This window comes from Schistocerca nitens, chromosome 5 (genome assembly GCF_023898315.1).
Source record: "Schistocerca nitens isolate TAMUIC-IGC-003100 chromosome 5, iqSchNite1.1, whole genome shotgun sequence".
Taxonomy (NCBI): domain Eukaryota; kingdom Metazoa; phylum Arthropoda; class Insecta; order Orthoptera; family Acrididae; genus Schistocerca; species Schistocerca nitens.
In genome coordinates, this window is record NC_064618.1 from 254,215,310 (window position 1) to 254,287,398 (window position 72,089).

General features: G+C 39.1%; 1 protein-coding gene across 1 annotated transcript; it reads left to right on the top strand.

Moving 5' to 3' along the window:
- Positions 1–1,163: 1,163 nt before the first annotated feature.
- On the top strand, positions 1,164–59,343 carry LOC126259287 (clavesin-1-like). Its single transcript, XM_049955936.1, has 7 exons — positions 1,164–1,238; positions 17,887–18,041; positions 18,807–18,966; positions 37,183–37,432; positions 46,866–46,976; positions 57,030–57,135; positions 59,143–59,343. Exons 2-7 carry the CDS (start codon positions 17,891–17,893, stop codon positions 59,283–59,285), a joined length of 921 nt encoding a protein of 306 aa, XP_049811893.1. The 5' UTR covers positions 1,164–1,238; positions 17,887–17,890; the 3' UTR covers positions 59,286–59,343.
- Positions 59,344–72,089: the final 12,746 nt, after the last annotated feature.

A 72,089-nucleotide genomic window follows, 5' to 3' on the forward strand; every position in this document is an offset into this window, starting at 1 on the left:
CGCTCACCTAGTGTGATTAAATGTGTTAATGTTCTTGATGAATCGCTAGTAAATAAAGTAAATTCACTAAGAAAAGATTTTGAAAGTAAATTCACGGCTCAGTCACGGATATCCTACGCCCTCCTGTGTTACCTCTCACGCGATAGTAGCGTGGTGCCGTTTCAAGCTGGACAACTCTCGTCCACACACCGCCTGTGTCTCAGTGAACGATCGTATAACGCTCAGGTACTCCCAAGGACAGGAGGATCCCCTGTCTATCCGCAACAGAACGCGTGTGCAACCAGCTCGGACGTCAATTCTGGCGTTATTCAGGATAGAAGCACCAGTCACAAGAGTCGTGTGCCAGTTTGCATCAGGAATGGATACAAACACTTTGTGACACCCTAACCCAACTAGTGGTGGTGGTGGTGGTTAGTGTTTAACGTCCCGTCGACAACGAGGTCATTAGAGACGGAGCGCAAGCTCGGGTTAGGGAAGGAATGGGAAGGAAATCGGCCGTGCCCTTTCAAAGGAACCATCCCGGCATTTGCCTGAAACGATTTAGGAAAATCACAGAAAACCTAAATCAGGATGGCCGGAGACGGGATTGAACCGTCGTCCTCCCGAATGCGTGTCCAGTGTGCTAACCACGGCGCCACCTCGCTCGGTGGTACCAACTAGTGCACGCATCCAAACCAGAGCCGGTGTAACGTCATACTGCCAACTTCACTGTAGATTTGACTCGGTATCGTAGTCACTAAAATAACAAATCACCTTAACCAGTACAGTATTGAAAAAACCATTGACTTATACGTAAAGATGTGCTATAAAACTGTAAGGCACTGAAAAATCAATTTCATGTGCCATTTAGTATCTTAAAAATCGAATGAGAAGTACACACGTTGAAGAAACGCACAGATCGGAAAGGCGCTTCTTTGGATTTTTTTTAAGGAACCAGAGGACCTCCACCGGATAACTAAACACACGAGTTCATAGAATTTTGCTTCACTTACATCATTTTTTACGTAAGAAAACCGGAAAACCCAATTGTTGCGAATTTGAGCCTGCCGTGAAGGCAAGCCACACTATAATGACCACGGCCGCCTATTGCGTCTTTAAAACCTGTGAAACCGGATCTGTTACTAACGGCTTCTGGCGTCTGCTAGAGTTCTAGTTTTTGCTAGGGCAGAGCCGGTAGTCTGTTCACGTAGTTTCTGCAGAGAAGAGGTGTGGGTTTGCTGCTGAATTCGCTTTGCGCGGTGAGTGAAACGCTTGAGCAGTATTTCGTCTTAACGCAGTGATAACAAACTCGTATAACTTGCAATTATGTTGTTTTTAGACTAAAAGCGACTTAATCGCACAGTTACAGTCAACTGATTACGATTCTACGCACAGTGCCGCAGTATTCAAAGTAGTCACTAAGTACATCGAATCCTCCAAGCGAGAGTGCTTCCTATGATGTCATAAGGATCACCTAAGTCCCTTTCAGTTACCTGCTGTTCAGTAGTGTAATAGTTATTTAACGGCAGAAATAAGTTGCAGTCCTAACAGGCACTCCCGTTGCTCATGTCATACTGTTAGAGGATGTGGTGTCACCGCCAGACACCACACTTGCTAGGTGGTAACTTAAATCGGCCGCGGTCCTGTAGTACATGTCGGACCCGCGTGTCGCCACTGTGTAATCGCAATCCTAGCGCCACCACATGGCAGGTCACGAGACACGGACTAGACCTCGCCCCAGTTGTACGGACGACATAGCTTGCGACTAGACCTACCAAGTCTTCCTCTCATTTGCCGAGAGACAGATAGAATAGCCTTCAGCTTAGTCCATAGCTACTACCTAGCAAGGCGCCATTTGTATCAGTGCTTATAGCGTACTAATATTCAAGAGAGATGTATTCCAACAAGAGAATAAAAGTTAAGTAACATCTACGTACTTTTCTTCTTATTCATTGATAAGTCTCATGTTCCAGAACTTCAAGCCCGTCTGCGTTAGTTTAGCGTGCACCTTGCTACCTCATTGTGTCTATGCTGTAGGAAATAGACACAACAGAGGAAGTATTTGTAAAAAATGTTGGGACATGTAACGGCCTCAAATCTGAAATAAACAAACTTGACGTTGGTTACAACTTCTAAAATTACTGCCTGTTGATGTTACAACCCGTGTACGTCAACCACGAAAGCTGTGTATCGTCCTGACACTTCTTGTATAAATCCCTCTACGCATTCAAACATTGATCGACGAACTTCTTGCATCGATGTCGTGTGCCTAGGGCCTCCCGTCGGGTAGACCGTTCGCCGGGAGCAAGTCTTTCGATTTGACGCCACTTCGTCGACTTTCGCGTCGATGGGGATGAGATTATGATGATTGCGACAACACATCACCCAGTACCTGAGCAGAGAAAATCTCCGACCCAGCCGGGAATCGAACCCGGACCCTTAGGACTGACATTCTGTCGCTCTGACCACTAAGATACCGGGGGTGGACCTTGAATCGATAATCCAGCATTGTTTTATTTACCTTTTCTCTTCCTCCGCAGACAGTGTTAATGTCCATATCACTGCACTTTTTGTGCCAAAAGTAACAGCATTTTCTATAATTGTGGTTCGTTCCAAAACAAAAATCTCATTCAGGGTTTTTAATTACTGTAGTCTTTTATCCAATGTCATTTTTGGAGATTGTAGATATTGTAGGACTAAATTTACTTTTACCAGCATCAAGTGTCAAAAGTTGACGTAGATCAAGAAAGGTAAAATCACATATAGCTGCATGGAGTAAGCTTGCTGCAGATCTAGTATCAAAGATTGCCTGAGATGGATCCTACGTATCTTCCAAAGTGCCCACAATTGTTTCTGTTATGATTTCAACTGAATTAATGACCATTCCAGTGAGTATCAGATAGTCATTTCTGACTTTTCCCTCTTTGTTTTCTACAAGTAATACGCTTCGATACATAAGTAGAATATGTTTAAACTTCTCTGCACTTTCTAAGCAGGTGATGCTTGAGGCAACACATAAAATGCAGGAACTCCACAAAGATTTATGGAATATTTAGCACAGTGAATGAAAAGAGTTGTCATAATTTACTGAGCATACCCAACCCTTCCACAAAAATAAGATATAAAAAATTATATTAAAGAAATAATCAAACATTGAACTCTAGATCGTGAAAGCCGTTATCATACCTTTTAGTTCTCTCCTTAACATTATACTTTAGTTTAATATCACATTCTTTACAAAAATTGAATGTCCCCGTTAGTTATTACTATATTAAACTTATTTGGAAAAATAATTTAAATTTATTGTCAAACTCCATCGAAATTTTCTACCTGAAATCTAGTTTTTAAACGTTCACAAACCATAATGTAGTACCATTCATTTACTTTTAGCTCTCTAATCTTTTTAAACAAATTAGAATAGCTACAATTATTTAGATTTTTGAGTAGAGTATCCACTTATATTGAATTAAAATTTTAATAATGTATTAAATTTTTTAATCTTATAAATATACTAATGTATGGAATGAAATAAAGTTTGGCATTTTTTGTTGAAACAAATAATAAACCATTAGAGAGACAAGATGAACATAATATTTGCAACAAATATTTTAAACGATCTTTAAGTATAGTACATTTGAGAAGGCAAAACCATGATGTAAAAATAAGTGATGTAGAAAAATGGGATGAAATAGGAAACTCAGATTCTCTGTTTTTCATTACTGTAAAAATAATAGAAAATCATAATTTACCTATAAATAATTTACAAAAAATTACACAATTACATTTAAGCCTACTCATTAGTTTTAAAAGCTTTTCACACAATAACCAAAAAGTTAAGTCATCAGGGAATACAACAGGCAACTAATTAATTTATTCTGTTTGTATAAGTAATGCGTTATGAATTTTTTCTTTACATGAAAAGATAAAAATAAATTATGCAATTTTAATATACATAACGCACTTATCATAATTTTCTAGAACCACTCTTTTATGATACTCTAATGAAAATTCTTTCTTAGTCTGTTTGTTGACTAGAATTTTAGTATCAATATCTCTAGCGATTTAACTGTATTCTAGCTGTATCTTTTCCTTCACTTCACTCTTGCTTAACCTTATCATATATTCACCATTCAGCTATCGAATATTCTTATAGTTTAAAGTGAATCCCTTTGCTTTCATGCCTGTTTTTATATCATTTTTCTCACAATAATAACTTTACAGGCCAGTTGATGCCCAATCTGTAAACCAGTTATTTCCTAATTCATCAGTCCATTTGCCTAACATAAAACCTGTTTCCACAGTATTTTCACCATCATCAATATATAGGGTGTTACAAGAAGATACGACCAAACTTTCAGGAAACATTCCTCACACACAAAGAAAGAAAATATGTTATGTGGACATGTGTCCGGAAACGCTTACTTTCCATTTTAGAGCTCATTTTATTACTTCTCTTCAAATCACATTAATCACGGAATGGAAACACACAGCAACAGAATGTACCAGCGTGACTTCAAACACTTTGTCACAGGAAATGTTCAAAATGTCCTCCGTTAGCGAGGATACATGCATCCACCCTCCATCGCATGGAATGCTTGATGGGCTGATGCAGCCCTGGAGAATGGCGTGTTGTATCACAGCCGTCCACAATACGAGCACGAAGAGTCTCTACATTTGGTACCGGGGTTGCTTACACAATAGCTTTCAAATGCCCCCATAAATGAAAGTCAAGAGGGTTGAGGTCAGGACAGCGTGGAGGCCATGGAATTGGTCCGTCTCTACCAATCCATCGGTCACCGAATCTGTTGTTGAGAAGCGTACGAACAATTCGACTGAAATGTGCAGGAGCTCCATCGAGCATGAACCAGATGTTGTGTCGTACTTGTAAAGGCACATGTTCTATCATCACAGGTAGAGTATCCCGTATGAAATCATGATAACGTGCTCCATTGAGCGTAGGTGGAAGAACATGGGGCCCAATCAAGACATCACCAACAATGCCTACCCGAACGTTTACAGAAAATCTGTGTTGATGAGATGATTGCACAAGTGCATGCGGCTTCTCGTCAGCCCACACATGTTGATTGTGAAAATTTACAATTTCATCACCTTGGAATGAAGCCTCATCCGTAAAGAGAACATTTGCACTGAAATGAGGATTGACACATTGTTGGATGAACCATTCGCAGAAGTGTACCCTTGGAGGCCAATCAGCTGCTGACAGTGCCTGCACACGCTGTACGTGGTACGGAAACAACTGGTTCTCCCGTAGCACTCTCCATACAGTGACTTGGTCAACGTTACCTTGTACAGCAGCAACTTCTCTGACGCTGACATTAGGGTTATCGTCAACGCCACGAAGAATTGCCTCGTCCATTGCAGGTGTCCTCGTCGTTCTAGGTCTTCCACAGTTGCGAGTCATAGGCTGGAATGTTCCGTGCTCCCTAAGACGCCGATCAATTGCTTTGAGGTCTTCCCGTCGGGACACCTTCGTTCTGGAAATCTGTCTCGATACAAACGTACCGCACCACGACTATTGCTGCGTGCTAATCCATACATCAAATGAGCATCTGCCAACTCCGCATTTGTAAACATTGCACTGACTGCAAAAGCACGTTCGTGATGAACACTAACCTGTTGATGCGAGGTACTGATGTACTTGATGCTAGTACTGTAGAGCAATGACTCGCATGTGAACACAAGCACCGAAGTCAACATTACCTTCCTTCAATTGGGCCAAATGGCGAAACTAAAATGAGCTCTAACATAGAAATTAAGCGTTTCCGGACACTTGTCCACATAACGTCCTTTCTTTATTTGTGTGTGAGAAATGTTTCCTGAAAGTTTGGCTGTACCTTTTGTAACACCCTGTATACCACAGAATCGGTATCTAAATATATAATATATTCTCCTCGTTTATCTAACAAAACCTATAATTATAGCTGTATTATTTTCCTCACAATAACCCTTTAAATTGAACTTCTTCTGAACCATACTGTCATTAAGAAAATTTATATCTATATTGTCTGATTGATCATACAGTAGCATCTCATAACAACACTGTAAATTTGCTATATATTGTGTTCGACTCATATTTTGCCTTTGCCCAAATTTCTCCCATAATGAATTAGGACATATCTTAGGAACAGATCTGTGTCCTGGATTTTCCTTTATGGTTTTAGTATCTAAGTCAATATCTTATTTCTCTTTAACTGTTTTGGCATACTCTTCACCACTTTCAAAATTATATGGATGGTATTTTCAAAAAATCTTTCATATAATTTTTAAATGGCATATTGCTATTACTTTTAAAATCTCAAGCTTCATACACATTTAAAATTTCATAGCCTGTTTCTACAGCTTTCTTCACTTCATCAGTCGTCTGAGTATCAATAAAACTTGTTTCATCATCACTGTGATTGCATTTATCTATTTTTTCTTGAGTACATTTGACACAAAAAGGAAACAAAAGTTTCTCATTTTTATCTATTACAGTTTAAACTGCACAGGCAAAACTGGGTGATACTATACTTTATATTTTATTAAACCAAACCAATTTTGAGAACAGTATATTGGTCTATATATTTTTCTGTGATATTGTTGAAAATAAAATTGCACAGTAGAATAAAGACTACATATGTCAATATATTTTATGTTTGTGTTAACGCCATCAGCTTTAGCTCTTAACTTTATTGCATTTGTTTGACTACCATAAAAAGATCTCTCAGATTGAATGGGTCAACAATTTCAGGTAAATGTTTCAATTTCTTAAGCTTTCTACAATCTGCTGAGTAAAGCGAATTATATTCCTACATCTCTACTAAATTATTTCCTGCATTTCGTATTTCTGCGCTTCTTGTTAAGGACTTTTGGTAAAGATAATCCATTGTTTCTTTTTTTATTTTTAATTGTCTCACTTTTAAAACATTTTTCACAACCATGCCATTAAGAACCATGGTATTGATAGTATTAGTTTCTTTATCAAATTCATCTGCTTTACACCAGCTATTCTTACTTCACCCCCATTAAGAGTATGTCAGATATTATTATATTTTGAACTGTCTATCCAAGCTATGGACTCTTTAATCGAATTCTCTTTCTATCCTTCACCCAATAAAGCAATTTTCTTTTCAGGTAAATATTTAGATCTGTAAATAGCCATGCAAACCCCAGAAATGATTAAATTACAGAATGGGTCTATATTAGCTATTTCTAGAAATTGTTTTCTCAATTCTAAACAATCTCTTCTTCAAATATCTACATCAGACTTACAGTATTCAACAATTTCTTTATATTAACACACAATTTTCCTTAACTCTTGGGCTGTACCATTTGAGAAATGCTTCTCTATCATTTGGAGTGTTAACACAATAATATTGAGTATATGGAATGGGCCTACGTAATTTTCATTTTCTTGTGCACTGAACAAATGTGGGAAGTATACTTTCTTCATTTCTTTCAAATAAACGTTTTTGGAAAACTATTAACAGGGCCTTGTACAAAGTTATTGCTGCCCTATAATTTTTAGGCCTAACTATTTTATCTTCAATAACATTATTTTTGTTCCTGTGTAGATGATATATGGCATTATTGTATTACTGATGCAGCACTTCAAAATGAACTGGGAATCATAACCTTTAGCATAGTGAGCAATGAATGTATAATAACTGTTTTCTTTTCAGATATGAGCCACCTGCAGAATTATTTATTTGTCTTAAATTTATAAACAGTATCTCCATTGAAACTGTGAAAATTATGAGATCTGGAATATGTATACCAATTCCTTGTTGAGTTTCATAATCAAAACACATGCATCTTTCTGTATGGGTACAATACACTATCTTAGCAAATCCATCTTCACCGCATTTAAACTGTTTACCAAGAATTATTTTACAGCATATGAACAATTGCTATACATAAACATTTTTTGAATGCTCCATAAACATATCAACCGTCTTTATCACATTTTGGGCAACCTTGCACTATAAAATTATCACCAAATTTTCTTTCCCAAATAGCTTATTTTTGAAAATTGTACTGCATTAAACATGTATGATTTCCAATTTTCGCTGCTTATTTACTATTCCTGCGTATTTCAAAGCTGCATTTATGTTCTTTGGATCTAAAACAGTATTTAAACTTATAAGCTGTATTACAAGCTTTAGGTGATTTTTTAAGCATTCTTTGTTATAACACTATCTGTTTCACTTTTTTCAATGAACTCATGTTCTGAACCTTTGCACAATACAGATTTTTCTTTCTATTTTGCATTTGTGTGTACCTTCTACTAAAATGTAGACTTTCATGGCCGGAAATGTCATGTACATTACGATTATCCGGGCTGTTATGCCATGGTCGGTTGATGAATTTTGTCTCCATTCCCAACGTTTCGTCCCCGTCTGCCGGAGACATCTTCAAGGGGATCTGTAGCTCGATGGAAGGTCCAACACACTCGCTGGCTCGCTACTGACTGCCGCTAAATTCCGTGTCCGATCGCTCCCACGCCGCGGCGTGACGTCAATTGTTTTGAAAACGTCAGTGCAATTGGCCGCTGTCCGCTGCCATAGATCGCCGTTGCCATCACCCAGTAGTGGACAGGTGGTACACATCTTCTTTAACACCGGTATCCATATACCGTTTAATTTCACGCCCTCCTCCTTTCGATTGAAATTATTGGGGTGTTTAGCGATTTAGATTGCTTCCATGTAGAGCCTTGCGTAATATACGCTTGTGGCAGCTAGTACTTGCGTCTCCTCGAAAAGAATATGGTGGTTCCATGGCTGGAAAGCATGCTCTGCAACAGCTGATCGTCCCGTTTCTCCTCTTCTACAATTGCCCTTGTGCTCTTCCAAACGTTTTGAAACAGATCTTTTAGTGGTACCCACATATACATCTCCACAGCTTCATGGAATCCCATACGCTCCAGCTTTTTCGAATGGTTTGCAAGCGTCCTTGGCAGGCTTAAGGTATTCCTGTATCTTCCTGGTGGGCTTGTAAATTATGGTAATATTCCGATTCGTCGAGATCCTCCCTATTCTTTCCGTTACATTTTTAACAAACGGCAGGAAAACCTTAGATTTTGCAGTAGCCTGTACGTCACTATGATTTTTGTGTGGCTGTCTCAACGCACGTTTTATTTCGGCGGACGAATATCCGTTTTTCATTAGTGCATTGTGGAGGTGTTCGATCTCTGTGTCGAGCAACTCAGGTTCACAAATATTTCTAGCTCTGTACGCTAACGTCTTGATAACACCCCGCTTCTGTTGTGGGGGGTGGTTCGAATCCCGGTGCAAATAACGGTCCGTGTGCGTGGGATTGCGGTATACTCAGTATATTCAGTATACTGCTGTACCGATAGTCTCATCAGATGTTAATATATCTCTGATTTTATTGCACAAAGCTTGAAGAGATTCTCGAGTATTATTAGATGCTTTATATCCTGTGCAAATTGTATAAAAACATTTTTGGATTGCTGGTTGTTATATTCAGTTTATCTCCTTTCCTGAAATTAGTTCTCTTTTTAGCTATATCTACCATAGAACTGTGTGCTTTCGTTATATAGTCTGTTTTATTACCGACAGTACCGAGTGTGGAGATATTGAAATCATTAAAAACGATTTGATAGTCAACAGACCATGCTTTAAATTATTCATTAAATCTTCATCTTATATCTTTTATCTCAAATAAATGCTTTTTACATGGCTTAGTCTCTTTTCCTTGCTCAGACTGTTTGCTACTGAATGGATAGATTTGATCTAATCTAACTATTGTTTCTTGTCTCGGTGGTCAAGGTTTTTTAATAATATCATAAAATCTGTAAAAATAATTTATATTTTGTACTTATTTTGGTCTTGATCTAGTTTCTTGGAATAGTACTGGATGAAATTGGAACTCCTGTAGCATAATGGCATTAATGGCATGATTTCTTTAATTTAATGTACCTGCTAAGACCAAGTTTTATAACTCTGGCTTTGAGTTCTCTTGCTTCCAACTATTGAGTTCTTTTAGGACGAGGTAAATTATTTGAAACGATTAAATTAATTAAACCATGTTTTCTAAATCTGCCAAAAACTCGGATATTATTCCTTTTGCAATAATCACGAAGTTGAGTGACTGTAAACTCTCTCAAGGAGGCTTACATTTATTAAGGAGAGAAAACATTAGCTTTACAAAAATGTAGTGATTTCATTTTTAATTATTTTGATGTGTCTATTTGTCTGTAAATATTTCGTGAGAGCATTTTTAACTATTTCTTTTAAACATGTAGACATTATTTTCTTTTTTTTGCGTATGTTATAATTGACAAATCTTCCTACTTGAGAGTTTGTCCCTAGATGTATAACTGAAGTAAAAAAAACTATCCAATTCATTTTTTACAATAAGCTTCTCTTTGTTCTCTATTTAACTCCTGTTCATTGTAAAAACAAAGAAAATCTTTCATGCCCTTAAATTTTTCCGAAGTAATCTCATAATTAGATATAAACTGTTTAAAACGTTCTTTTTTATTATTACATGTATTTCTTCTAAGCATTTTATAATATTCTATACAAAAATGTGGATGTTTATCCTTTTTATGTTTATGTGCATGGACGTTATCACTTGACTTTTCCACTTCCCTTTTTTTATGCTTCTTCAAAACTCCCATTCACTGAGACAATTCTTCCATTAGACTAATTAAAATTATTCCTCAGTAAATGAATCCTATCACTTGTTGCTGTGGTATAGATATTTGTATACATAAAGTATCTACACTCTTCATTTTCTTCCTATCACTAGTACTATTACTCGCGTGTGAGTCCGCTGTACAATACACATTTCATGAAAAAGATATTGTAATCCATAATGACACACTCAAAAGGAAATTGTTAGAGTGGCAGCATTTGCGCTGAACCTCAACTGTTTGTACACTTCAGAAAAATATAATTTTATGAATTTCAGGTGGTAAATATCTACTGCATGAAAAATTTTGTCTTTTATAAAGTATGGAATTACAGGATCGATGATTGTGAACCCTGAAGAATTAACAGAGCGCTATAGAATTTAAACATATTTTATTTTATATAAATGGAGTTGATTCCATCGACATCAAATCCACCGACTGCTGTTGTTGAATTGTATATCATGAATATATCTCCATTTATTAACCACAATAACTATCAGCTAAATTTGTACTCATGGTTTACAGATATTTGGGTTCCTTTATCTGAAGAGAAAAATGTTTTAATTGCAAATGATATCTTAGCTTTTCTATATGGCTTTCCAGGTATTAATAACTTAATACCTGCATTTTTAAAAGGAATCACAGAGATCAAATATTTGACTGATGCAACATTAAGAAGAAATGAAGGCCATTATCTCGAATTTCTGAAACAAAATGATATTCCATATGCAGAGTGCTATAGAGTTGAAATTTATCAACTACATTTTATTTCTATATAAATGGAGACAATTCTATCAACATCAACTTCATCCATGTTGAACAGTTTTGAATTCATTCAAGAGAAGAAATATGTATTAAGTTTAGTAACAAGGTTCGAGGATATATTGTTTCCATGATTTAACAAAAAAGATATTTTGATTACAAATGATATTTTATGCTTTATTAAAGTTGGAGCCTCAGTGGCTGAAAAATTAACACAATATAAGAAGAATTTTATTGAATCTTTCTACAAATATAATTTAGATTATACTGAAATAAAACCCAATGATCTGTTAGCCTTAGAATATGAATATATCCAAAAGAAATAAAAAATATAACACCAAATAATTTAAATAAAAACATGGATTTTACTGTCGGTTAGAAACTTTAAAAATCGTGTAATAAGTTTGAGAACCAAAGTAGCTAACGCAATTTAAAGATTACTATATTGCTTTGGAAGTAATATTTCGTGATTATGCTGACTATGTGAAAGAATATAAAGCCATTCAGTCTCAGAAAATTATTGTACAACAGGTTAAAGAATTAAAAGAAAAGGAAATAGAATGTCTATATTTAAATGATATAATACGTGATGTGGCAGAAATGAAGAAAGAGCAAATTGTTTACATTGCCACAGCTAAGAAATATGCCAAGAAAAAGTATTTCAGAGTTGGTGGTGTATTATCTGAAAATCATCTTTCAAGAAGATTATACAGTTGTAATAGTGGAAGACCTAAAGATGATAAAATATGTTATGTCAGAAAATAGACATGTACAGATTACAAATTAGTAGAGAATATGCTTAACACCTGTTTTGCTATACACAGAGTAGACAACAGAAAAGAAATATACAATATGCATTTCTACAGTCTGTCTTATTTTGTTGATAAATAATCTGGCCAATCCAACGATATTGTTGATGAAATAAATGAGAAGATAAAAATGTTTATGAAGAAATTTAGCATGTGCCCACTATACAATCTTAATTTATTTCATATATTTTTATTATATATAAATGAAGTCAATTCCAGTGACATGTAATACTGTGATGAATATTTCTGAATTTATTGAGGAAAAGAATCAGTTAAACTGGGTTCTTGGTTTAAAGATATTTGGGTTCCACTGTTTAATACCTAATGATATTTTGTGCTTTATTCATTATGGAATTTCAGAGGTGTGTAACATTAACACTCAAATCTTTAAAAAATATTGAATGATTTTTAATTAGATATTTAGTAAAATATAACCTATAATTAAATAAAGAATCTTACTCAGACTGAATTAATGTCTGTTTTTTAAATATTCATAAACATTACAAATTTCGTGTCCTTTGAGATTGAACAAGTAATTCACACATTCATCAGTTAATTGATTTATGAGTGTAGAGGTCTCTTCATTCTGGTAACATACAGCTAGGAAAATTGAAAATGCAATTTTTTTCATTCTTAGGGTAGCCATTTATAAAGAAAATTTTTTATTAATGGAAATATCTTTTCCTGCTAACATGACAGATTTCTAGGTCTTAAAAATATAAAGAATTCAAGTGTAAGCATCAGAATTAATGTTGGTGAAGATGATTGTATTTCCTTAGAAAATTTATTAAATCAACTGAGTGTTATTCAGTAGTGTACCTTTAAATATGCAACCAAAATCATTGAATAATTATGTTATTTTTATTTACCATACTGTTATGCCAATTATCAGAATCTAGCCATTTGACATACACTTTACCTCCTTTAGTCTCAAACATTTTTCAAACAAGATATAAATCAGAATGTTTTGCTTTCTGTAGCTCTCGCTCATAAAAATTTCCTTTGATATATTTCAATTTATATGTGATTGTATTAGTTAGAATAAAAAATTCAATTTAAAAAGTTTCTGCTGACCAGTTAGCAGAAAATCCTTTTTCAAAATGTCCTTTTAATTTACTGACTCTAACTTTATCCCCTTTTCTAAATTCTAGCTTTTTCACTATTTTAACCGCATCTGGGAGTTGGGTCTTAAATTCTTTTCATTAACTTCTGTTGGTTTCATTTTTATAGTAGAATGTTTTGTGTTGTGGTAGTCATCAACTAATTTCGAGTCTATATAGACCTATTTTATTTCCTTCAAAGCTAAATTTCTTCCACATATTTTCTTTAATTGTTCTGTTAAATCTTTCAACAACAGATGCTTTATATTCTGTGAAAATTGAATAATGATTGTTATATTTCTTCGTCAGTTCTTGAAAACCTTGATTATAGAATTCTTTACCATTTCCTGTCTGTAAATTTTTTGGTTGTCTCAACTTGAATATTTATTTCAAAAGCATCAACAACATTATTAACTGTTTCATCTTTAACTGGGTTACCCCAAGCAAATTTAGAAAAGACATCAATAACAGTCAATAAAAATTTATATGCTCAATTTATTTTCAAAATTCCTTTCGATTTGCTGAAACCCATTTCGACTAGATTGGCTTGACATAGATCATCAATACTGAGAGAAATTACATGTATTCGTTTGAAATTTTTTTCTTGTTGGTTTATGTAATTCTTTAATGATTTCGTTATGAATATTAGGGAGTAGTGATTTACTATGCACTTAACCTACAAATTTTTTGACGAATTACTCTTTCTGTTTTTACATACTGTACAAAGACCTTCAATTCTTTGTCATCCATTTTTAGTTGTTAATCTGTGAGGATTACAGGTCTCAGTACATTTTTTTCGCGTCAAACGGTAGATGTGACTATGATTATTCATTTATATAGAATAAAAGTTAATAAGATTTAAAATATTTCACCAAATGTAATTAACTTTACATCAACAGGAACAGTTTGAACAGAATCTTTTAATCCTATGTTGAGAAAATTTGAATTGTTTACCATTATTGATTGATTACTACTGTTTACTTCGTATAGTTTATCGGCCACACTTACAGTGATGTGAAAATCATCACATATTAAATCTTACCAAAAACAATAATTCTTTTAAGCCAGAAAGTGTATTGAAAATTGTACTTTTTTGTTCTGCTCCAATCATAAATGTAAATTCAGTTATTTGTTTATCGTTTATGAGTACTTCTTACGATCTCCAAGAAATATATTGCTGCGGTCCTTAATACGCACAGTGATGCCCAGACAAATTAACACACTTCAGAGGTGATGAACAACTGACCCCCTCGTGAATGGCCTTACCACATTTGCCGCAAGTGGCTTCTCCCTTAAGACCGAGAATAGTGTATGTAAAGCGCTGGCATTTGAAAAAGCGCACTATTTTAGGGAAGAACGACTGCACGCTTGATCTGTTGAAAGACAGAGTAAATTTGTCTGATTTTCATCAGGTCGCCAACCATTTCATTGTATTTTGCACGACAACAATGCCTTCTAGGCCCACTCAGCTTTCAGTTCCTCCTTGGGAATCTGTAGATCTCTGAATGACACAACATTTTAGCTGTACTTCAAGCTATTGTGTAGCTCACTTTCGACTTTATTTCCCCTCATGCGTTTACCTTCATAGAGGTTCTTAGTTGTAGGGAACTAGAACTTTCTATGAAAAATCGCTTGATGGATTTCAAAGTGCCAGTGAGACCCTATAAGACGCTTTTGAATTTAGAAAGCGGAAACGTACTCAAAGTTGCCCTCTATCCCACTCTTTTTTTTTTCTTTTTGTAGCTGTTGAAGAACATTATGACCGACAGCACGCATTCCGTTGCTGTTATCATAAGAACTCTTGAAAAATACCTGAATCAGGAGAACTGGTTATTCAGGCTCTGTTGTTAGACGCCGGCCGCTGTGGCCGAGCCGTTCTAGGCGCTTCAGTCTGGAACCGCGCGACCGCTACGGTCTCATGTTCTCATCCTGCCTCGGGCATGGATGTGTGTGATGTCCTTAGGTTAGTTAGGTTCAAGTAGTTCTAAGTTGTAGGGGACTGATGACCTCAGATGTTAAGTTCCTTAGTGCTCAGAGCCATTTGAACCATGTTCTTGTTAGACTGATTATTGAAAGCCACCAGCGGTACAACCTCGGATTTGAGGTTCCACTTGGTTCCACGCTGAGCTGGTTCAAGCCAAGATTCCAGTTCCCTGTGGCACACAGTGTTCGACTGCCGCATTGTACAGTGGCCGCCGAAGCATTCCCATAGTTTATGGTAACAGAAGTCTTAGATGCTTGCGAGGCTCGTCCTCATGAACACCGCGGCCGCCAAGCACGTACCCGTAAAACGAATGCTGAGCCCCTGATAACAATGTTCTGATATTTTTCATAATCTTTATGACAGAGTTTGCCTCTCAAAAGAAGAACATTACACATAAAATTATTCTGTACATTTCGTTCAATTAGTTACTCGAAGTCATTCAATTTTTTGCGTCATTGGGAGTTGGCTTACATAAAAGTTACAGTTCCTTGTTAAACACATTTTATATCCCAGTTCGCCTTTCGTAGAATTTACGTACCGTCTCTGAAGTTGTCGACGAAATGAGGTTAAAATATACAGTTAGAGGAAAATTTAATTTCATTGGGCTTTTTTCTCTCTCATCAGTCTTCTGGATGGTCTGACGCAGCCCGTCACGAATTCCTCTCCTGCGTCAAACTCTTCAGCACAGTGTAACAAAATTAACATCCGCAAGTATTTCTTCGAAATACATTCTAAGACAAAACGAAGAAAACAAAAGCGACGCGCCAAAAAGGAATCATCCGAGAGGGACAAGAATCGGCAGATGTGAAGTGCATGTACAGGCAAGCAAAAAGCTGAAAAAAGCGTTTTTGGTTTACCCAGATTGCGAACCTCTTTCTGTTGAATAAATAATCCAGCTTAGGAAAACCTGTAATCATTTGCTTGTCTGTGTATGTACATCACATCTCCCATTTTTTCTTTCTGTGTTAGAGAGTTTTACAGTCGATATATTCCTGTGCTATTAATAATCTCCACATCTCCTTCAGCTACTATGGATGTTATTCCATGATGTCCCATCTCCTAGTCCCTTCTTCTTGTCAGTGATTTTCACATATTTCTCTCCTCATCTATTCTGCAGGAAAACTCCTCATTCCCTATCAGTCCAACTAATTTTCAAGATGATTCTGTAGCACCACAATACAGATGTTTCGATTCTCTTCTTTTCTGGCTTTCAAACTATCTGTGATTTATTTCTATACAATGCAATGCAGCAAAACTACGTTCTCAAAATTTTCTTCCTTAAATTAAGTCAGACGTTTGATACTAGTAGACCTCTCTAAGCAGGGGTGTCCTGGTTGCCTCTGATACTCTGCTTTTTTAAGTCCTTTCTTCATCGTCATGTATCATTTTCCTTCTAAGCTAGTAGAATCTCTTCGCTTTGTCTACTTCTTGGTCCCCCAAGTCCTGGTGTTAGATTTAACGTTAATCTCATTTGTACTACTCGTCTTTATTCAGTTTACTCACAATAGCTGATGGTATGTCTCCAGACACATAGATTTTAGATAGCAACTTGAGCTCTAATTTGGACGTCACTTCCCCGAAAATTTAGAAACTCCGTAGGAGTGTTATCCGCGCCTTCCACATTACTTGATCTCAGTTCCTCCAAAGCTCTGTTTAACCCTGTCTTTCATGTTGTCTCCCATTTGTTCTTCTTCTATGACACCATTCAGCTCCCCCCCATCGTAGAGGCCTTCAGTGCAATCATTCCACCTAATTTCAACGAAGTTTACCTTTCCTGTGCGCTGAATCTGTCCTTATGAGGACCATTTGTCTCTCGACTGACTCGCATTTTTGCTGTAGCCATTTCGTCTTAGCTTCTCTGCACTTTCTACATATCTTATGCCTTAGCGACTTTGACTACTATATTTCTGTCATAATCTGAGATATCTGTACCCCCTTCTTTTGTCCATCAACTGAAATACATCTGTCGTTACCCAAGGTGTCTTCACAGTTCCTTCTCTTTTACCTATACCTGACTGATCAGTTACCGTGATTGCCTTTTTTAGATGTGTAACTTCCTCTTCAACTGAACAGCCTACTGTGATATTCACTATAGCAACATTACTCACTTAGAGAAATTATTTCAGTACCCTGTCTCTTTCCACATTGATTCTTTGGGATCATTGTCTTTTCTTTCCGTTATTGGCGTTAGTTTGATGTCGATTCTGACGAGGAAAATCCTGTCACTAACTATTCGGAGTAACTTACTCTCTGCCCTGCCTTCCTATTCTTGAGGAATTCTACTCCTGTACCGAGCGAGGAAGCGGAGTGGTTAGCTCAATGGACTCGTAAAGCCCGCGTCCGACCATTCTGATTTAGGTTTTCTGTGATTTTCCTAACTCACTCCAGGCAAATGCCTTTGAAAGGGATCGGCCGATTTCCACCCCGATCCTTGAAACAACCCAACCTTTTTGGCGAGACTTTATAAACACCAATCCTTCTTCTTCGATTCCTTCTAAGCAATCTGTGGTTGTGTGTCTCATACACCTTTGGCTTTTACTATTAGTGAACTGATGTTCTGTTTCAAGCGACTGTGTCTACTTTCTGCTTTAGAGCAATGACTGACACCGGCAAATACTTGGTGATCACGGCTGAGGAGATGGCGTACGTCAGGAGGGAGGTGGGCACCAACGAGGATGACATCAAGACGGCTGTGACGTCACTGCGAGAGTGGCTTAGGATGCAGCCACACTTACCTGACGCCATAGGTCGGTACATTTGTCACACTAGAGGCCATATATTACCCCTACTAATGTGTATACCATCATCATAATTGGTGTAGCCACTCACATGTAATGCTTTGTACATTTAAATATTATTTATCTCTTTCATTAGCAGATCTGGAGCAGCACTGTCTTATCATTGTTGCATCTGAAATTCACTCCAATTTGTTACAAATTTTACAAGTGCAGAAGTAAATCCACCATATCTCGTTAGTGATGATCAGGTTTTTTATTGATATATGTGAAACAAAAACTTATAGTTTTGTATACTAATTTGTGGTTGCGACTCAACAAGGAAGTAGTCACTGCCTATCTTCATTTTAAATTTACTTCTCTATTACTACTATATTGTCTCCATCTTGGCTTATGTAAAATACTGAATTACTATAATCAGCTTTACACCTTAACCTCAAATTTTATGTACCTTTTTCAGCTGGTTATCTTGGTTATCTGTTCAGTGATTAGGAATGCTTCGATATGCTACTACACTCTTTAATATTTTGCATACTACGTAAATCAGCAATGTCAAAGCGTATGCCTATATGCAGTATATGATTGTGGGACCATACGACAGTTTTAAAGACACATATATAGTAAAAAACTGAAAAAGTACATTTCTTACCAGTTCTATCGCACGAAATTCTTTATAGCAAAACAGCTGTCCATATAAGAATCTTTTCTGTTTACTGTGTCCTTAGTATCCTTCTGAAAATCTACCTTTATATTCACTACAGGAAATCTGTGTTCCAGACGACTCCCTCATTGAGCGAATGTACATCAACTCCAAGTGCAGCATGGAGAAGGTGAAACTGGGATTAGACGCATACTTCTCCCTCAAACACAGATTTCCCGAGTTACTAATGAACAGAGATATTGGAGGAAGCGACTTCCAGTTTTTAATGAAGCATTTGTGAGTTCTGACCTATCTTTAGTATTTTTAAATTAATGAAGAGTTGTTATTTGTTCAGTAGCTTTTCATGCTGTATTGTAATGGATATATGATTGTGAAGGGCACATGTATCAATGTTTGCACTCTTGTCTAACCATGTATAGGCATATGTTATCTTGTCACTTCTTCGTGAAATGAAAATATTAAATTTTTTGGAAAAACAGTAGAATCTTTTATGTTACTAAAACAGTATTTAAATATTTGCGTGTACGATCAAATGGAAAATCATTTTTGGATCCTCTGGGACTACTGCATAGTGAATGTCTTTCAAGGACATATAAATTCGTATAACTAGATACGCTGTTGTATTACTTTTTATTTGAACTATGGTCCCATTTCAGCTACACAGCCATCATCAGGATAGCTGTAATTGAACATTGTATAAATGTGTGGTACATTTCTTGTATTACATGTGAATTATGAATAATATGGTTTTACATACGTTTCAAGTCCTCACTTCCCTGCAGTATCGTTGTTCCTGTTGCTATCTGTTTGTTACTGATTATATTTTGAGTTAATGTAACAACGATGATTAGTTTTGCAGTTTGTCCTGACTTTTCGTTCAATAGTAGTCAGAAATAAACTTCAGTATGATGTTGAAATATGTCACAACTGCCGTCACTAAACGTCAACTACAGACTGAGTTTTATTTCTGACCTCTAATAAACGAAGAGTCAGACCAAACTACTAAAATGATTATTTCTGTTACACTAACGTAAAATATATGGTTCAAATGGCTCTGAGCACTATGGGACTTAACTTCTGAGATAATCAGTCTCCTATAGCTTAGAACTACTTAAACCTAACTAACCTAAGGACAACACACACATCCATGCCCGAGGTAGGAATCTAACCTGCGACCACAGCGGTCGCGCGGTTCCACACTGTAGCGCCTACAACCGCTCGGCCACCTCGGCCGGCCGTAAAATATAGTCAGTAACAAATAGACAGCAGAAGCAACGATGTTGCATGGAAGTCAGGACTTGAAAACTAATGTAAAATCTCATTGTTCGTAACTCACACGTTAAACAACAAATTTACCAAGATTTATTACAGATAACGTGATGATGGTTGTATAACTGAAATAGGGCTGTAGTTAAAATATAAAATAATACTCATAGCAGTGTAACTGGTTATGCAAATTTATTTATTATGTCTTTGAAAAATCAGTTATAATTTTATCAGTCGTTCTGCTTTAAAATTCGACAGTTCTTTTAATGACTGTTTCGATCTCACAGCGTTTGATAGTTTTGTTAGGCTGCTTGAAATGGTATCCCTTTTTAAAAACTCGTTTAGTGAAACGCACCTTTAAAATGTGCGGTCGTATCATTATTTCAACGCAGAAGACTTTATTCCTGTGATCTAGATTTCAACAGTTTTGTTGCCACTAAATATGTTAACAACATGACCAGCACTTCCGTTGTTTGTACTTTTATTCCTAAACATTGGTGACAACCCACAAAGTGACAGCGCCCTCTTCGTACCTCATTTCAGTGCCTATCTCGACATTGTTGTGTAAAACCGTATGACAACTATGGATCCGCTAGCATCAACTCACAGAACCAAAAGACATATAAGCTCACTGCACCCTCAGCTACATTTTTTCTGTGTAAACCAAATGCGTGGTGTGTGGTCGAAAATAGATAGTGAACTCTCGTTATCAAACTGAAAAGTAGGGATCACTTAATAGTGTACCCTAATACATATTGAAAAATCTCTTTCAGTTTCATTTTTCTGTTGCATGTGTTGTATTCTACTCACGATTTAAATTCATATGTTACGCTAAAATAATGTCGTTCTGTGTAGCAACTTTCCTATTGTATTTGTGCTCAGATGACACGGTTTTTTTAATTTTTGTTCCATCAAATGACAGTTTATTTTCCAAAAGATGATTCACCAGTCGTAATTTTTTTTACCATCAAGTACTTTCCTGTATGATAGTCAGCGTTACCCTCAAATTGTTACCGTCGCCTAGTTTACTGAAGAAATACTTTGGCATTAGACCAGTATCAGAAAAATGCCGAATTGTACACTCCACTTTATGTGTAATGAGACGCTAAGAGCAGAATATGGATACTGCTCTCTCCAAATACAAGTTTTTCCAATGTCCTCGTACTCGCGCAAGACAAGCTCATATAGTTTTTGAAGAGAACTAGACACCCATGTTTTTTTCCCTACGTCTCTGTTTTCTCCCCTGTGCGAAATGAAGTACTGGCAAAGCACTTAATCAGATGAAAAAACTTTCAATGTTGTTAACGTTATTCTCGCTTTAAGTTCTTCCATATATCATCTACTCACCTATGATTCGAAAAATCGAATCCAATGTCCCATGCAAAATATGTTATAATCTAGTCGGACGAAACAGCGGGAGAAGATCTAATACAATTCATTCTAAGTCAGGTTCTTCGAACTCTAAAATCAAGATTCAAAATGATGTAGGACGCATTTCTCATGTGTTTTATCGATCATTTCCAAAATGTCCACTACAAAACAAAATCGTGGCAATACTGTGCTGTTTGACTCTGAACTTCCTCATTTCTTCAAAGGTGTAACAGATAGAGAATTGGAGAATATCTTACATCATCAGCTTCTTCATATCTTCCATGGTGGATCTTCACTTACTTGAAATGCTGCAGTAGTACATGTTACCCTCTATACAATTAACGTTAAGCCTTACGTGATGTTGAATGATAATAATAAGGTTGAGCTATATTTCAGACAATGTAACATAGCCAAAATTTACCATCGGTTTGAGACGTCCCACCACAAATTTCTCTCTGTTGACAAACTTATCTCCGAGTGGGACTTGCAACCTACATCATCAATTATTTCCTGGATGTATCACAATTTCTGTTTCCCTCCTCAGTTTTTACCCTTTGCAGCTCCCTCTAGTTTGATGGAAATTATTCCCTGACGATGTGCTATCATATTGTCCCTTCTTCTTGTCAGTGATTTCCATACATCCCTTTCCTCGCCAATTCAGCAGAGAAACACCATAATCCTTACTTTATCAGTCCACCTAATTTTCAATATTCTACTGTAGCAGCAGTCCTCAAACGCTTTGATTTTCTTCTGTTCTAGTTTTCCCACAGTCAATGTTTCACTACCACACGATGTTTTTCCTCCAAACGTACATCCTCAGAAATTCTTCCTCAACTTAAGACCTAAATTTAGTACCAGTAGTCTTTCCCTGGTCAGGAATGGCCTATTTTCCACTGTTAGACTGTTTTTTTATGGTATCATTGCTCCGTTCGTCATGTGTTGTTTTACTGCCTACGTTGGAGAATTCCTTAACTTCCTCTACTTCGTGAACACCAATTCTGATATTACGTTTCTCGATGTTACATTTCCACTATTTCGCATCACTTTACTCTTTCTTGATTATATGCTCAATCCATATTCTGTACTCATTAAACTGTTCACTCCATTCAACAGATCCTGTAATTCTTCTTCTCTTTTATTGACGGTGGCAGTTTCAACAGCAAATCTTATCACTGATACCCTTTCACCCAGAATTTTGACCTAATTCTTGAACCTCTTATTTTTTGTTTGCTTCTTCTATGTATAGCTTGAACAATATGGGCGAAAGACTGTCTTACATCATTTTATATCGAAGCACATCGTTCTTGATTTTAAAATCTTATTGTTCCCCCTTGTACATATTGTATATTTCCCGTCTCTCCATACAGCTTACCCCGATTTTTCTGAGAATTTACGACGTCTTGCTCCATTTCACATTGTCGAACGTTTTTTCTGGGTCGACAAATCCTATGAACGTGTCTTTCTTTAGTCTGCCTTCCATTATCAATTACAATGACAGAACTGACTCTCTGGTGCGTTCACGTTTTGCTAAAGCCAAGCTGATCGTCTTCCAAAACACCCTGAATTTTCTTTTCCATTCTTCTGTAAATTATTCTTGTCACTACCTTGGATGCATGAGCTTTTAAGCTGATTGTGCGATAATTCTAGCGTTTGTCAGCACTTGCAATCCTCGGAAGTGTATGGATGATGGTTTTGGTAAAGTCAGGGATATATCATCGGACTCACAAACATACGACACCCCAACGTGAATAGTCATTTTGTTGCCACTTCACCCCAATGATTTTAGAAATTCCGATGGAATGTTATCCATTCCGTCTGCCTTATGTGATCTAAATCTTTCCAAAGCACCTTTAAATTCTGATTCTAATAGTGGATCCTCTATTTCTTCAGTGTTGACCCCCATTTCTTTTTCTATCACTTCATCAGCAAGTCTTCCTCCTCATGAAGGCCTTCAGTGTGCCCTTTCCATCTATCCCCTCTCTTCTCGTAATTTAGCAGTGGAATTCCCTTTGCACTCTTAATGTTAAAAATCTTGCCTTTAATTTCACCGTAGTTCGTTTTGACTTTGCCGTATACTGAATCTGTATTTCCGACAGTCATTTCTTTTTCTATTTCTTCACTTCTTTCATGCAGCCGTTTCGCCTTACCTTCTGTGCATTTCATACTGATTTCATTCCTGAGTGACTTGTATTTCTGTATACCCGAATTTTTTTACTTCCTTCTTTCATCGATCAGCGGAAGTGTTCGATCTATCATCCGTTGTTTGCTCACAGTTACTTTCCCTGTTCCTGTGGTTTTCTTTCCAACTTTATGAATGCCCTTTTGTCCACTACAACTGTACTGAGCACTGAGCTATTCATTATCGCAGTATCTCTAGCATTAGAGAACTTGAAGTTTGTCTCTTCATTCCTTAGTATCTCCGTGTTACATTACTTGCGCATTGATTCTACCTGAGTAGTCTCTTTAAACTTAAGTCTGCTCTTCACCACTACTAAATTCTGATCTGAGTTTGTGTCTGCTCCAGGGTAAGCTTTACATTCCAATATCTTATTTCGGGATCTCTGCCTGAACAAGATGTAATCTGACTGAAACCTCCATATGAGCTCTATTACATCTGATTTTCTTGTTGTTTCACTTCGAGTGGCGGTTTTGGGAGGAGGTAATTTGTTACTCGACTCTTTGTGGAATGTACGCCATCGCAAGATCAATTTTATGTACAACGCATCCCTCGCAGCGTCTGCCAATGGAGTTTGATGAGCATCTCCGTAACATTCTGTCGCTCTCTAATCGAAACTGTGAGAAAATGCACCACTGTGTGTTTGGTCTTCTCTGTCTCTTCTGTTGTTTCAATCTTGTGATGGTGCCTAACTGACGAATAATACTGAGAAATTGGTCAGAGGAGTGACTGAGAAGCTTCTTTAGTGGAGGAATTACATTTGCTTCCAATTAGTTGTGCTTAGTGGCTCCTTTTCCTGCGACAATATTTTTGAAGTTTTACCACGTTGCATTGCTACGGACAAATGGGGTGAAGTGTTGTATCTGGAGAATAGTGTGTCTATCAAGACATGATAATTTCTGGACAGTGCGTCTTTTTAGTGACAAATGTTGGAATCGCATGCAGGACCGTTCGATAAGGAGTTTGTCATTTTCTACTGTTTTTGTTGTTGTGAGACTTCAGGTTGTGTTTTGGCCAGCGTTTATAAATGTTACTTGTTCTGTATATTTAAGTGTTGTATAGTATATGGAAGCTGTTTTGAAGTTAGTGTAAATTCTTCAGTTAATGAGTTTTACAAGGAGAAAGATTCTTCGCATACTTTGTAAATAATTACGTAACGTGTGAACGCTTAAGCCATAGTTCTTCAGACATGCACCAATTTGAACGTTGAGAGTAAATGCCTTTTTTCGATAAAATACGTGAATACGTGATGTTCGCACGTTAACTGAGTTTCTGTAATGTTTCAAGAACTTCCCCTGTTTTAAAATGGAAACTTTCATTATTTCCCAAAAGCCTATATTTGAAATTTTTTTTAACTTGTAACTGGTATTTGATAATATTTCCTCTTAGTTTGATTTAACTTAATAATAAGGCCTTGTTGTAGAGTGATACTGTAACACGTAGACATCAAATACTTTACTGACAAGATTATCTAAATTTTGAATATTTTCAGTTGCAGTGGAACGTTAGTTCTTTGGAGCATTTTTTCACATTTGGAATGAAGGCTGCTGCTGACGAGTAATTTTTGCAGTTTCAGAAAACGAGTGCTGACTGCAGTTCACATAAAGTGCATGCCACCATTTCAAAATGGAATCAGAAAATTTATTAAAGTTCTATTCCACGGCTTGTTAAAGTATTATGTGGTACAACAATGAATTCTACTCACGGATATTTTACACTTACTGAGTCAAAGAAGCTCTCTTGCATACCTTGCGGGTCTGGTACTTCAGAAGGAATTCCTAGACTCGCAGACTGAGGGAGGGTTGTCATTGGTACTCTAGTATGATAAAAAAAATTATTATTGTTTTTATTAGGTTAAATATATTTCAATTCTTTCAATTTAAATCTGTGTTTCATACTAGAATGTCGTGTTCTCAGTTTGGCACAGCTTTGCCATAGGAGACACGAAAGCGGTCGAAGACGTCCGTCTTCTGGTCGGCTCCTGATCGTTGTCAGAAGGAGGCTAGTTTTTGATTACGCAAAGACTTTTATTATTTGGAAAAGAACAACCCGGATTTCTTTACGCAATCAGTATGAATTTTATAATTACCTGAGGGACCTTTAACAATGAACAGTAAAAAAAATTGCATTTGCAAATGAAATCATTAATGAATGGGGCAGCTATGAGTTGTATAGAAGACAAGGGGCGGCCTTCTGTACACCACCAGGATGCCGCAGTATTTTCTGCTGCAGTAAAGGGTGTTTGACATTTCTAAAAATAATATGGCATGGAGGTTAAAAAAGTATAAAGGAAAAGAATAGAATAAGAAATCTGGTAAACACTAAATATATTCTAATAATTCTCAGAAGCAATTAGAGCTACTTTATAAACAGCATAACTTACATAAGTAATTTTCTAACTCTATGGTGCAATCAGATTTCAGCCTGTCCTGTACTAGCTCCTACGTTCACGTTTTTGTCACAAATTACAGTCATTACTTTTCTCCTTCGTTAAAGACAATTCTTGCACTGTTCAACACCTCCGATAACAATAACTTGCCGATTTACAATTTCGAACATAAATTACTTGAATGTTATTAATTAATAATGTTGTCTGCACGCTGGCAAGACCGCTCACTTTTTTAGCTTAAAGTCGACCTTCTTTTACGTTTTCACATTACAAGCAGAAGTACATTAAAATCTGAAGATCTACAAAAGTTTTTTTTACTGTCATCTTTTATTTAGATCGAAGCAGAACTTCAGTTCAGCTTCTGTTAAAATGTTTCTTTGACTGCGCAATTGATGTATTAGCGTCCGCGCTAGATGCGCATCTTTACAGTTCGTAAATTATATAAAACAAATGTCTTTCAAAGAATAGGTCTCATTTCATAAGTTGATCATTTAACATACAGATAGGTGAATGTCTTTCCAAAGGTACTCACAGCTTTCATACTACGGAAATCCCAATAATATTACATCGCTTCCCGTGTGAGACGTAATTAGATTAGATTAATACAAGTTCCATGGATCATGAATACGATATTTCGTAATGATGTGGAACGAGTCGAATTTTCCACTACATGACATAATTAGGTTAATTTAACAACATACTTAAGTTAATATAACAACTTTATTTTATTGTGTTTTTTGTTTTTCTTTATTTTTTTATTTTTATTTTTATTTATTTGTTTATTTTTAATATTTTTTTTCTTAATTTATATCTAAAAATTCCTCTATGGAGTAGAAGGAGTTGTCATTCAGAAATTCTTTTAATTTCTTCTTAAATACTTGTTGGTTATCTGTCAGACTTTTGATACTATTTGGTAAGTGACCAAAGACTTTAGTGCCAGTATAATTCACCCCTTTCTGTGCCAAAGTTAGATTTAATCTTGAATAGTGAAGATCATCCTTTCTCCTAGTATTGTAGTTATGCACACTGCTATTACTTTTGAATTGGGTTTGGTTGTTAATAACAAATTTCATAAGAGAGTATATATACTGACAAGCTACTGTGAATATCCCTAGATCCTTAAATAAATGTCTGCAGGATGATCTCGGGTGGACTCCAGCTATTATTCTGATTACACGCTTTTGTGCAATAAATACTTTATTCCTCAGTGATGAATTACCCCAAAATATGATGCCATATGAAAGCAATGAGTGAAAATAGGCGTAGTAAGCTAATTTACTAAGATGTTTATCACCAAAATTTGCAATGACCCTTATTGCATAAGTAGCTGAACTCAAGCGTTTCAGCAAATCATCAATGTGTTTCTTCCAATTTAATCTCTCATCAATGGACACACCTAAAAATTTGGAATATTCTACCTTAGCTATATGCTTCTGATTAAGGTCTATATTTATTAATGGCGTCATACCATTCACTGTACGGAACTGTATGTACTGTGTCTTATCAAAATTCAGTGAGAGTCCGTTTACAAGGAACCACTTAGTAATTTTCTGAAAGACAGTATTGACAATTTCATCAGTTAACTCTTGTTTGTCAGGTGTGATTACTATACTTGTATCATCAGCAAAGAGAACTAACTTTGCCTCTTCATGAATATAGAATGGCAAGTCATTAATATATAATAAGAACAACAAAGGACCCAAGACTGACCCTTGTGGAACCCCATTCTTGATAGTTCCCCAGTTTGAGGAATGTGCTGATCTTTGCATGTTATGAAAACTACTTATTTCAATTTTCTGCACTCTTCCAGTTAGGTACGAATTAAACCATTTGTGCACTGTCCCACTCATGCCACAATACTTGAGCTTGTCTAGCAGAATTTCATGATTTACACAATCAAAAGCCTTTGAGAGATCACAAAAATCCCAATGGGTGGTGTTCGGTTATTCATATCGTTCAAAATTTGACTTGTGAAAGCATATTTGGCATTTTCTGTTGAAAAACCTTTCTGGAAACCAAACTGACATTTTGTTAGTACTTCATTTTTACAGATATGTGAAGCTACTCTTGAATACATTACTTTCTCAAAAATTTTGGATAAAGCTGTTAGAAGGGAGATTGGACGGTAATTGTTGACATCAGATCTATCCCCCTTTTTATGCAAAGGTATAACAATAGCATATTTCAGTCTATCAGGGAAAATGCCCTGTTCCTGAGAGCTATTACACAGGTGGCTGAGAATCTTACTTATCTGTTGAGAACAAGCTTTTAGTATTTTGCTGGAAATGCCATCAATTCCATGTGAGTTTTTGCTTTTAAGCAAGTTTATTATTTTCCTAATTTCAGAGGGAGAAGTGGGTGAGATTTCAATTGTATCAAATTGCATAGGTATGGCCTCTTCCATTAACAGCCTAGCATCTTTTAATGAAGACCTGGATCGTACTATATCCACAACATTTAGAAAATGATTATTAAAAATATTTTCAACTTCTGACTTTTTGTTCGTAAAGTTTTCATTCAATTTGATGGTAATACTATCTTCCTCTGCCCTTGGTTGACCTGTTTATCGTTTAATAATATTCCAAATTGTTTTAATTTTATTATCAGAGTTGCTGATTTCAGACATGATACACATACTCCTGGATTTTTTAATAACTTTTCTTAATATAACACAGTAGTTTTTATAATGTTTGATAGTTTCTGGGTCACTACTCTTTCTTGCTGTCAGATACATTTCCCTTTTCCAGTTACAAGATATTTTTATCCCCTTAGTAAGCCATGGTTTGTTACAAGGTTTCTAACGAGTATATTTAACTATTTTCTTGGGGAAGCAGTTTTCAAATGCATTTACAAAAATGTCATGAAATAAATTATATTTTAAATTGGCATCAGGTTCATGGTACACCTCATCCCAGTCTAACTGCTGTAGGCTTTCCCTGAAATTTGCAATTGTTAAATCGTTGACTGAACGTACTACTTTGGAGGACTGTTTAGTATTGCTGAATGGAGCTATGTCATATATTGTAACTAGCTGTGCACCATGATCAGAAAGACCATTCTCAACAGGCTGAGCATTTATCTGGTTAAACTTATCTTGGTCTATAAAGAAGATCGTTACAACTCACGCGCAGTAGTAATATTATTGGATTCACGTACTTAGTGAATGAAGTATTTAAGGATCTCTTCTTGTAGGGAGCAAAACAAATATAACATAAGGCATATAGAAGTATATACGTTTCACACTAAGTCGTCAAAGCTACTCACAGTTGCTTGATCATTAACAAACTTGGTTGTGGCATGATGCCATCATAAGTGTTCAAGGATTTACCATAGGTTCCTTCTTGCGTGTTCTCAAGAATTACTCTCATTCAATCAATAGAAACATTGAAATACTAACATAGATACAAATACAAATCAAATACCCATACACATACACATATACATAAATATTGACAAGAAGAAAAGAAATCCGATTACAGGAATTCGTTTGAAGTATTGGTGCATTTCCGCCAATTTTGAACAGAACATAAAACTTTTATCAGTCCTTCTCGTAGCGACGTCACTCTTCACTTTGTAGCTGGGAGTATTTCTCATGAACTCGGGTGATTTTGACAGGGGAATTCTTTCATCACCTTTCATTTTTCACTGCACTAAAACTGGGGATCACCTTTTCACATTCTGGTGGAAAACACTGGGAATTTCACTATGTGAAGGGGGAAGTGATATTTCTTGACTCGACGATCCATCGGGCCATGTCGGGAAACAGGGAAGTCGATGACTTGTTCAATGACGAATGAGTCAGTTTGGTGGCTGTCTTAATCTCATTCCAGTTCATGTTACAGCAAATGAAAATACAGAAAAAAAATCTGTATTACGACTTGCTCATTAATTAGCATTTTAATCTAAGGGAATATAGAGTAAGAATTTAAGACAATAGAAATTACTACATAGACTATGTACATATACATTATATATTATTCATATTTTGTGTCTAGGTTTTATATTCTTTCGTTAGCAAATATTGGCAAAACACATTTCGTCTTGTACAGGTCTTTCTTAAGCAATGTATTTAGCAATATTGCCGTAGCAATTTTCATAGTTAAGGAAAAGTCATCATTAGTGTCCTTTTAACGTAAATATAGTAAAATCGTGCTTAGTTTATCAACGTTTTATTATTTTTATGTCCATTTTCATCTCAAATCTGGAGCACGCTCGCGCCCGTTATGGAGAGGAATGCTTATTGTTGAGTACGGGCCGGCGAGCAGTCATTGAATGTTGCCACAGTGCTTCACAGTCACGTGGTAACGAACTGGCGGTTTAACAGCTTTGGCAGTCCGCGTCCTGCACGAGGCAGATAGTTCAGTGGCTACCAACCCTTCTTTTTTTTAAACTTGTGCATTTTGTTGAATCGTGGGTACTGGAGCAGCCCGGCAAGGCGACATGGTCAACCTGGACGGTAAATTGACTGCACCAGCGACAAAGAACAGTCATCGATGAAAATGACTACTGTCACCTATTTCAGTGAGTACAATAGCTTGTCTATCCTTTGACTGATAGTCACTGTATCGTCGTTACAACGTGAGAATACTTGAAATGCTACCTCACACGCGGAACATCACACGTGTCCATAAGTTTATTACAGTTTTGATTCACACAAGAGATAACTAGTTTTTCGTGTCCATACATGTGTCAAATTACGATTTTACACTCACCAATATATGTATACATACATGTCCATCATTTTGCCACTAAGTGAGTCATACGCATCAGTCCATATTTGTCCATATAGGTGTCTTTATACTACAGAGTAACACAGGTAATGCTAAAATTACTAATCATAAAAGGATCATTTACAAAACGTACACAGTTTTTTTTTTGTTACTGTCCAAGACCTAACGAAAAACGTGTTCGCTATTCTGAATGATGCTTCTGAAGCATGTTAGCTTTTATATGTATCTTAAATCTGATTCTTTTCCTTTTCTTATTGTTCTATAACAGCCTTTTTTTGTTTCTTTTTTTTTCATTTCCTCGGTTACATCAATAATCAGTAAAATATACCCACTTTGGCGTGCCGAACAGTTCACGTTCAAAACTTCATCTAACAGAAATCGGGAAAATTATTCATATTTCCTAAGATGCTTTTGCTCACAGCAAATCACATTTACATCACGTTTCGATAAGTAACTGCAGATACGCATTAACCAACGAGCCACGATCGTCAATACACACAATATACACACGTCAAGTCTTTTGAACCAATTTCAAAATTTCTTCCCCTACCGGGTAGGGTAGAAAGGTAAGAATGCTAAAGAAGAAAACTACAATAGGTTAGTGCAAGGAAACGAAAGATACGAAGATAGATAATAGGTGAAATAATCAGTTGAGCCAATTCATTCTTCGGCTCCACCGTTTTTAGTGTCATCCACGTGGCATAACTTGACTTCAGTATTAAAATGTAGCACAAATCCGCTTCCAAAGCATCTTCAAATATATCTCAAAATCACGGCATACGGACATAGCAGAAGAATATAAGCAGATTATCTCAGTCCTCAACTAGGTATCTTAATATCGAAGGTTTCTGTATAATACTCGTGACATAGGAATAGTCTCTCTAAGTTTCTCCAATACAGGACCTAATTATTATTATAAATGCATATTTCTTGACTGATTGACTCATAGTAATAAATAAATTAAAGTTGCTCTCCAGTAGCGGGTACCATTATTCATTTCTTTGTACATTAACTATATGTTGCTGCTTATACTCGGTGTAATCTACAGATTACAATGTATCAAGTTTTACATCGTACATGGTTCTAGCGACTTCAAATATCAATCCTTTGAAAGCTTAACTTAGGTTAATACTTCACATATACGGACATTCTGGTCCGAATGAGGGATTTAAAGAAAACCTTTACTACTTGGTAAAAAGGAGATTTGCCATAACTTAAAACTAAAGCAGCAGGTGGCACTTTGGCACATCCCTTACTCAATTCAACAACTGCAGTCTTCTATTGCTCAAGAAACTTAAAACTACCTTAAAACTAAAGCAAATCTTATTTTCCAAATACGTAGAGTACCTTCTTCAATCACTTCATATCTTTCAAGCTCCATCATTACTTTGTGTTCACCTCACTCAAATGATTACGTCACCTGCAGAATACATGTACATGCTGTTGACTCACATACTTTCTAAACAAAAAAATGGTTCAAATGGCTCTGAGCACTATGGGACTCAACTGCTGTGGTCATAAGTCCCCTAGAACTTAGAACTACTTAAAACTAACTAACCTAAGGACATCACACACATCCATGCCCGAGGCGGGATTCGAACCTGCGACCGTAGCGGTCGTGCGGTTCCAGACTGTAGCGCCTTTAACCGCTCGGCCACTCCGGCCGGCACTTTCTAAACAGATCACACTCTTGTTTCAAGTTGCAGCTTAACATAATAAATGATTTTTTTAATGATTTTCATGGTACTTCTTTAGGTCTACCTCGTGGTAAAGTCCTTTTATTCGTCCACTAACTGGATCTGCCAACACGTAGCAACCAATATTTGGCTTCCTGACTATAACAAACGGTCCTTCGTATAGGTGTTGCCACTTATGATTTTTACGTAAGATGAGTGATGGTTTGAAGTGTGTTCTCAGAAGAACACGCTCGTTCAGGCGATACTACAGAACTTTATTGACATGCTTGTAAAATGCTTTTTTTTATTTTTAAATTGGCATGATTTGTGAGAGAGATCAGGGCTTGTCTTAACTTATTATATAGGTTGACTTCTGGACCTTGTATCTTGGGGATAGGATCAGTCGATTCATTGCTTTCCTTTTGGCTGGAGATTAGTTCTGAAGATGTGAAACCTGCGAAGTGTGCTTTTAGTTTTTCGCATGTTCATTAGATTGAATTTCGCTCACAATTACTTTTGAAGTACCGGGCGGTACGCTCGGTACGAAGTTTGCTTCCTTATTCCACCTAAGTTGCGAGCTATTTGCCGGAATTTCAGTCGAGATGGTGTATGTTGGCGGGTTTGCTCGGGCATAATAGATACGACAAGTTTGAGGTTCATGATTCTGAACTTGATTGTTAGTAAAAGGTGGAGGACTATTCCTAAAGTTTGAAGCATACCGTTGTTTGTATTGCTTGGAAGGATCTGGAGCATTTCTCACTTGAGAACAGTGCTGGAATCCAGGCTGGTTACCATACTGCTGTTGACTGTTGGTGTTAATCTAACGTCCTTTTCCATTTAAATTATCATTGCCTTGGCGATCGCTATTGTAGTGATAGCGATCATTGTAATTAACTGGTGAATTACCGTATTGCTGTTGTGTTGTCTGGTATATGGGGTGGTACCTGTTTTGATCCTGGAATTTATGTTTCTGCTTCCCGTCACGGCGATAGTGGTTGTTATTATCACACGGAACGTCGTGTCCTTTACTGTTGTTTGGTTGGTATGACATACCTGAGTCTGCGCTTACACCGTGCGGCTGTGTAGTGTGCAGGCCAAGATTACAATTACTCCACGCACTAGCACGCACGTCTTCTTTAATCATGTCAAGGTTGTCAAGTACTGACAGAAAAGCCTCCGTATCGTCGTCACTGACATTTACTAACTTCTCCCTGATTGATACCGGTAGCTTTGACTTAAGGATCATAATTACGTCCTTCGTGGAAATGGGCGTGTTCCAATATTGTAGCCGGCCGAAGTGGCCGTGCGGTTAAAGGCGCTGCAGTCTGGAGCCGCAGGACCGCTCCGGTCGCAGGTTCGAATCCTGCCTCGGGCATGGATGTTTGTGATGTCCTTAGGTTAGTTAGGTTTAACTAGTTCTAAGTTCTAGGGGACTAATGACCTCAGCAGTTGAGTCCCATAGTGCTCAGAGCCATTTGAGCCAACCAATATTGTATTTTTCGCAGGTATTTCTCAAAGTACCTACGGAGACCAGCACTTCTCGTATTAAACGGTTCAGCATTATATACTTCCTTTCTAAGGCGTTGTTGTATGCCTGAACTCCAGAATTTGTTCAGAAATTGCTTTTCGAAGTCAGCGTCATTATTACATCTGTCAATTACTTCTGTTACCCAGACAGAACCCTCTCCTTGAATGTAACCTACTATAAAGCGCATACGTTGCTTGTCATTTCAGCTCTCAGGAAAAACACCATTAAATGACTTCAGAAAAACCATTGGGTGGATGTTGCGTTTCTCTGGCAGAAAAGGCTGGAACACGCGGTGCTGGAGAACGCTCTCTTCTTTCATGAGCTCGACAAGAGTTAGTTGATCACTCTGGTTGCGTACTAACGGATTCTTACTGCCGTGACCATGTACAAGTGGAGAGAATCTTACACGAGACACGGGATTATTATTGTATTCATGTTCTGAAGAAAGCAAGTGTGAATACTCACGTCTATTATCATTAGGAAAATCATTGACTTGTTGTTTCAACTGCTCGATTTCCTCAGTGAGGTGTCGTTTCCACTCGGGAAGATCTCGGTGAAAAACTCTACGAATCTCTCCTAATTCAGTGAGAATCGTATGATCCTGATGTACCTGGAGCAGCTAAAACTTCAACTGTGGCTGACTTAACGGCTTCTTTTAAGTCGTGTTGAACCTTGTTTTCTATGTACTGTTCCTTAGTCTCGACCCATTCTACAAATTCTTTTCCTATCGTGGAACGTACGTTTGCTGCAGCATCATTCACCCTCTTTTCGGATAGCGCCTGTGTCAGGTCATTGACCTGGCCTTGCAGAGTGATGACATTGTCTGCAAGCTTGTTTACTTTAGCTCCGACCTCAGCGGAATTCTTTGAAACTTCCGTTGTAACTGCCTGGCAACTTTCGATTTGTACCTTAATGTCTTTGTGCACGTTACCTACCGTGCTCTCACATGCATCTACCTTCTGCAGAATACCTTCTATCCTTTCATTTAGTACTTAATTCCGCGATATATTCCACCGTGACTGTCCTTATTCTTGCCTCTAAGTTGGCATCTATATTACCTAAGCGATTTTTCATTGTACCAATGGTGGTATTTAAATCAAACCATTCTCGCTCTGTCTCCTGTTCCTTTTCCCTTTCTTTTTGTTCCTTTTCTTGTCTATCTCGTTGTTTTTGTAATTTATACGCTTCCCTTTCCCGTTTCTCCTGTTCTCTTTCTTGAAAAAAAATTCTCATCATTTCAACCATCGAATTTTCTCCCGCTTGCTGTGACGATACGTCACGCACACCATCATCGTCTATCGTTCTCTCCATTAGCGGATCGGGTCTGCCTGTTCCCGTTCGCGAACGTAGTGGGTATGACTTGACAACTGTGTCATCACCGTCATCCACACTGTTTGTCGGCTTTCCTTTGTCATCTGCCATGTTTATTTTCAAGTTTGTGACGTAACTGCTCAAATAAATCTTTCGCAGCACGCCGATCGTCAACTCAGATTCGCACACTTCGACGCTTCCTGATAGTCAAACGTCACACAGCGGTAGCTGACAATTGCAGAGCTATACCGGGTAGAAGACAAGATGGCACCTAACTTTGAAAATAAGTGACAAAAACCTACTAGACACTTAATCCTGCTATTATGGCATCCATCTCGTGTTCTTAACCGTAGCAACAAAGAAGATGCTAATAATGCTAACAAATAAACTTTGCGTGGAGAGATGATTAGAAATGAATTCTAACTACGTAAATAAGCAACTCTGCAAGGAAATAACAGCGATAGGATAAAATGAAGCAGTAAGGCAAGAAATTCCGGAAATCAGTTTTTTTTTTTATACAAGACGCGAGATTTTATGGGTAATGAAAACCGTACTTACATCAATCGTTTTGCGCACTGCTGTTATTTTTTGAATTTTTTTCAATACTTCCTCGGTTTCGTTCAGTACTTCCTTTACGGCTTCCCGATGTCCACCGGATGATGTCATGAAACAATAACAGAAGAGATTAAAAATTTTTTACCAGGTGCCTGTTCGGGCGCCACATCTAGTATGATAAAAAAAAATATTATTATTTTCATTAGGTTAAATATATTTCAATTCTTTCAATTTAAATCTGTGTTTCATACTAGAATGTCGTGTTCCCAGTTTGTCACAGCTTTGCCATAGGAGACACGAAAGCGGTCGAAGACGTCCGTCTTCTGGTCGGCTCCTGATCGTTGTCAGAAGGAGGCTAGTTTTTGATTACGCGAAGACTTTTATTATTTGGAAAGGAACAACCCGGATTTCTTTACGCAATCAGTATGAATTTTATAATTACCTAAGGGACCTTTAACAATGAACAGTAAAAAAAATTGCATTTGCAAATGAAATCATTAATGAATGGGGCAGCTATGAGTTGTATAGAAGACAAGGGGCGGCCTTCTGTACACCACCAGGATGCCGCAGTATTTTCTGCTGCAGTAAAGGGTGTTTGACATTTCTAAAAATAATATGGCATGGAGGTTAAAAAAGTATAAAGGAAAAGAATAGAATAAGAAATCTGGTAAACACTAAATATATTCTAATAATTCTCACAAGCAATTAGAGCTACTTTATAAACTAGCTCCTATGTTCACGTTTTTGTCACAAATTACAGTCATTACTTTTCTCCTTCGTTAAAGGCAATTCTTGCACTGTTCAACACCTCCGATAACAATAACTTACCGATTTACAGTTTCGAACATAAATTACTTGAATGTTATTAATTAATAATGATGTCTGCACGCTGACAAGACCGCTCACTTTTTTAGCTTAAAGTCGACATTCTTTTACGTTTTCACATTACAAGCAGAAGTACATTAAAATCTGAAGATCTACAAAAGTTTTTTTACTGTCATCTTTTATTTAGATCGAAGCGGAACGTCAGTTCAGCTTCTGTTAATATGTTTCTTTGACTGCGCAATCGATGTATTAGCGTCCGCGCTAGATGCGCATCTTTACAGTTTGTAAATTATATAAAACAAACGTCTTTCAAAGAATAGGTCTCATTTCATAAGTTGATCATTTAACATACAGATAGGTGAATGTCTTTCCAAAGGTATTCACAGCTTTCATACTACGGAAATCCCAATAATATTACAGTACCTAGATACCTCAGGAGGGCGCCGCCAGCAAAGTTCCGAATTTGTATCCCGATGCGAGTCATAGTTTTAACGAACCAGGATATTTCCAAAGAGTGCACACTCCACGGTAGGGTGAAGGATTCATTCTGGATGCATGAGTTATTGTTTGTTCCTCTACTTCGTAGATTGTAACTTTATGTCAACCGCATATACTATCCTATTTGTCATAAGCATTTACCTACAGGAGTATTGTGTCTGCTACAGAAAAATGATGACGATGCCACGACTCACAAAGGACGCTTATCGCGTGCACGTCTGGACTGCAGTGGACGAAGACCCGACAAATATAATTTGGCCGCTGTATGGTAAGACACTGACCTGCGCATTGGAAATTATGTTGCTCGAAGACTACTCTCTTGGAGATGTGATCGTCTTCGACTTGGAAAACGTGAATGGTGGACACATCGTGCGCACGGATATCAACCTCATCCGCAATCTCGAAGTCTGCTACAAGGTAATTTAGAAAAAATATTCTATTCTGGTGGAACCGATTAAAAGTATAGCACATACGGAACTTTCCGCCATTAAAACTATTTACCAGACTGGAAATCGAACATGCTTAGAAAGTGGACTGATGTGTTCTCCAAATAAGTTTGCCACCCAACATGAAAATAGCATGAAGCAATCTCTTGCCACAGAAATCAGTTTCTGTATTGAGGTGGCGTGCCTGCAGCCTGTAACTGTCTGATCACTATGCAATATATTATTACAATAAAAAGTATGACGGCAGCAGGATGAATAACTATTAAGAATCATTAGCAATATTATGAAAAGATAGTTGCTGCTCACCATACAGGGGAGATACTGAGTCGCAGATCGGCATAACTAAAAGACTGTCAGAAACTAAGACAACATAAACATACACTCACACAAACTGAACTCATGCATACATGACCATAGCCTCTTGCAGTTGAAACCAGACTGCGAGCAGCAGCGCATGATAAGAGAGGCAGCTGGGTGATGGGTGACGGAGGAGACTGGGATGGGGGATGGTAAAGTGTTACTTGTGGGAGCATACATGGACGGGGTGGAGAGAGGGCAGGGCAGCTAGATGCAATTTGGTGGTTAGATGGCGGGTGGATGGGAGAGGGAAAGGTCGTAACGCAAAAGGAGAGAAGTAAAACGACTGAGTGCATTGGTGGAATAGAGGCCTGTGTAATGTTGGGAAAAGTTAAGTCAGTAGATTGATAATAACAATGACTTCAAATGGTTCAAATGGCTCTGAGCACTATGGGACTCAACTGCTGTGGTCATTAGTCCCCTAGAACTTAGAACTACTTAAACCTAACTAACCTAAGAACATCACACACACACCCATGCCCGAGGCAGGATTCGAACCTGCGACCGTAGCAGCAGCGCGGCTCCGGACTGGAGCGCCTAGAACCGCACGGCCACCGGGGCCGGCTAACAATGACTATCGAAGGTTGAGGGGAGGAGGGTTACGGGAACAAAGCTGTTTTGGAGGAAAGACCCAGATGGCACAGGCTGTGAAGCAGCTATTGAAATGAAGAACGTCGTCTTGGACAACGTGCTCAGCAATGGGGTGGTCCAGCTGCTCCTTGGCCACAGATTGTCAGAGGCCATTCACGTGGACAGACGGTCTGTTGGTATTCACGCCCATGTAGAATGCTGCACAGTAGCTGCAGCTTAGATACTAGATCACATGACTGATTTCAAAGGTACTCTTACCTTTGATGGGAGAGGTAAAGCCTGTGACCACACTGGAGCAGGTGCTGGTGGAAGAATGCAATGGACAGGTCTTACATATAGTCTATTACAAGGATATGAACCATGAGGCAAGAGGTGGGATGCAAGAGTTATGCAGGGATGGACGAGTATGTGGTATAGGATCGGTGGGTCGCAGAGTACCGCTTTTGAAGGCATTTATTAAAATAATATGTGCACAAATATTCAGCTTCAGGTTGACGAGAGAGCGTGGAAATGAATTAAAAGTTCTGAACTCTGGTCTATATCTAACTCAGTGAACTATAGTTACTTAATATAATTGTAGTTCAGTCCCGGCTACTGTTGGTGCCAGCAAAGCCAATTACTGGATAAATTTTGCGGCGGCTGGTGGTGGCTTGCTGATAACTGAAACTGCTAACTGCTGGCAACTGAATCAATAACTGGCCGAATGAAGCCTTGCGGCCACTTGTGACTGCGAACAAGAGAGCTATTTGCCTGACATCACTCGAAAGCAGGACGAAGATTCCGCTTTCAGTGCATTCTATAGCGGCCTACACAACTCTTGGCAAATGGACCGGACTATTTTAATGCCTTGTGGTGCAAACATGATGCGGTTCCTGTTATGTGCACCTCTTTCGTGATGAGCGATACCATTTGATCCCGTGCTGGAGACCGCCTGGCGAGTGCCGCCATCTGTGTGCATCGCTTTGTGCGGTATTTAACGGTGGGCTGAGCATGCACAGTTCGACTCCTGATTTGGAGAGTATCATACCAGCCTACCTGCCCAACGAAAAAGGTTAGTTCCAAATTGCTGCATTAATTTCCTAGTTTCACTTTAACAAAAAATGAGGAAAAATTTTACTCGTTTTCGTGTTTGCACGGCCTACCTATTCATTTCTAACAGAAACTAATTTCGTTCGTTCGTAATAAATCTCACTATATTCACAATACACTCAAAGAGTCTCAAAAATTATAAAGTAAAAAATTGTGTATGTGACAGTGGTAAAGATTCCTGAACTGGGTACTTGGAGGTAAGGAACTAATGGTAAAAACTGCAGCAACAGTTATGCTCACAGAAACTGTTCGGTGTGACTTCCATTCTCGAATTCATTGGCGACCTACGAAAAACTGCGCTGGACCGGGCCTCGAACCCGGATTTGCCGCTTATCCCGAACACTTGTCATAATCAGGTTTTTTTTTTTTTTTAAATCAGGGTACGAAAATGCAGTAGCTTGTAACCTCCCAACAGATAAATTCCATAGCCTCCTAGTAAAAAAGTGACTAACCTCTCAATAAACATGTGACTCTTATATAACCTTTCAAAAGAAATCTCTTAATGTAACCTTTCAATAATTAACTGACTGTGAATCTAAACTGGTAACTATGGACGTCAGCAGTGCTGCTTCATGGCCCTGAAAAATCATTCTGAATAAACTGAAAATTTTTACCTCAATGATGTCGCCGGATGATATGTACATATCTGCTCCTATAAAAAATTTTTTTAGCACAGCCCAGTGCAATGCTGGCAACTAGATTTTGTTATGAATGAAAAACAACTGATTTTCTTTACGATAATCGGCATGACTATGTACAAGAGAAATTAGTAAAAACTTTAAATTCAGATGAATGACTGTCAAAAGTTACCTTTATAAGAAAGATTATTATTGAAAGATTTTTGAGAATATTTACATGTGACTTTGATGTAACAATAGTCCAAAAATCAGTTGTAGCAATTAACACATGCGCGCAGCAATAAAGAACAATAATCTTTTTCGTTTAACTTATACTACATCGTTTAGGCAACGCCATCGTTTCCAGCTACCGACGTTGGTAATTCCATAACTCTACTGCTCTTCTTGAGCTACAAAACACTACTGGACTGCATTGTCCGAACTCCAGCTCGCAAGTGCTCTGTGTGAGCTGTACAACTCGACAACTACTCTCTACGAGCGACCTGATACAGGCGCCCGACCGCGAGCTACTAATACTACTGCTGGCGACACTGCTCTCTGGTCTGGGATTCTATTGTAGCTTAAATATCGCAGGCATTGCGTGAGCAATCCATCGAAGTTAATCTACTCGAGTGCGCTAGCAATAAATTCCTTAGTGATGGATCTCTTACAAGCTTCATTTAAGATCTGGGGACATGATCAAAATAACATACAACAAAAATTAATATAGGACGCCCTCCTGGCGGAACAAAACAAAGCAGCGACCGCATACCAGCTGGAGACAGATAGGGGGGGTGGCGGGGGGTTGTTTCTGGGGGAGGATACCAGACAGCGAGGTCATCGGTCTCATCGGATTAGGGAAGGAAGGGGAAGGAAGTCGGCCGTGCCCTTTCAAAGGAACCATCACGGCATTTGCCTGGAGCGATTTAGGGAATTCACGTAAAACCTAAATCAGTCTGGCCGGAGGCGGGATTGAACCGTCATCCTCCCGAATGCGAGTCGAGTGTGCCAGCCACTGCACCACCTCGCTCGGTTGGAGACAGATAGATTCACATTGATCCCCAAGCCCCAGCAGGGATAACTTAGGCATATCTTCTCGATAAACATTCCATAGTCCTAAGACATGGGTCAAATAGGTCAAGTTCCAGTACGAACACCAATCAAATTTTCACCTTCTCATACCAGGCACACCGCAGCTATGGGGAAGATTCAGGAATAGTCCACCCAAAAACACTGCCATAATATTAGTGATACCTTGAATGGTGAACTGATGAGGTATGACAATGTTTGAGAAACACCCAAAAAATCAAGGATGATCTTGCTGAAAACTTGAAAAGACCCAATTCAGTGTGTTAGCGTTCGTGGGCCGCGCGGTATTAGCCGAGTGGTCTGAGGCGCTGCAGCCGTAGACTGTGCGGCTGGTCCCGGCGGAGGTTCGAGTCCTCCTTCAATAATGGGTGTGTGTGTGTTTGTCCTTAGGAGATAATTTAGGTTAAGTAGTGTGTAAACTTAGGGACTGTTGACCTTAGCAGTTAAGTCCCATAAGATTTCACACACATTTGGACATTTTTTTGTGTTCGTGTTTCGGAAAAAGTATCATCTTCGAACAGAATCGAAAGTGGCATCACAGCGTGTGAAGCCACATAAAGAAGAAAAGTAAGTATTTTTCCTTACCTCTGCACACCCACACCTCTGCATCAGTTAATGTTCATCCCTGTTAAAAGTGTGACACTAGGGGAAAGCAGAAATTCTGCCATGTTAATGGTATGTAATTGGAGACACGTAATATGTCTCTCATTGAGAACCAGATATCAGTTTGGACAAGCCTCCGTGTCGACGACAACATGGTGCACGGATCAGCACTCGAAGGGATGTGCGATCTCTGAATGGCGGCGCCCCACCAAGTTCCGTTAGTGACCCCAATCATTAGGCCATATGCTACGGTCGCAGGTTCGAATCCTGCCTCGGGCATGGATGTGTGTGATGTCCTTAGTTAGGTTTAAGTAGTTCTAAGTTCTAGGGGACTGATAACCACAGCAGTTGAGTCCCATAGTGCTCAGAGCCATTTGAACCATTAGGCCATATACGTCACATGCCATAGGAGTCCTGGTACATGGGAAGTCTGTATGGACATAACTTTATTCCATGAAAAAGTTCTTGAGGTGCTAGAGTGAAGGAGAAATAGGTGCTGTTGGAATGGGCAACACTCGTCAAAGATGAGCAAGTTTCTGACTCAGAGTTCCCTACAAACCATTGTGATGGAGTGTTCAAAGCTTAGCCATCGTGCAGGAGTAGGGCAGCCACTCTGACAACCCCAGGGCATCCTTCCAGAGGGGGATAAGAAAGTGTGTCATATCGAACTGTAACGGTAAGACCCACGCTCACGAAATAGCCGAACCCTGCTTGCAACCAGTTCGCTATTGCCTTCATCACTGGTAAGATGAGGCCAAATGCTTTTTCCTAGAAGCCAGATGAGAATTGACAAAATCAACTCTTTGTACCACGTCCAAAGCTCTCAGTAGATTATTGTGCATGCCTGTGCGGATCACTTGAAGGAGGCCTTTATAGTTAGCTGCCGCCGTTCTCTGCATGTCATGCGTGAAGGCAATTACCAAACATTTCAGCGTGTTCGTCGACCGCACTGGAGCCGCCCTCCCTTCCGAAAGCCCCCTGCCATTTTTCAAAGCACCAGACTTCATCGAGGTGACTCACGCCATCTCTGTTAACTGCTTACCCTCTGGATCATGGAAATGATTGGCATTAAATTTCTATGTGCCTCGATTGTGGCACACGCTCTGCCGTTGGAGAGACGGTGATTATGACTACGATGTGGTCAGAGGAAGCCGTGGACCACAACTCAGTGCCAATTGCCGCAGCTGAATGACCGGATGAAACGTACACGCTCTCAAGCCGACACGAGGAATGACTCGTAACGTAGGTAAATCCACTTCGATCTACATGCACACGTTGCCACGTGCCAGCAAGATTCTTCTGCTGCACCAGCAGTTGTAGTTCCTTGTATGTCGTATGATGGGAATTGAATCTTCTGGGTTGTCATAAAGTGGAAGTCTCTATTAAGATTAAAATGGTCATAACGGTCAGCAACAAAAGGCACGACTTCTTCCGAATAAAGCCCAACCGGCCTGCCGCTTTCGCAAGCCAGAGGGAGCGTAAACATTGATGACCCGAAAACCATGAAAAGTCACCGGAAGACCTTTGTCCGATGGCAGATAAATAATATCTTCAACCGCGATCACTTAAAGTACGAATATCGCCTTCCCTCCACCGCCTTCAGCGCATGGGGTAACATAGACATGATATCCATAAAAAACCGGAACCTTGTCAAAGCGCACTTCTTGGAGGTGGGCAATATCGAAGCCGACTCCCGCAGTGGTAGCATAATATCAGGGACACTCAATGAAGTAAGAAGACCAGCAGCTTCCGTAAGAACCTCTCCAATAGTGCGACTCCATCCAAACCCCCATGCAATTAACAGACACTGGTTGTTGCTATAGCAAGTACAGCTACGACAATGATCATTGGTCCATCTGCAACATCATCAGACCACGCAGTGTTGCATGGGCTGGTCTCAGATATTAGAACATAGCCTTTGTAGCGCCAGAGTTTGACAGTGTAGCTTTGGGGGAAGAATGGTAATAGCCAGATTCCTCTCCATGGATGGGAGGAACGATGTTACATGGGTGCTACGATTGTTCTGTATCCAACAGGAGACGGGCATGATGTTCTCACATGGAATCATCCAATGAGAGAAGGTCTTAGCAAAGAGGATCATTATTGTCCATGGGTAGTTCAAAAATGGTTCAAATGGCTCTGAACACTATGGGACTAAACTGCTGAGGTCATCAGTCCCCTAGAACTTAGAACTACTTAAACCTAACTAACCTAAGGACATCACACACATCCATGCCCGAGGCAGGATTCGAACCTGCGACAGTAGCGGTCTCGCGGTTCCAGATTGTAGCGCCTAAAACCGCTCGGCCACACCGGCCGGCATGGGTAGTTGCAGGCAGGTTTATGATGGAGTAAGCCGACATTAATTGCGTCACTTTGGCGACGCTTTTTTATGTATGTGTGCTTCAGTATCTGAAAACTACAGTGGGTCCTGATGGCCAGATATGAAGGCTACAGTAGGCAATAGCATAGCGTCTATTGCACCCACTGCAACCTCCTCAACACCATTCAGCACAAGCGGAGAAGGAGAAGTCAAAGACAATCCCTCCATCTTCCACACGTACAGTCATAGTCAGCAATGCTTGGCACCAAACACTGGCTATAATCTGGAAGACAATCTGGCGAGCAGGGCAGACCGAGCAACTGCATCGACGTTACCACAGCCGGGACCACGGAGGGAACGGTTTGCAGTGGAGGGGAATTAAGCCAGCCGCGAGCCCCCAGAATCTCAATTATCAGTGGACCTGACAATGGCAACACGTCTGATCGCCGAAATATTGTGTCCTTTGGACACTGCGGATTGGCAGTAAACTCGTGGACTGCTCGAACAACAAAAACCTCTCGAGAAACTGAAGAATCATCTAATAACATTTTCGGCATTCCTTTTTTATTTTTCGCTCAACTTGACTAGCACAATATGATTGAGTAAATGGTATCTAAGATTTCTCATTTCTCGTGGTCTATATAATCAGTTATGGTAATTGGAAACGTTCTTGAAAATAAATTATCACAATAGAATCTTCCGTTTATTTGAGTCTGCTTTTGCTAATGGCGGATCAGTACTCTTTTTATCCACACGATCATTGTTAATCGAGAGAGATAACTCAAGACTAATCAGGCATATCAGTCATAATTTTTGGGCTTACTCATCAGAAACGAGAACATAAGAAGGTAGGCAACGACATGCACACTCTCTTATCTCTGGCTAACATTATCTCAAGCGGATGGTAATCGCCGAATAATTATTTGAAATTTTATTAAAAACTTGACGAATGTAATTCCTATCCGCAATGAAAGGTGGGAAAAATGTGAGATGTCACAATGGCACCGCTGCAACGAGTATATTATAAGATTCCTACAGTGCCACCCTACTTACAGCCAACCTAATGTTAAACCACTTTATACCACTGGTGAAACGGGAGCTTATGACGCCGAAACGGTTCGCACATAAAGTGGTGTACATACATGGGATAATCATACAGTTTTCATTATCACTTTATGAAAATAAAGTTACGTAACTGATTTCGTATTTTTTTCTAGTTACACGCCTGCAGCCCGAGTAAACAGTGCAATTCCCTCTTCACAGTACCGCAGCACGCCTTTAGAGGCGACAAAGAGAGTGGCCGAAATTGGTTACTCCAGAGCTGTGCTGCGGAGGTGTGGCGTGGAGTTTCACTGTGAAACATGACATGTGCCTGCAATAAATAAAATATTTACTAGACAGTTTCAGTTTTTGTAGGTGACAATCAAAACAGTTCCCCAACAAAAAACTTTAACGTAAACGATTCTTTTGTCTCTCTTTCGTTGCGGGTTTATATTTAATATCACAGTATAAAAAGTTAGTGTCACCTTAAGTTGAAAGTAATTTGCTGTACTGTGTTTTTTTGCTACGGGCTTCCGAATTTATTTCTCATAAAAATATTCGGTTTAATTATACTCCCCCTTCAGCTTTCTTTCCTTTACCAATCCTCATTATATACGCATCCTAGCGCAAATGACAGTAAATATTCTTCGGACTACTAAGTCCCTATAGCTGGGTAAATCATTGCTTCGGCTATACCTGCTCTGTACTGCTCCTATCGATGTTGAGTTCCGCTCCCACTTTTCTCCAATCTATAATTACTTTATCTATTGTCTTGTTTTGGGGAATCTCGTACTTTTGAGCATAGCGATTGGTTCCCATTAGTGCCCCTGTCCTCTCTTCTATCTCATTCTTGCTGTGTGCCACTAGCCATCTCATCTACCTTCATATTCTCAGTTGTCCATCTCTCACGTAGTTGTGTTATAGTGTTGTAAGCTCTTAACTTTATCGCAGTAAACTTAATTTTATCTTGAAACTGTAGTAGCATCGCGATCCATCCTCGATACATCCCTTTACGTAATAACAACTTTTTATACTTATTAAACAAGTTCTTAAGTAAATGAATTTGTGCGTTCTGTGAAGTTTCACCAACCCATTTTCAATTCTTCGACTGTTATCTGCCTTTCTTCAAAATTTAATACTAATATTTAATCCTAATATTCAGATAAGTCAATGTTGCTCTCCGCCTCAACTCCCTCACCATTTCTTCTACATCGGCTTTGTATTCAGCTGTTAGTGTTATCATTTGCGTAAACCATTCATTTCATTTAGTAGCAATCCCTGAAATTATTTTTGCTTTTATAGATCTGTAATACTATTCCTCAAAACTAGTCTAAAATTATATATGTTTACATAAGTTGCCTGGCTCTAGCATTACCTTATTTGAGTTTGATGCCACTTTTCTTCGCACATATTTTCTCATCGATTTGGTGCTACCTTCGTTTTATGCGGTATAGTGCGTACAGTTTGTTGCTGAGCGCCGTCATGAATTCTGAAGAAGTCATGGTAACAGAATATTCGATAGCAGTTTAGTTATTAAAACATGACAAATTTAAATTTTTGTTCCACTTCTGTTAATGTTTAAAATCCAGTTTAGTTAATAACAATTGAAAATTCTTTCAAATCATTGTATATTGAAATTTTCAGCTTTAAAAAAAACTTAGCAGTAATCTAAGTATTTAATTTTCTATTTATAGACTGCTTACCGCCGGAGGTTGAAAGGACTGCACTTGGTGAATGCGTCGAAGATCATACATTCAGCCATGAAAATAGTGAAGGTGGCGCTGTCTGAAAAGTTGCAAAAGAGGGTAAGTCATGCGTATCTTTCAGTGTTTTTTCCCTTCTTATCTATAAAGTGGAATTCGCTTGGATATAAAGCCATACGCACTGGTACGCTTTACGAGGTGCATTCAAGTTCTAAGGCCTCCGATTTTTTTTCTCCGGACTGGAAAGAGATAGAAACATGCGCATTGTTTTAAAATGAGGCCGCGTTCATTGTCAATACGTCCCAGAGATGGCAGCACCATACGGCAGATGGAATTTTACCTCCAGCGGCGTGAATGAGAACTGTTTTAAATACTTAAAATGGCGACGTTTTCCTTACTTGAACAGCGTGCAATCATTCGTTTTTTGAATTTGCGTGGTGTGAAACCAATTGAAATTCATCGACAGTTGAAGGAGACATGTGGTGATGGAGTTATGGATGTATTGAAAGTGCATTCGTGGGTGTGACAGTTTAATGAAGGCAGAACATCGTGTGACAACAAACCGAAACAACCTCAGGCTCGCACAAGCTGGACTGACGACATGATCGAGAAAGTGGAGAGAATTGTTTTGGGGGATCGCCGAATGACTGTTGAACAGATCGCCTCCAGAGTTGGCATTTCTGTGGGTTCTGTGCACACAATCCTGCATGACGACCTGAAAATGCGAAAGTGTCATCCAGGTGGGTGCCACGAATGCTGACGGACGACCACATGTCTGCCCGTGTGGCATGTTGCCAAGCAATGTTGACGCACAACGACAGCATGAATGGGACTTTCTTTTCGTCGGTTGTGACAATGGATGAGACGTGGATGCCATTTTTCAATCCAGAAACAAAGCGCCAGTCAGCTCAATGGAAGCACACAGATTCATCGCCACCAAAAAAATTTCGGGTAACCGCCAGTGCTGAAAAAATGATGGTGTCCATGTTCTGGGACAGCGAGGGTGTAACCCTTACCCATTGCGTTCCAAAGGGCACTACGGTAACAGGTGCATCCTACGAAAATGTTTTGAAGAAGAAATTCCTTCCTGCACTGCAACAAAAACGTCCGGGAAGGGCTGCGCGTGTGCTGTTTCACCAAGACAACGCACCCGCACATCGAGCTAACGTTACGCAACAGTTTCTTCGTGATAACAACTTTGAAGTGATTCCTCATATTCCCTACTCACCTGACCTGGCTCCTAGTGACTTTTGGCTTTTTCCAACAATGAAAGACACTCTCGTGGCCGCACATTCACCAGCCGTGCTGATAATACCTCAGCGATTTTCCAGTGGTCAAAACAGACTCCTAAAGACGCCTTCGCCGCTGCCATGGAATCATGGCGTCAGCGTTGTGAAACATGTGTACGTTTGCAGGGCGATTACGTCGAGAAGTAACGCCAGTTTCATCGATTGCGGGTGAGTAGTTAATTAGAAAAAAAAATCGGAGGCCTTAGAACTTGAATGCACCTCGTACATATCGGGCAATATGCAGACTCTCGCCATGTTTAGCCTCATGACTCGAGTGCTGCACTGCACGATACAAACTACACGTAAACAGCATAAATGGCTACGCAATACGACTGCGTAACAGCTGCTTCGTATTATCGCTTGTCACGAAGTACTTGTGTTTACATATATTTTCCAAACAGTGTCAGATAAAAGTACCGCTGTGGCACACTGTTTATGACTCTAAAACGTTTTTATTATCCGGCAACGTTACTGATGTAAAACATCTCACATCATCCAGGAAAATTGGATAAGGGTGAAGAACAGAATTTTTCTAACATGCAACGCATGTGATCCACGTGCCCTCTCACACCCTAATCAATGGTCGCCATGGTGCAACTTTAGCATCGTGTTGGAGCCGTTCGGCTCTCTAGACGTCTTCACCTGACCAACCAGGACACTGTCCTATTTCTATGTGTTGTGATCGTAACAGACATCCTTCCCGTGAGTAGATGGAAACTGTTCCACACATCAGTATTATGTCGTGTAGACTTCAGGCGGCATCCGCCTTCATTATGATGCTCTTATCCGTTCGTCTCAATCTACGTGACCACTCTGCTATTCACAATAAAGTGCCTGACAGAGGGTTCAATGAACCACTTTCAAGCTGTCTCCCTACCGTTCCACTCTCGAATGATCAATTAAATTTCTCTGTGCGAGCCCTGATTTCGCTTGTTTTATCGTGATGATCATTTCTCCCTATGTAAGTGGGTGCCCACAGAATATTTTCGCAATTGGAGGAGAAAACTGTCATATGTTGTGTCTTCTCAGTCAACCACCACTCTCAGGCGTGATGTCCACGTTGTGTCACTGGGTGCAGAGATCATAAATATTCAAATTATATTGGACTGTAGTGTCCAAAAACGTCCATAATCTCCGGCAAAGTCTGTCGTGTGATCACTGTCAGATAATCCCAGCACTATAAAAAACCGGGACGTCTTTTCCACCCACATTCAATTAAATGAATTACAAACTTAACATCGTCAGATTTCAGCGACTGTCCGAAATATGACCATAGTAGCCTACCTAGTTATTAGTTCAAAGAGGATTATTAACCTGTTTTCTTTGGTGTTAGTGGAATACCTTGAATTGATGATTTTGGACCCTCTAAATTTGTATCTACATAACTGATGGTGTGTGGCGGAGAATAATCCTGATATCACTGTCTTATCCCACCTTACCTTTTCCATTCGTGAATGGCGAATGGGAAAAATGTCGGTCGGTGAGCCTATGCACCAACTTAAATTTCTGGAGTTTCCTCGTTGTGTCATTTTGCGAAACGCATGCGGGAGGAAATAATGTGTCTGGTTGGCCATGGTCATTGGCTAGAAGCGAAACTGGCAGATCAAGAGAGGCAGAATATGAAACATCCCCTTAGAAAAATTTATAAATGACAGTGCTGGAACACCTCTACGTTATTTGATTTTCAAACAGCTGAGCAAAACTGAACGTACTCAGACATTTCTCTCTTTACATATTCTGATCAACACTAAACTGACAAACAATATTTTTAGCGCAACGCAATCTGACTTTCAATAATCCCTACAAAAGAATGGCCCTGACTAACATTAACCTATACCTTTCACAAATCACTTAGCTCACAAAAATCTTCGTTACTCGAACTACTGCAATAAAGCGAGCGCCACTACTGCCAGCTAAATAAAAGATTCTATCTACTGAAAGCACTAACTACTGATAGGCATAGTCAGCAAATGAAAGATTTGATAGAGAACAAACAATGTATTTACCTTGATAGTGTTCAAAAGCCATAATATACATATCAGTTCATGACATCCAGTCTTAACAAATTTCCTTTTTATGACGGACACACGTCCAGATCGTCCGCTCTAAAAACTCTGTCATCTCTCTCCCCACATCCACCACTGCTGGCGGCTCACCTCCAACTGCGCAACGCTACGCGCTGTTCACATGCAACTGCCCAACACTACAATAGTGAATATTCCAACAATGCCAACCAGCCACAGACTGTACACAGCACAGTCAATGATTTTCATACAGAGCGCTACGTGGCGTTACCAACATAAAAACCTAAACAGCCTACTTACAAATGTTTATCCAAAATATTACTGTCCACAGAGGTGGCTGCAAGGTCGTACGTTGTACGTATTGCTCGCATGCCGCGTCAGCGTAGTCACGATGTCGGAAACCTACAGCCGTCCTCTCTATTGACGTCACATATGTTGTTAGAAATTTCAGTCGCAACATACGTTACTGAAATCATTGCCAAGCCGACAGTTGTCATTCCGCCACCAAGTATTTCACTTTGTTTTAGGCGCGTTGGCGTTCGTGTTCATTCATTCGTTCTTTAAACGTCCTTCCCGTTTCGCCTATAAAAACTTTTCCGCAGCCACCCGTCACCTTGGAGGTGACCACTGGAATAATTTGACAAAATTTGACATCCTTTATTGTAGAAATAAATCTTTAAATCTAATTTGTGAGTAAAATTATAATTTTATTAAAAGTATGTTCCCATTATTTCATTTGTAATTAACACCTACTTGTAGTTTTAAAAATATACCTGGTCAATAAATAGACTGGAAAAGAGTGTTAGTGCAGGCTATACCGTTACTGTTTTGTTCTAGATGCCGCTAGGAAGGAAATATCACAAAGGGGAGGAAGATAATATGTGTCGTGCACTTGAATCAGTGCGAAATGTTGACATGGGGGTGAATGAGGTTGCCAGGACATACGGTGATCCAAGGGCTACGTTGCACAGACTTTAAATGGAATAAACGGTTTTCCAGTGGAGCAGAATAAAATTACAGGTAGCACGGGTGAGTTGCCCAAGAAGTGGAAAAAGAGTTAGTGTCACATCACCTAACCTAGAGGAATATCTGTTTGGGATAACAGCTCGGGAGTTGCGCATCCTAGCTTTGGAGACAGCTTGAGTCAAAAGAAAAAAAATTGCTGGTTAGAAGTGGTGTTATTTATTAGATGTCCCGAGATCAACTTTCCTCAGCCACAGCCGACATCCTTTTCGCAGGCCAAAGGTTTCAAAAAGAGAACATTAATCATTTTTTGACGTACTGGAGTGGGTCGTTGACGAGAATAAACTGGTTGCTGCTCGAGTTTTCATCGCGGGCTAGGCAGCCTTGTCAACAGTCCAAAAAGAGCCTCGAAAAGTTCTTGTTTGAAGTTTATAAAGGCTGTAAGACCTTTTTGCCAGTGAAGAAAGGGGCTCTAATACAATAGCAGATTGCGGTGCATCTTCCACTGAACTATATGTCCAGACACTTCTACTTTACAAAAGTATGCATTCCACAGACGGCTTGCAAGACGGCGCTCCACCTGGAACAATTTCTGCGTACAGTCCCGAAATAAAGACATATTTGTGCGGTGGCTAAAACATTTAATCGAAGTAGTCCACCTTTCGAAGGAAACATAAGTTTTACGCCTTCTAGATGTACATTGTACACACACCAGAATTCTCAAAGCATTAGCGGTTGCTCGAGAAAATGGTGTAACTATGCTCTCGCTACTAGTTTACACAACACAGAGATTGCAGCCACTGACGTTTCGTTCTTCAAGCCACTGAATAGCTATTAGATCAATGAAATGGAGAAGTTCCTACGACAAAGACGGAGCGAAGAGAGACTAGAAGCTGTCACCCAGTTCCATGTAGTAATTTTGTTTGAGAAAGCATATGGACAGCATATGGACACGCAGCAATTGTGGGTACGGCAATGTATGGCTTTCCTAAAACAAGAGTTTGGCCATTGAACAGAGATGTGTTTCAAGACTGTAATTCTGTAGCAGCACTTCAGTTTGAAACTAGTCGTGTCTTGTTTTAGAGGTTTGAGACACAAGCCTAACTGCTACTACTCGGGAACTGTCACACGACACGCAGGTTTCAGCGTGAAAAAATTTTATAACCACCAGAGGAACCAAATCAGGAAGGCCTGAGGCGGATATCCCAACGTTAAAGTAAAAAATTCAAACTTCCTTGATTGAAACATCCCCGACACCGCCCACAATCTCAGCTGGAATATGCGAATACAAAGTTCAGAAAACAATTCTAATAACAAGTGGTTAACACAATGAGATCCTGGAAGATCCTGCGACAAAAACAAAAGGGAGAAGAAGTACAGCTATGACAAAATCACTCCAAGGTTCTAGACCGAAGAAGACAGCAAAGCTAAACATTCATTGGCTTCAGTAAATAGACCTATCAGTTGCAACGAGGATAGCCGGTTCTGAACTATATATTGTGATGACGTTAAGAAAGTCATGGTTCAGAATCTAACATGTAAACAGCGGGTTCATGAGTGGGTTCATGAGAAGTACGCCTTACTGCTAAAAATGCAACTGACCTCAGCAAGAATGAAGAACTGTTGCAGTAGACTAATTTGTGTACGACAAACAATGTTAACAGTAGACATAATACTTTTTTTCCCGATATTAAGTGTCAAGATATGGCTATTGTACTTTTAATGCTAGCCTAGTTACACATTAGCTTCGCGTTCAATGTTCCATTAAATTGCCTGTTTCTCCCGATATTAAGTGTCAAGATATGGCTATTGTACTTTTAATGCTAGCCTAGTTACACATTAGCTTAGCATTCAATGTTCCATTAAATTGCCTATAATGAACAACTTTAAAAGTTACAGATACTTTTAGAACTGGAACAGACACAGCTAAAATCAATCATGCACTACAACAGGTGTTTAAATACAGGTGTTAAAATTATTAAAATATAAAACTGGATGAAAATTCCAATACTCCGCTGTAGTTGTATTTATTTAGGTCTATTACAGACCCAAACAACTTTTAAGTTGCATCTTCAGGTGTATGTAAATGCTATGTCATATGGTATAGGTGGACCTATGCTTGACATAGGACGACAGGAACATACTCTAGTCAATAAAGTGAAGGCAGTTCGTGATTTTAACACAGACTGGACATTCATCATTGATGATGGTCTTTATCAGTTGACGAGGGATAAGAACTTTGCCTAGCCAACTGTGCCTTACTATGCGGCATTCTGTAACAACTCCCTATACCATATGACATAGAGTTTATACTCAGCAGAAGACGCAAATTAAAAGTTGCGAAGCATATTATGTGGATCTCTAATCGACTTATATACGTACAGCTACAGGGAAATACTGGCCTGTTCATTCAGTTATATTTTAATAGTTTTAACACCTGTATTTAAGAACATGTTGTACTGCTTTAATCGTCAGTCAATTATTTATAAACTTCAATGTTATTTCGTACTTACTCAAATTATTTCATGGTAGCAAAAGGGTAAAAAAATCCCACTCCTTATTTGAAGTACCATTTAACGATTCCTTGTGAATGATGTGATGTTATCAATGTAATTTCTGTTGTGTGTGTTCGTTTCGATTTATCATTTTATACACCCGAATCATGCTGAAAATATTTTAAATGTTTTATGGACTTGTGTTAAGGAGGAGGACGAGGAGATTAATGCTTAACGTCCCGTCGACATCGAGGTCATTAGAGGAGGAGCACAAGCTCCGATTGTGTTAAGGATTGGGAAGGAAATCGGCAGTGACCCTTCAAAGGAACCATCCTGTCATTTGCCTGGAGCGTATGAAGGAAATCACGGAAAACGTAAATCTGAATGCACGGACTGGTTTTGAACGGTCGTCTTGGCTCTGAGCACTATGGGACTTAACATCTGAGGTCATCAGTCCCCTAGAACTTAGAACTACTTAAACCTAACTAACCTAAGGACATCACACACATCCATACCCGAGGCAGGATTCCAACCTGCGACCGTAACGGTCGGGCGTTTCCAGACTGTAGCGCCCAGAATCGCTCGGCCACTCGGGCCGGCTGAACGGTCATCTTCCCGACCGCTGCGACACCTCGCTCGGTGTGAGTTAAGGTACTACTGTACAACACAGTACAACAGCTACCAGCACATACGTAGAAACTTACTGGCCACTGAAGGCGACCCGTTTCATTTACTGTGCCAATGTTTTTTTTTTTTTTTTTTTTTTTTTTTTTTTTAGATGGAGGGCGTTGTTATCAGGAGAAAGAAAACTGGCATTCTACGGAACGGAGCGTGGAATGTCAGATCCCTTAATCGGGCAGGTAGGTTAGAAAATTTAAAAAGGGAAATGGATAGGTTAAAGTTAGATATAGTGGGAATTAGTGAAGTACGGTGGCAGGAGGAAGAAGACTTCTGGTCAGGTGAACAAAGAGTTATAAATACAAAAAATAAATACTTTGAGGTTCGCCGACGACATTGTAATTCTGTTAGAGACACCAAAAGCCCTGGAAGAGCAGCAGAACGGAATAGACAATGCCTTGAAAGGAGGATATAAGATGAACATCAACAAAAGCAAAACGAGTATAATGGAATTTAGTCGAATTAAATCGGGTGATGCTGAGGGAATTAGATTAGGAAATGAGACACTTAAAGTAGGAAATGAGTTTTGCTATTTGGGGAGCAAAATAACTGATGATGGTCGAAGTAGAGAGGGTATAAAATGTAGACTGGCAATGGGAAGGAAAGCGTTTCTGAAGAAGAGAAATTTGTTAAGATCAAGTATAGATTTAAGTGTCAGGAAGTCGTTTCTGAAAGTATTTGTATGGAGTGTAGCCATGTATGGAAGTGAAACGTGGACGATAAATAGTTTGGGCAAAAAGAGAATAGAAGCTTTCGAAATGTGGTGCTACAGAAGAATGGGTAGATCACATAACTAATGAGGAGGTATTGAACAGAATTGGGGAGAAGAGAAATTTGTGACACACCTTGACTAGAAGACGGTATCGGTTGGTAGGGCATATTCTGAGGCATTAAGGGAACACCAATTTAGTGTTGGAGGGCAACGTGGAGGGTAAAAATCGTAGAGGGAGACCAAGAGATGAATACACTAAACAGAGTCAGAAGGAGGTAGGTTGCAGTAGGTATTTGCAGATGAAAAAGCTTCCGCAGGATAGAGTAGCATGGAGAGCTGCATCAAACCAGTCTCTGGACTGAAGACCACAGCATTTTAGAACTGCCAAATTTGACGATTTTACGGAGCATTTTGTGGTATCGATAGTTCCGATTCCACAGCGTAGGTGCACGTTCGTAGGTTGTCACTACGAGAGCGGACGAACTACGCCGACCACAGCACCCTCTAGCCGACGCTGTGGAGCTCAACGAGCACTGCTCTGCTTTCTGTGCAGTTGATCAAGAGTAGACGACCAAGCAACTTAGCTTCTACTTCGTAGGGGGCCTTTGTTACTTCGATGATGGTTTGTACAACAACTAGTAACTGTTAGCTTTGATACATGAACAGCTTCGCACCTACGTGCTAGGTGTAAGTCTTTGGCTAATATTCTCTATTAAATGTGCTTTTACTTAACATGCAGAAATGAAGTACTTTATCTCACCTGCTCCTACGCGCTTCCTTTATTCGGCCTATTTTGCAGATCACAGTATCAGACCCACGCGCCGCCTTCCTGGCGGGATACAAAACATTTAGCTCAATGAGCTGCTGAGCTGCTGTTGGCCTCTTCTCAATTGATAGACTGCGTAGAGCGCACGTGCAGCCCAGCGTATGCGGAGGTTGTATTTCAGGGTGGAGGCTGGTTTTGTGGTGTTTCCTGGGTGTTGTTGGTGCTATGACTTGGGTCCGCTCATTCATTTTATCGTGAGTATGAACGAGTTCATTTGAACATTCTCGTCAACCAAGTCTTGCCCTTTCTTCTGTGACATCGTAATTACTGCTGTGGACATCCCCATCTCCCGTGTTCACAGACTGCACGCCTACGTAGCGGGTTTGACGACCACTCAAGCCCCGTAACGCCCATTGACAGCGGAACTATATCATCCGACCTCATTCCCATAAAAATTTCAGGGTTATTTAGAACAGCGCATGAAACGTAGGAAACATCATCGCCACAGTTTGGTGTCTTAGCGGGATGTGATCATCTTTGAGCAGCTTCAGCTGCGTCAGGCATATCTGCAGAAGTTTTTGGACTCTGTTCCTCATCGAACTGCAACCATGACAGAGACTATAGGCTGTGGTAGACTGTCTTAGTGTGAAGTTTCCTGGGATGACTAATTCTCTGCCCGGAATCTTAGCTTATTGCGTTTTCGATAACTGATGCTTTAAGCAAATTTGTGCATTCCGGGCTTCTAATGACATCCGAGGTACGGTCAGCAGCAGGGTAGTTTCAGGTCGAATTATATATACATGTTAAGAGTGAAGCGAAGTAGGAAAATACTGTTTTTGTAGCGACAATCGGACTTGCTAACTGATCTTGATGTATAACATAAGTTTTTGCACATGTTTCGAGGTTAACATGTGGCATTTTCTACTGATATGACGTAATTGGCAACATCTGCTTCACCCACTTATTATTAAGCTTAGTCTTCGCAATACTATTTTTAAAGTGATATTAAATGAATTTTACGTAGATAAGTTTCTGCTGCTGAAAATGTGGCTTTTAAGAACATTATTTTAATTTCTGTTTCTCCATTGCATAATGTAGTGCTCATTAATTTCAGTTTAACAGGAAGTTTGTTTATGGAGGTGACTGTGTGGTAATGACTCAGGAGTACATTAGAAAAAAACATACCAGTGTTGGGACTGTTTCGTGTCATACCGCTTGTCTGTTGCAGGTGTTCGCGCACCTTCCAGGATCGACGACTCTCTTCGAGTACGTGCAGCGTGACTGCATACCAGACGAGCTGGGGGGCACTGCTGGACCTGTTGATAACTTTTCCTGTAAGCAGCTCCTCTAAAAGTTCACTGAGAAAATTCATCAGTGACCATCTCACTGATTACCTTAATTATTTCAGATAACCTAAAGTTGTTTCAGGGTGTGGAAGAGATTACGTACAGGTTTCTGATTTCTTGTTCAACAGTATCTTTGCCAACACTGCTTTCACATACTAAACAAAAAGTATACCTTTCCAATGCACTATGCGTTGTATTAAATGTACAGAAGGCATAATTTTTATTTTCTCACATCGTAGAAAACATATTCTTACGTTTGTTCGTCTCATGGAACGTCTACTTCAGGGGCAGCCTAAAATTCATCTCGCAATCCACGCACTCGCTCGCAAGCCATAGAGTATCAGCGTGGATCAACACTTACCACACATCCACGCCACAACGTCTGAGTGTGAGGAGGGGGAAGGGGGGGGAAACAAGCAAACGCTAAGTATTTAGATAGCAATGAAGTCGCATTGCATGCGGCTTGGATCAATATTAGATATTTCTCAACAACACAGATCACAAACGAAACAGTTATCCAGTATTATTGAATTATGTTCGGCACACTAAAGACGTAATACAATATTTATCAAATACGATCTGCAGGCATACCAACAGATGCGGAAAATTTTACAAATATTCGCACTCAGGTTTCCACGTAATAGTGACCTACATAGCGTCGTAATCGAAAAACATATTTCACATACATATGCTTATAGAAACAGCATAGCACTTTTGCACACCCCATTATCGAAACTTGGAAACCCTACCTGTGGAAAAGAATGTAGGCCCCCTGGACAGTTTTAACGTGAAGGAATTTGTCTTTGAATCCGGAATCACTTTGAAGATCAATGAGCTAAATCTTCACATGCACAGGATCGCTTTCGACCCAAATGGCAAACCGTCTCTGAAACAGATGTGAGGTTGGCAGCGTCTTAAAAACATTTGGTAATTATTTCATGGCCGTAATAAATTCTTCTGACCTGACGTTAGTAAGCTTAGGGAACTGAACTGTATTACTCAGAATTTGTCCTTTGAGCAACGCGACATTCTTTTTAAATTCATCCACATCAAATCGGTGTAAAAATGATACCAGTGAATTTTAAAACATACCTCGCTCTCTACGGTCATCTTTCATTAAACAACTTATCATGGAATTCAAATAGTAAAAGCCTGATTTACACAGTGAATTAGTAACCGCACACTATACGGAGATACAGAAATTAAATACTAACAATGTCATACCAATGGATTCCATAAATTAAACCATTCATCACTGAATTAAAAGCAAACAAATTTTTAAAATAATTTTATAGGCACTGCACCTCTCAGAAATAGTTGTCTGTCTTTAAGACATATTAATGGTAACTGCAACAACCTGCCACAATTAGTTATCAGTCAATCCAGAATGAATACAATTCAAGGACTGAACGTTGGGCTGTTAATTTTTCCTCCATTTTCCTTACACAACGGCGGTCGTGCGTGAAGTGATTCTCCACTGCCGTCATATCACTGGCTGTTGAGACAAAAAACAATTTTTTTTTCGAAATTTTAATTAAAATGAATATTTCCCACTTCTCTTCATAATCCCATCACTCACAATACTTTGATATTCATTATTCTAGTTTTAATTTGAAAGAAGTATTTTTTAAATTTGGAATTAATATTTTAGTGGGTAGTAAAAATGCAAGTAGCTAGACCGTTAGAATAGTGTTAGAGCACTGAAACCCATGTCCGTTGGACTTGAGTTAACCATCTACTCGAACACCGCAAAATGCGAAATGAATGTAACTATTCAAGAACAATTACTGTAACCCTTTGTTAGAGAGCCTCTTTCATGTAAATATGTATTATTCAGTATTTTTAGTATTTATGACATCACATAGAAGAACAGTGCTACGTAACGACTTTGATAAGAACAATGTCTCAAATTACTTTTTAGGTACATACAGGAATGCTACTGAAACCCGAAATGGTTGTATAAGTTTGAAAGCTAAACTGCTCCCTGTGTTTCAGACAAACTTAGGGAGATGATCAGCCGTGAGTGGCTGCTGGAGAAAGACAAGTACATGTCAGACGAGAGCAAACGCCCCGCCGAGAACCGCTATGGCGACATCTACGGCATCGCAGGCTCGTTTAAAAAACTGTCCGTGGACTGAAACACAACTCTTCTTTGAAGACAGAGACACGACATTCTTATACACGTATTCATATTCTACAGGATCACCTGTAGCCAACAAACTGAAATAAACTATTGTCAACTAAATCTCGCAATTATAGTTTCTTTTTATTAATTACTCATTTTGTCTTTCTTTACATATTGTGTGAATAATGATAATGGTTTATCACTAAGTTAACCGTCTTCCTCGAGACTACGACGAACTCTCCTACGTATATTCACCACAACTGCCTTTCTAGAGTTGCCAAAGGTTTGAAAGATGTAGTTTTTGTTTCTGTAGGCCTTCATATTGCGTTTTGGCGTAATGGTGGGTTTTGATATTACCACAAGGTCTGTGTGTTCAAAATTGTGTATACGTTCCCTTCTATCATTATTATTTTTTTCAGGTACTAATATACATTACAACAGTGCAAAATAGTGTCTGATTTACCAGATACGAAGCAACAATTTTTTCACTTTTATTCTGAGACTGTCATAAATTTTGCGCTTCTCTCTTTGCTAGTATCACAGTTTTCTATATGAGCTACTGTAGGGAATGGACAGAAGTTTCGAAAACCGAAAACACGACACATTACCACGCATAGTACGTGTAGGGAACCCATTGGCCCTCAAAACAGCTTCCAGTCTTCTCGGAACGGATAAAAGCAGTTCCTCTATGGTTTTCATGACAATCCTTTCTCATTCTTCCTCGAAAGTAGTGACAAGTCTGGAAAACAATTATGGAGGTGGAGGGCGACCTCGGACACTTCTCCTCACAGCCGTCCACAAACGCCATAATAATGTTAAGATCCGGAGTCTGTGGCGGCCAGGGCAGAAGCAATAATTCATCCTCATACCCACCAAGCCACTTCAGCGAACCGTACTGTGTCTAAAGAAGGTGAGTAATAGAGTGGCACAATTATGCAGTATTTAATTAAGAGAAGTCCACACAACCAAAATAATTACTTTCTTCACATCAACTAACGTTTTAACTACCAATCTTGCCGTGTTCATACTGCAAATGAGGGAACCTAGTACTGCAAGAGTGTTTCTTTTTATCTGTGTGTACTTTGTGCATGTCCTACAGGATATTAACAAGCAGTTGCAAAGGTATTCCCCAAACGCAGTTGCTGTCACCTTGAACATGTATCTCTGCTGTCAAAACATAACACATTTAGTGAGCAGATACTCTGCGTGAAAATAGTCGTGTGAAAGTAGCCTGCGTGAAAACTCGACAGCTGACGTCCTGTTGAGGGAAATAAGTTTTCGCAGTTGCAATAGGTGTATCTATGACACTAAGTGACAACATTATTTCATTATTTCATGTAGGTAATGCTTCATTTTAGCTACAGCTATCAGAAATGTATATCACTGTCGCTTGAGAAGTAGACGGCGTTGCACAGTTTAGTATAAGTTTATTTTCATTTCGTAATTCGTTGGTTCAAACGTAATATTCGCCATCAGTTTCAGCATCTCGTGCAAGCAACGTCAACTTAATTCAAGACGTATCCGCATTATTTATGGCACTCGAATTTCATACAGGCAAAGGGGTTTGGATAATGGTGTATTCACGAAACGCACTTGGCGTAAAACGTATAAATATGGCACGAAGGTAATTTCCTACCACTGCTACTATAATTCCTGTTATGAGGTGGTTCCATGCATGCAGTAACAGTTGCTATGATGATCGTTGAAGCACCAAATACGATTAGACAATCCATAGGGCAAAAACAAATGACACATAAGTTTTGCAACAGTTTACAGAGATTTATTGATAGAAGTTTTGTAATACTTAACTACACTCTTAGGACTGTGGTGTTCACTGTATTGGTTTGTCTTTAACCATTGGTATAGTGAATGATAACTGACATCACTGTTATTATCCCTCGTGTCACCCTCTTTGATGGCAACTGTAGCTGAGTGCTGAGATGCTCGCTGATACACTATCCTGACACTTTTTCACGATCGTCTAGATGCACTAAGAGGTAGGTGGAATCTTCCATCTGATTACACTGATGAGCCAAAACATTATGATCACCTGATCAGTAGCTTGACTGTCCGACTTTGAAATGAAATACCTCACTTATGTGTATCAGAGATCCCAACGTTTGTTGGTAGGTTTGTGAAGGTATGTGGCATTAGATATCTAGGCGCAGGTCATGTAATTCGTGTAAATAGCGGGCCGCTGATTTTCGTACGCAGGGATGCCACCAATAACGGACACAGATGGGTTTCGTGGGATTTACATAAGGCGAATTTCGTCAGCAAGACATCAGCGTTAGTTCACGATAATGCTGCTCAAACCGTTGTAGCACGCTTCTACCTCTGAGACACGGACAATTGTATTTCTCGAATATGACATCGCCGTGGGCCAAGACATAAAGCACGAATGGATGCAGGTGGTTCGCAGCTGTCAGAGTGTCTTCGACTACTACTACAGGTCCCATGTCAGAGCGGGAGAACGTCCTCCACAGCATAATACTGCTCCCACCCGCCTGCGTCCGTGGGGCGCTACACGTTTCTAACCGCTGTTCGCCTCGATGACGGCGTTGTGGAGACGACTACAGACCTAGTGTAACAAAAATGTGATTCAACCGAAGAGCCGACATGTCCTAACTGGTCAACGGTCAAATCCTGATGGCCCCGTGCCCACTCCAACCGTAGCTGATGATGTCCTCGGGTCAACACGTGAACACGTAGGGGTGCTATGCTGCGGATCTCCGGGTTATACAATGTACGATGAAAGGTGTGCTCCGAAACACTTGTGCGTGACCAGTATTGTGCTCTTTCGGCGCCATCTATCCTACTTTACAGAGCAGACAAGTCTCCGAACTTCCTGTTCTCGAAGAGTCGTAGACATCCAACCATTTAGCGCCTAGTGGTAATTTCATTGTCCTTCTGCCTCGTTTCGTAAATGCTCACGGCAGTAGCACTTGAAAATTCGACCACTTTCACCATTTTAGAGATACGCGTTTCCAAGCTCTGCATAAAAAATAATCTGTCCATTACGAAAGTCGCTTATCTCAACTGTTTTCCCCATTTGCAGCCCATATCTTCGCTAGAGTGACCCAGATCCCTGTCTGTTCCGCTTACATACTTTTGTTAGTGCCTCACTTGCCCGCAACGCCACTACGCGGCATCCACCGTTGCGCTGGGCATTGGTCATAATATTTTGGCCTATCAGTGTATATTTACGTTTGACATTTCCACATGAGATCCATTTGTATGAAGTATAACGGATATGTAACGTAATTAATGTCTTGTGTGCCCTCCTGGAGTCTAACTACGCAATGTATGACTCGTCGGCAACTCGGCGCACGTCTATGTAGGCTGCGTCCCGTATCCTCTGGGGGACACTAGGTAATGTTGCCTTACAGTGTCCACATCACAGTAGAGTTCTGAAAAGAACAGTAGAAATGTCATTGGTTCTTGTACTGGCTTTGAAACAGTTTAGTTCCTCACGTGACTGAATATTATTAATCATTTTCTGTTCGGTCCTAACCACTCTTATTGACTGTAACACTTTATTTAGGAGAGAAATGAAGTACAAGTACATTGGCCCGGCACGCACAGGCAGCAGCTATTCGACATTCTGTTTGTATTAAGGGATCGCGGACCACTCAACAATTTAGCATCAAGGACAAGCGCACTCGCTGCTCCGAGTTCACATTCACACCAGACTTTTCTGGAATATGATTTGCACCAGCTCTACCCCGTACCCGGCGGACCTTTTAATATCACATTAACATTTGCATCCAACTTCCGCACTTATTGATTGTATAATCTCAATCTGTGTCTTTTTCCTATAACAGTGCTGCTCTCTTTCCTCCCTGTACTACCTTGTAAAATATTGCCTGGTGGCTTAGAATACGACCTACCAACGGACGTCCTTTGCAGGTAAGTGTATTTCACGTATTCTTTTCGTCTCTTGTTCTTTCAAGAAACTCTCCATTTACTTTACCAGTGCATTCCTTCTATAACACACATCAAAGCCTTAAATTTTCTTCTGTTTGGGATTTCCAGTTACACTTCATTCTTAGGTACAGACATATATTCTGAGAAACCACTTTTTTCAAATTATGGCTTATGTTTGATAATCTGTATTGGTTAACAATATTGATTTCACCTCTCCTAGTCTGTTTTTCATATACTCCTTGCTTTATCCGTCAAGTGTAATTGTGCTTCAGGTATGGTTGAAGTCCTTCACATCCTGTAGTATGGTGTCCACAGTTTATACGTTTATTATATCACTAACTTTCTGGTTCAGTTCAGTAGTTTCCTCTTTACGTTCTCAGTTCTTCCATAGTGTTCGTTAGAGATTTCATACTATTCATCCGGCCGTGTGATGTTTCTTCTCTGTATTATATGGAACACGAGAATAGATCAAAGAACTACAGCGCAGTGTTTCACGGCAACATTCTGGAGTGTTTGTTTCTCAGGTTTCTTACAACTTGTCAGATTTGTTTGTTAACTCAAGCCATCTATGCGCTCCTCTTTCGTCATTATCATCGGTTAACTGTCGTACTAATAGCTTGTATTGTACTCCCATACATCAAACTGGCCGAATTATATCATGGGGACATGACTTATGCCTAGACATTATACCGAGCGAGGTGGCGCAGTGGTTAGCACACTGGACTCGCATTCGGGAGGACGAGGTTCACTCCCGCGTCCGGCCATCCTGATTTAGATTTTCCGTGATTTCCCCAAATCACTCCAGGCAACTGCCGGGATGGTTCCTTTGAAAGGGCATGGCCGAATTCCTTCCCCGTCCTTCTATAATCTGACGAGACCGATGACCTCGCAGTTTGGTCTCTTCCCCAGACAACCCCAACCTAGACAATATGATGTCTGTAGTGGAGGCCTATCGGAAACGGTGTTGATTACAACAGAGGCCATGTAATGGTTCAGCATCCAATTCCCGTTTCCAGGCACAACCATCAGTACAGCCGCTGCCCCCGTTAAAGCTACTGTTTCGAGCCGTGATCATATCGGCTTTTTGGTAAGAAAATTTCACTATGTGCCCTCATGGGATAAGATTTTAAATGTGAATCTTAGGGACGAAGGCGCTTAGGGCTAATAGTAGCAATAAAATTGGTTCAGATATGGACTATCATTTTTCCCTCGCGCAAAACGCGGATGGCACAGGACACAAAATCCCGAACGGGGTCAGTACGAGTCGCTAAAGCAGCGTCTATGTAGAAGTAGGGGTGAGATGGCATAAAACAAAAAGCACATTAGTAGAAAGAGTAAAAGAGTGTACAAAACGTTTCATTCGCTGATGAACAAGTAGGAACACAAACTATCAGGATTTCAGCACCAAAAATTACAGAACGTTGAGTCTTGTCACCGCATAAATACTTGGGAACGCATCCTAGAACTTGACAACGATAGCGATGAAGTCTTCGACGTTTGTTAGGAAACTCTCCTGAGCGCTCACTTCAAATTTCTCACCTTGTAAACGTTAATACATGTTCCCAATAAGATTTAAACTACGCTCTACTGGATACGAGCTCGATTTTCTACTACTGTGTCGGTTTTTTTTAATGGCCTCGTTGTTGGTCTTCAATCCTTCTTTCCCTCTCCAGATTCACCTTCTACCGTGTTGGATTCAACTTTCCTGGAAAGCGAAGTATCTTCTTCCATGTTCCAGGCAATATAAAGGTTACTGTGCGCCATCCTTTAGGATTTCTAATTTATATCTGCGTTCTTGTAATCGGTAAATTAGGAAGCGAAGAAGAAGTATAAGAAATAAATAAATTAACAGTTAAAAGTCTTTCCATAAAACCAATAAATGCCACCCTTTTGGTTGAAAAATTATAAAATGAACGAATGTTTTAAAGTAAATCGGTCAACATGTTGTGTCTACATTGTCCTTTTTTTATTTTGCGTTGTATGTTGTAACACCCAACTGAATTACTTCTACTTTGTCATCATTGAATTCGCTGCCTTTTTTCCAGAGTTTATAATGAATCCAAAATTAACGAAAAAGTCAATAAAATACCCTGTTCACTAAATTCCCCACAATGTCACTTCAGGCTTTGTCGCTAGTGCTTTACTCAACACTATTTTTTAAAAATTGACAAAAATCTGTATATCTTTATTGATCATGTTGACATTGTGATGCTGTGTGGCAGGATGTAGCATATAATCTTCCCAAGCTGCGACATGGTCGCGAATTGAACGGTGACTCGAATATAGAATAAATTTCCTTTACTTCACGTCTATGGTCACAAATTTTTTGTCTTCAGATTACCGGTTTCGGTCTATAGTGACCATCTTCAGATCTGTTCTATAAAATCATGTCCTCATACACTGGAGCCATAGTGGCTTGCCACTATGACTCTAGTATGTAAGGACATGTTTTTGTAAAATTGATCTGAGGATGGTCATTATAGACCGAAAACGGTAGTGTGATGACAAACAATTTGTAACCATAGACGTGAAGTAAAGGAAATTTATTCAAAAAATATTCCTTGTATCTGATATCTTCTGTCAGGATGTAAAGCATCCTATGTCTACTATGGTAATTCATTGCATTTATTTTCATACTGGAATACGGAATGTCATCCGGATGCAGAATGTCTGCTAGTGTGATACTGTTTGGTGCTATCGTGCATAACGTCCTAAAATATGCCTATTTCTTGGCCTCTGTTCCTCATTGTCCACTGAACCACGGCACTTCAAGCGGCAATGCGCTCGTTCGGTCCACTATTAATGATCCTCATTACCCACTACGTCAGTTCATTTAATGTGGCAAACATAGGTCCAATGTGAAACCAAACAGGGCTGTTGAATAACGTACGAGAGCGACAGCTTTTTTCCCAAGATCTTCCATCAAACACTGCTATCATTTCAAAGAATTTTTTTTTATTTGGGAAATGACATTAATGATAATGATAATCATAGTAGTATATTCGTGGCGAGGTATAGTAAGTAATCGGTATATTCATGGCGTATCGCAGTGATCGACACAGCGATGCATGAACGAACGCATCGCTAAATCAATATACAGTTAACTGTACTCGACTATTCCGAGCCACGAATATACTACTATGATTATAATTATTATGGTTGTTCTATATCTAGGAAACCAAATTCACTGAAGAGATATAGGAGTTTGGCTGAATATTAGAATAAAGGATGCAGAAAATGAAGAGATTCGAATGCAGTACGGGTAGACTACGAATCCATGGCCACAGCCGATACTGTCACTGATGATTGACACCTGGCGCTCTTTTATGTTGAGCAACATCTTTAATTCTTCGACTGTAGATATACTGAATACACCTCAGCAGCGTTTTTTACATGTAAGTACGTACTAAAATCTTGTAGAAGATGAGAAATTCGAATAGAAATTATCCAAACCATCTCCGATTGTTTCATCATTCCCTTGTAAGCATTATGAAAGAAATTCAAAGTTGTAATTTCTTTGACTGAGTTTCAAAAGCGATTTCGTGAACTCGGAGAAATTGTTTTCATGTTCCGAAAGACATGCTCCACCGTGGGGTCGGGCTTGTTGGTGCGGTGGTAAAGTGCAATCCTATAGATTGTAAAGTCGTGGATTCCAATCCCGATTACACACTGAAAATTTTCAGTCTGCCCTTACGATAGTCTTCACGTCTCAGGGATGTGAAGATAGTCTAGGAACGACGTGTGGTTTCGATTCCACGAAAATTGTGTGGTCTTTGCCTCCCTGGGGTAGCTAACGTGTACCCAAGTCTCCGAAGTGGTGCTCAAACAACTTGTAAACAGGGGGCTAAACACCACTTTTGAGGGACTCCTAGCTAGTCATGATATTAGAATTTACTTCCCATGGTTGGTCTCCTAAGCTCTTATTCTATGCAGGCTGAGGGATACCTCACTGCCCTTGTATAACGCCTTTATCGACTCCGGCATCTTATATTTCCATGTTACACAACTGTTGAATTGTTTCCGTCAGCGCTTGACAGACACCTTAGATGGCGATACGAGATTATTTGTGGTCAACGACCCGACCACTCTCTCTTTAGGAAATTTCAGTGTGATGATGTCGTGATCTATCCATTCCCATGGAAAGAGAAGCTGCGAATATCTTCAATATCGCCTTCGTCAAGTACTATGGATTACACAAGAAGTGACGTCGTTTCTCATAAGCAGACTACTTTAGCTTCGTCCGATATCAACCACAACTGCATATTTCATGATTTCATGTGGATATACTCATGATTTTCAGTTTGGTGTTATACCATACCGTCGATTAACAGCTAAAACACAATCTCCACAAATACGACTGGCTCGGTGAATATTAGAATAATAGATCTCCGTACATTGTACTAGACATCGAATGCTCTACAGAAAAGAAAAAAATGGAGTGGACAACATGAGTACCATTCTCTCATAAGAAGCAGCTTGCTTGTGACTTTGTTTTTCCCATTGATTTTATTTTCAGAGTTAATGAAGTGACATCAGAATTATAATGTACGTCCCTTTCAATTGTGAATCAGAATTTATAGGGCGATTGCAGCTGCAAATTCCATTATGCTACTTCCAAACAAGTATTGTTTTTGTACATCATTTTATAGTGAAATTATTATGTCGCCCGTTATGCTAGTTTACTGCTCCATGCTAAAGCAAGGTTTAAACTTGACAACGCGTTTGTCTACTGTCTCTCTTCATAGAGAAGACACGCGATGACAGAATCCGTTTTTGCCACCTCAGTACTTTTAGGGTAGTGGAAAGACCTCCCATGAATTTCTCACGATGCTCAATAGCTATCATCATTTTTAATGCAAGATCCTACTGCAACTGGTATGCTCTTGTGTTCAACCGAACAGCGAATACAGGATCATTTATAGCAGTACCTAAGCTTTAACATGGAATTCGAATGATGGTGCAGCTGTGAATTTTTCATGTGCACTAATGATTCACAGAGTTGAAAGAAGCAGTTATATAGATTGTATGTCATCTTTCATAATAATGTTAGGATGCCATATTATGACAGTTATAATTTTGCCATAGCGAACCACCAGGAGTCCAGATCGCAAGCCTCTGGAATTATGGTGTGTCATTCCGTCATCGAGTCCAATACGGAGCACAGTCATAGAATATTTCAGCCTGACACATGCTCGTGTTTTGTGTTTCTGAATTAAATTTAGTGGTGTCCTAGCCTCATATACATGCCTGGACAGTGTCATATTATCTCAAGAGCAGCCACTGAAGGAGATTCTCTGTTGCTCACGTTAGAGGCCACCTGAGGTGTTCTTGTAGCGGCGCTCCGTAAAGACTCTCCTACAGTCACATCCATCAACGCTTCACAGTATTCCGATTCAACATTTATGGAATGGGATTCCATTAGAAAGTCTGTACACCACGGCCACACAGCGAGTATTGTAAACAAGGAAAACTGTAGTATTGGTCGTATGAAACTGAAATTGTTTTATTTTATTTTTTATTGCCTATCGATTTCCAACAGAGAATGATCATATTCAGTGCTAAGATAAAATAAAAACACACAGAGTCAAACCTAAACTATTAATGCACACACATTTTACAATAGAAGACATTGAGTTTTACAACGTAACATACCTACCAAGACTAACTCCTGTGGACTCATATAATCATACACAAAATGTAACTTGAAGCAGGTGTTTATCGTGAAGAACATGCGAACTAGCAGGTAAGATTCAACCTTAGCCAACTGCCTACACAAACTTATGTTGCTGGTGGACACGCCCTCTCTGTACATAAGAAAACAATACGCTGTACAGAGCTTTATACGAAATAGAATAGAGAATTGTAGAGTTAAAATATATTGCCATAAAAACATAGTGCAAGAAAATATGCATTTAATATCGCTAAGGAGGACGTTGAATGGAATTACAAGCAATATCAAATTGCTTATGGACCAATAGAATAGCCTTTTCTAGAAAAATGTATTATTGAAACCATGATATCACCAAGAAAACTGTACCACACATTTAAAATACTTATATTTATTAACCTTATTATACAAACATATGTACATTATGAAAAATACAGTAACATAGTTCATGTTATGAATCCTTGGAAGTACAGTGAGGACCACGTTAGCAAAAGAACAGCGTACAAATAAACTGCATGGAAAGCGTTCTCATATTGTGAGCAACTACCATGTCACCATATAAGCGCTCACTCGAAAGTGTTTTAACCTGTATTATTGCCGCTGAGCTTAACATCTATCGCTGGTTCCATGCTGAACTTCGGAGGTGCCATGGGTTTACTGATTCCCTCCATGGTGATATAGCCCTCCCTAACTGCATTACGATGAAAATCTCGGTTGTGTCTATTGTAAAATGACACATATGTTTGTGCATCGAGTGTTTAGGTTTGACTTTGTGTTTTTTTTAGCACAGAAGATGATCAGTTTGTAACAAAAACCGACATGCAGTAATGAAAAAAGTTTTCAAATTTATACGACCAATCCTTCAGTTTCTCTTGTTTACTGCATTTATGACGCCCTACCTTACAGTCTTACCACATCCTAACGGGACATTACTGAGGAACCTAATGGGAGTGGAATGCATTTTTCACTCTCCACCGGAGCATGTGTTGTTTTGAAACTTACTCTCAAATCAAAACAGTGTGTTGGGCGGACACTAGAACACAGAACTTGGAAGTAAGTCTGTTATGGCGGAAAGTATGCCGTGTTCCGTGTTTAGGTAGCTCAGTTACTAAGAGAACTGACTGCAAAATCCAGAGTTACAGTTCCGAGACTCGTACAGGATACAGATTTAATCTACTTTTGGGTTTCGTAATGGGCGGCAGTCTAGTGGGACGAGTTGGACGAGCCATTTAGTATAGCATCCCTGAGTATAATGCAGGATCCAAACTATGCTCACTTTCGTAAAGGATTTGATTTCACTTTCTCCTTTAAGCCACCCTGGAGGCTTTCGTGTAAGTTTTTCTACTGCGACTGAGACTGGTTGATGTGGTCTGTTTCTTTGTCCTTCTCGAACATAAATGTAAAATGGTTAGACGGGTTAAAGAATAATGTAGTCCAAGCCAAATATTTTGAAACTCGCAATTAGTTCTCTTAGCAGTTGCTCAGTTTCACAAATCCCAGGAGAAGTCAAATAGCACCTGCCACACCTTTTTTGACTTACTTCAAGACAACTGGAAATAAGACGGCACCAGAGATAAAATTGCTAAAGTGAGCACATTGTTGATAATACAAGACACCTTCACAGAAGAATAAAGACGGAAACGCTACATAAAACCACGAAACAAAGCGAAGAGTGATGTCGCAACATGGAGAGGTGTGATATACAACAAGGTTCACATCGTTCTTCTATTCGTAGCACGGCACACCTCCTCTGACCACGTACATAATATTCGACCCATAAATATGTGTATTAGGAGTAACTGAAAATTTCCTAAATGTTATCATACTGAGTTACGCCGAACATAAGATGAGAGTAACGTTAGTAATGTAACCTCTGTTCATTAATTGTGAGAGCATATCTATAATTAATTACTATTATCATGATCATTATTGATTTCAACATGTATTTCTTAGTTTAATTAACCGGAGTATAAATGTTACTGTATAGCAATTAGAAAAGAAATATTTCAAGTAATGTTGCATATTTCGTAACTAAGACAGCACTTCTGGAAACCTGGTGTTACAGACGAGGCTAATAAGTCTAGAGCACGGCTGTCAGTACTTGCTCTAATGTTTCCAATCCGCTTTTGCTCTACACTGACGTCACAACTTCATAGTTAGACTTTAAGCCACCATGGTTGTTACCTTTCACTTCATCATCATTATGGGTGAGTTGTCAAATAAGAACTGAATTTTGTCACAAACACAGGTTACTCTATAAGAAGCAGATAGAAGTGTAAAAAGCATACCGATCAAAGTCTATTTTCATCGTCGTGCTGCGGTTAGCAATTAACGTGAGTCAGAAGAAACTTCTCGGTAAGCACGAAACTCTGTTTACTGCGGTTTTTCCGGATTAGTTCTTGCATCGTGTTACTGCGCGACATCGTAGTGCTCTCACATCCGCTTATCGTTTCGATCATTTTTCATCTGTGTGTCACCTGCCACGACTCGTATACTGCTGTCACGTAAGTGGGCGTATTTTAAAACAAAACAATAATCTTTGTGTGACGCACGCGAGAGATGACAGGACTCAACAGCGTAAGTTACTTTTCGGACGCCCTACACTGTTTAGCAAATTGCAGTTACCTCTACGTCAATTGTTACCAAAATAAGACGTGATTGAATGCACATGTCAGCTAGTACCTTCCACAAAGTATAGCGCCTAACTAACTTTAAACTGAACAAAAAGTAATAGTATTAAGTGGAAAATAGCTTTCCACCTTAATTTGGTCTGTAGGTAACACTCAAACAAAAACTCATTTTCTTCAATTAAATCAATAAATAATGTTCAAAACTGAAAAAAATAATGTTAATTTTGTACAGTATTATTTATTTTATGGCGCGTCGTGAAGTGGCTTCGGGCTTGTTATATCGTCTTCATACAGTACTAAACAGATAGTCCACATAACATCAGAAATAGTTTATAGTGGCACAAAGATAATAGTTTCCAGCGTTATGTAACTTTTTACAACTATACGGCATAGCTACGTGAGAAAAACAACCGTAATGAAGTACGCAAAGAAGTTATGGACTTCGTATTACATTATAATCAAAGACAAAAAGTACGTAAATGAAAAGGCCAAGAAAGTACACTAGCGAGTACTGCCACAGACTAACACGTCATAAGGAAATAAAATGGTTGACTGTAGGAAGCAAGCAAAAAGGGGAGGAGTGAGAGGGAAG

Bases quoted from the DNA above. Each gene is read 5' to 3' on its own strand.
- LOC126259287 (XM_049955936.1), top strand. From the start codon at position 17,891: ATGACTGACACCGGCAAATACTTGGTGATCACGGCTGAGGAGATGGCG. The intron at 37,433-46,865 runs GTAATTTAGAAA...TTCTATTTATAG, and splicing joins ATCTCGAAGTCTGCTACAAG to ACTGCTTACCGCCGGAGGTT. The intron at 46,977-57,029 runs GTAAGTCATGCG...TGTCTGTTGCAG, and splicing joins CTGAAAAGTTGCAAAAGAGG to GTGTTCGCGCACCTTCCAGG.